This window comes from Cricetulus griseus, chromosome 3 (genome assembly GCF_003668045.3).
Source record: "Cricetulus griseus strain 17A/GY chromosome 3, alternate assembly CriGri-PICRH-1.0, whole genome shotgun sequence".
Classification (NCBI taxonomy): domain Eukaryota; kingdom Metazoa; phylum Chordata; class Mammalia; order Rodentia; family Cricetidae; genus Cricetulus; species Cricetulus griseus.
Genome location: NC_048596.1, coordinates 265,961,121 through 266,033,209, shown reverse-complemented (window position 1 = coordinate 266,033,209; position 72,089 = coordinate 265,961,121). Strand labels below are relative to the sequence as shown.

Below are 72,089 nucleotides of genomic sequence, written 5' to 3'. Positions count from 1 at the left end.
ATTGCTGGACAGGTATCTTGTTTTCTTTCCATATGGATCTCTTCATGACTGTGTAGGCTTCAGAGCATGACAGCGAGTTCCCAAGAGGAAGTGTGTCAAGAGGCAGAGACTGGAAGCTGGTAGCTGCTGAAGGCCTTGGGCCAAGAAACCAGCGTAGCATTTCTTTCCTTTATCCATTGTCAATCAAATAGATTAAAACATAAAATACTAAGATTCAAAGGTGTAGGACATGGCCTATTAGAGGACATATCAGATCTGTGGCCATCCTTAGCCTACCACAGTCAAATACTGTGTACTCTCCACCCATCTTCACTTACATCTTCTTCTGAAAAGTGGCCTTTCCCCATTCCCGAGGACGAAAGGTCGACCCTGCATCTGATTCCATCTTCTAGGTTTCCCTCAGTCCTTCACCCAGTTCAGTATGTGCAGCTCTGTCAGCTCCATCTGTATTGCATGAGCTGCCTGATCCTCACCTGCCATGTGGCCTTCCGAGGTTCAAGGCTCCTGAGATCCCCGATCCCCACTGCATGCCGCCTTAGCAGTCAGACATCCATCTCTGCTGGCTCCTGTAACTTCTTACTCTCCAGAGCTGGGTTTAGTCTCCCAATACCCTTTCTTAGCTCCCAAATAGATGATGCCCACCTCCACCTTAGGTTCCAATTCCTCCTGCAAGCCTGGTGTCCCATGGACTAGATGGAACACCAGGTCACTCCCAACTTCCCAAACACCCCCTGCCCCATTACCTTCATTCATTGAAATTACAGGGTTTTAGAATTTTAGAATTTTGGAGCAGTGATGCGGGTGGTGGTACACGCCTAGAATTCTAACGCTTAGAACACAGAGGTAAGAGGATGACAAGTGTGAAGGCAGCCGGAGCTATATATAGCCGGAGCTACATAGTAAGTTCCAAGCTAGCTTATGCTACACAATGAGACTCTTGTCTCAAAACACAAACAAACAAACACGCAACCCATTCCCCAACAACAAATGCAATTCACAAATGAACAAACAAAAGCAACCCAAGTCTAGAGCTGGAAGAGGCTATCTAGAATACTGCCTCAGGCTTTATAGAAACCACATGGGTATGCCTTCCCCGAGTTTCCTCCTTGATGTCTCTGAATTCTGGGAACAGATTTCACTTCATATTGGGAAAATGACTTTCCTATTTTCCCACTCAGAACCCACTTCTTCTGAAAGAGAAGTAATAAGAGGAAGTAAAACTAACTTTGTGTCCTAGAAAATGGCTTGCAGGTAAAATTGGGTGTGGTGTAATAGAAAGAAACAAATCCCCATGTTCTTCCAAGATGAGAAGAAAAACAAACTTATTTCCAAATTATCTGCGCACATTCACAGTTCCTGTGCTCTTTGTGTTCACTGCCGAGAGCAGTGCTGACAGCTTAATAACTGCAAAACAACTTCGCTGCTTTCCCTCCACCTGGAAGAAGCCAGCATGCTTCAGAGACGAGGATAATGAATGTGTAGGATGGTGTCTTCCAGGGCCAAATCCAGCAATCTGAGCAAGCAGCACAATGCTTGCTTGAGAAGTGCATCATGGGTAAGATGTTAGCAAGCCAAGCAAACAAGACGATCGGTCTTTGGGCAGATGGAGCCCTTTTGAACTTGGCCTTCAGCTATGTAGTCCTGAGCAGAGTTCAGAGGTCAGAGGAGGTCCTTTGTTTATGGAAAAGAGAATCTGATTTCCTGGTGTGTGTGTGTGTTGTGTGTGTGTGTGTGTGTGTGTGTGTGTGTGTGTGTGTGTGTGTGTGTGTGTCGCGCACTGCATATGAGTACATGTATGCATGCACACTTGTGGGTGCAAAGGTTAACGACAAGTGTATTACACGCAAGCGCATGAGCACGTGCACACACGCGCGCGCACACACACAGGCACACACACACACACACACACACACACACACACACACACCTCTTCCTTATTCTGTAAAACTGTCTCTCACTGAAGCTGAACTTACTGGTTTGGCAAGAATCGACAACTAGCAAGCCCCAGCAATCCCCCTGCCTCTGCTTCCTCAGTCCTAGGATTACAGACTTCGGCCACCATGCCTGGTTTTTTATGTGGTTGCCAGGATCTACATTCAGGTTCTCACGATGGTGAGGCAAGCACTTACCAACTGAGCCTTCCCTCCAGTGCCTTAATGTGATTGTTAAGATTACCGCTTAGAATACTTTTACAATGTAGATTTTAGTGCCTTACTACCAAGCACAGCCTACTGTAGACCTGTATGTCTCCCGTATAATCCAAATCCCTGTAATTGATTGTGTAAAAGGTGGCTACACCACTCATGTGCACAATTCCTTGTAAAACCGATGATACATTGAACAAACATGACCACTGTTGAGATTGTTAGTGAACAACAACATATGGACTGGCTGACTGTCGCATGTGAGGCACTGTGTTAGATAGGTCCTGGAGATACCAAGGTCAAACAGACATGCTTCTGAATTTTAAGGGCATTGATAAATAAGTGCATAATTAATTTAAATGCATTAAGTAGAATGACCTGTGTTTTTTAAATGTGCTGTGTCATATTTTAAAATAACATAATTATGTCATTAACATGTTATCCAGTATTATTATTAGTAGTAGTATATATAGGTGTGTGCACATGTATGTATATGTCGTGTTCATGTGTGCAAGGACTTGTAAGTGTGTGAGTATATATTCAGGCCAGAGGGAACCTCCTTGGCTGTTGTTCTTTGGGAGCAACTAACCTTGTTTTTTAACTTTTTAAGACATAATCCTTCATTGGTGCCAAGTCGGCTCACTTGATTGGTCAGTAAACCCCAGGCATCCACCCGCCCTCACTTCCCCAGTGCCGCCATACTTGATATTTTGTTGGTTGGTTTTGGTTTTGGTTTTGATGAGGTTTCTGAGGATTGAATTTAGGTCCTCATCTATGCCAGGAAGCACTTTACTGAGTCGGCTGTTTGCTCAGACCTAGTTTTACTAATTTTTTCTTAAACATTTCCTTCTGTCCATGGCCATATGATCCTGAGTGTACCCTCTCTTGTGTTACAGCAGAAGCCAAGAAGGCTTGGGTCCAGTTAATACTTAGATGGGAAACATTTCATTCTATTTCAAACTTTGGCCTTAGGGATCAAAGTTCTCTAGAAGAGCCTCCTCGGCACGTCCCATGCTGTTTTCTTTGTTATTTTTATGCTATAGACTCAGAAGCTAAGCCCTGCCATGCTGGGGAGGAACTCTGGACACATACTCCTTTCTTGATTTGTCTTTGAAGCCTGTGTCATGTTACCGTCCATTTGGTTATATATATTGTGCAGCTGTTCAGGTTGAGAAAGTGGGGAAGGTCACTCATATAAATAGGATCCCTCACCAAAGAGGAGTGTGCTGCTGGCGTTCTTGGAAGCAACAGCCCTCTTCCCCCAGAGGCAGTCACCATCACAGGCATGGAATTTCAGTATTCCTTTCTTGTTGGGCATTGCGAGTAGGAAGCTCCAGAGGGATTATGGAAACAGACAGCGGTAGAGAACCCTCTGGAAAGGCAATTCCTTTGGTCAGTCATGTCCTGAGGTGGGTTTGGTGTTTCCATGCCCAAGTCCTTAGACATGATTCAGAAAAAAAATAGTTTTTAATGAGTACATGTGGTGCCCTGGCAGGTGTTCTGATGTGATGGACTTGCTTTAGTCAGCAAACAAACACAACTCATGATATTAATCACTTTAAACTGGTCTTAAGGCATGGAGTGTCTTGAGGGGCCTGAATTAATTTTATTTATTTTTTGTATGTGAGACAGAGTTTCTCTATGGAGTCTTGGCTGTCCTGGAACTCACTCTGTAGACCAGGCTGGACTTGAACTCACTTGTAATCACCTGGAGACACATCTCTGAGTGTGTCCCTGAGAGTGTTTCCACAATGGCTTACATGAACTCTGAGCGTGGACAGTGCTATTCTATAGGCTAGAGTTTGGGACTGAATTAAAAAGGAGAAAGCTGTCTGAGCACAAACACCCACCTTTCCCTGCTTCTTGACTGCAACGAGCCCAGCTACAGCATGCTGCTGCAGAAGCGTCATCCCACCACAATGGAGCCGAGTCTCCAGGTGATTACAATTCCAGCAAGTAGACCATGAAGACCAACCATCACACCCTAGTGCTTCAGAGCATGACTATCTGGGATGACATCTCTAAAGAGGCCATCGAGTTAAATGAAGTAGTGATGGCATATTCTAGTTCAAAATGACAGATGTCCTTATAGGAAGACACACAAAGTGACTCCAGGGACACATGTGCCCAGAGTATGCTCTTGAGAAAAGGTGTCAGGGGGACAGCCATCTGCAGGCCAGCAGAGATGTCAGAAGGTCCACCCTGCCAGCCTCCAGAACAAGAAGAAATAGGCTCCTGGTCCTAAATTTTTTAAACCATTTAGTCTATGGTGTTTTGTTATGGCAGCTGTAGCAGACTAGTACACCCTTCATAGAGGTGTAGGGCTAGTGAGAGCAGGAAGAAACAAATCCCAGGTTCTGAACTATGATACTGTGGCTGGCCCTTCTGAGTATTTGCAATCAATTCAATGTGACTGGAATGAGTGAAAAAAACTAAAACAGTTAACTTTAAGGGGACCCTCACAGCCAATGCTTCTAGGTATCCAGAAAAACATAGATCCCGTCAGGAGGAGCACCAGAAAGTCCCCATGATGTATGTCATGGCTTGAAGAGGTCTTGAAATGAACAGATGCACCAAGCCAAACACTGTATGATTCCACTTGGACTTAGAGTAGGAAAAGGTCGTGAGCAGACAGCAGAGTGAATTACCAGGAGCTAGGGGAGATCCAAGAAGAGAAATGATTAACTTTATGGGTCTGATGGTTAGTTTTGACTGCCAACTATATTGGATTAAGACAAGCCTGTTATATATACTGAGAAGTGATCAGAGAAAGGTTCTGATGTCAAACAGTGGCCTCCACATGTGCCGGGATGGGTGAGTGAGTGCATCCAGACACACTTGCACACACATGCATATAGCACACACTAGAAAGAAAGATAAGAAAAAGAAAAGGAAAGAAAAGAGAAATATGAAGGAAGAAAAGGATGGGGGAAAAAGAAAATAAAACACTAAGAAGACAGGCTTCAAGTTCAAATTGGTCATGGTGGCCTAAGTTGGTCATCTCAGTGCTGAAGAGGCAGAGGCAGGAGGTTCGTCATGAGTTTGAGCTAGATGATGAGATTCTGTATCAAATTAAAAAAATGAAAACAACCGGCTGGGCTGGGCTTTGAACTGCACTGTAGACAAGAGCTGAAGCCATGAGGAGACAGACAGAGGGGAGAATCCCGTCTGCCCTGGCTAGCCAGATTGCAAAGAGCAGAGAGAATGAAGATGGCATCCCCAGAAGTGGTCAGAAGCACAAAATGCACAACATAACAAAGAGGAAATCACGAACCCATTATGGTAAAAGCACACAGCACGAAAAGCCAGACTTTAGCCAGAGAAAAACAAAAGGTTTCTTTGTTTCACTTATCCATTGTTACATAACAACTCTAAAAATACTTACTTAAAATAATATTGGTCTATTTAAAAAAAAAAAAAAAACAACCACAGTTCTATCATCTGGTTGAGCAGGCTTCAGATGGCATAAGAGGCCCAGGAGCAGTCCTTCTATACCAGACACACGAAGCTAACTATAAGCGTCTCCAAAGCTGATATTTCTGGCTCCTGTTGCCCATTAAGGATTGTTTTTAGTCTTCTGGCATCTCAGTAAGAAACTTCCGGCCACACCCTGATTTAATCTTTATCTTTGGGCTGTTACTTGAGGAACATTTTTTTCCTGGCTGGGAAACTCAGCCTGTAATAATAAAATATACGAGCTAATTAAGTCAGGCAGGAAAGGGTTATTTTGGCTCACGGGCTTTGAGGTGTGAGGTTGTAAAGACCCATTGCTTTTAGGTGACTGGTAAGCAGTGGCAAAGTAAAACTGCTTACCCCATGACCAAGAAGTAAAAGGTGTGGGGGTGGGGGGGGGTGGGGGGAGTGGGGGACATCTGATTCTCACAGTTCCCTTGAGAGCTGACTCTCAAATGTCTTAGGAGTCTCCCAATTGCCTCACCCTGGGACCACAACTTTCAGTACATGGGCCTTGGTAGACACTTACCTAGACCATAGCTCTGAGAGCAAGAAATAATTTCATTTTATGACTAAGTAGATCCTAACCATGTTAAACTGCTGTTAGAGCTTACCTTCAAGCCAAACAGTTTCTTCTAGCTCATCTCTGTGGTTATCAACTGTGTATCTCATCTTGTTCTGCTAATGAAGGCCCCCTGATACTTTCACTATTATGGATGGACATCTTTCTAGTCACAACTACAAGTGTCCCTAAACTGGGTACCTTTTTCTTTTCATCCTTGAAGTTCCTACAAACAACCATTATTGTCAACTTACTATTATCTGATTAATTTTGTCGCCAACCTCCATGTTTGTGTATTGAAATCCCAATCCACAGTGGGATGGTTTCAGGAGGTTGTATCCTTTGGGAAATGATCAGGTCATAAGACTGAAGCCCTTATGAATGAGATCAGTGACTTTCTGGAAGAGGAGACATCCTGTTACGATAAATCTTTCCGCCAAGAGCCACCGAGCCCCATTGCCACATGTGCACTCTACGCCAGCCGCCCACCCGAGTTAGGGCCCCAATTAATGCACAGAGAGACTTGTATTAGGTACAATGCTGCTTGGCCAATGACTAGGATTCTCATCTGTTAGCTCAGTCTCAATTATCATAAATCTACATATTTTATAAGACTTAGCTTATAGAGGGTGCCTTTCGCTGGCACCCTCTCTTGCCGATGGCTCACATGGCACTGCTAGAGGAAGAGCCGAGGGAAAAAGGGACACTTCCTGTTTCTCCTTGCTCAAATATCAGTCTCCTTGCTATGTCACTTCTGGCCTGGATCACTTCTCTACTACATTTCCCAGAATCCTCTTTGACTCCTAATCCTGTCTAACTTGGTGTTTCATTGGCCAAACAGAACTTTATTAAACAATCAGTAAGATAAACATATACAGAAGTACTTCCCCATCAACACCCAGTCCACTCACCACATTGGTTGTGTGAGTCTCTGTGAGAAGATCTCTGAAGAGAAAGCAGCTCTCATCCAATACAGATGCTGCCAGCACCAAGACCTTCGTCTTCCCAGCTTCCCAAACATGAAGAATACTTTCCTTTCATTTGCACACTATCTAGTTAGTGATATTTTGCTATAGTGACCCTCAAAGACTAAGACACACAATTAATTCAATATGTAAAAACATGACTACACTTTTAATCATTTCCAATAAAGACTCTCTCCTTCAACTTATTGCTCTTGCAGGGGACCTGAGGTTTAGTTCCCAGCAGTCATATGGTGGTTCACAACCACCTGTGACTCCAGTACCAGGGGCTTCACACCCTCTCCTAACTCCCTTGGAAACTCAGCATTCACTTGGTGCATATAAACACATGCAGGCAAAACACTCAGACACATAAAATAAGACAAATCTTTAAAAAACAAAAAGCTATAAATAACCAACGGCACAAATGAAAAGTAGTTCCTAGTATGGATACTGCTGTTATTTTTCCAATCAAAAGAGGGTCATGTAAGTTTGTTCTGAAATGTTTGAGACTCCAGACTCTAATGACTGATGGAAAGAGACATCATTCATGTCAGCAATGTTTCCTCCCCATCTGCCACAAGCCAGCATGTAGCCTTGAGCATGTGAGCCTACCTTGGCAGGAAGAGCTTTAAGCTAAGGGGTCTGGGAGGACCTGGGGATTGACATGTTGCCCCTCAGATCCTGTATTAGACACTTGGTTCATCGGAATGAAATACTAGACTGGATTTACTTCCTTGCTGCTATAGATGCTGGGAAATCCAGTCTCGAGGCTCTCACAAATTACATTTCTGTTTGGAACTCTCTGCCTGACTTTAGAGAGCTACCGTCTTACATATGTGGTATTCCAGTTATAATGCACTGCCCTACAGGGTAAGCGCTTTACCTGTATGCCCTCATTTAACCTTTGTTATGTACTGAAGCCCCATCTCCAAATGCAATCCTCTTGAAGCTTGAGCCTTCAACATATGGATGGGGGTGGCCGTGTGCTACTTTGTCTGTGGCATCCTCGCCAACAGGACTCTCATCCCCAGTGCTGGGTCCCGGCCAGATCTCTGTTGATAGCTGGTACCTGAGAGGACCCAGCTACATGAATATTCACTGGGTTTCATGACAGCCCATATGGCTTCCACTGTCTTGCCAGAGCTGGGCTGAATTCATTAGACAGAATCAAAGGAGGGCAAGCATAGCACGTTGCTTCCTGCTAGCCTCTTCCCTTTGTAAAACCAAATACTGACTATCACAACGCGGCACCTGACAGCATTGGGAAGGCTGTTTTCCCTAAAATCTTTTAGTTTGTGAAAGCTTTTTCTCCAAGGGCAGGAACATTTAATAAATCTGCTTTTAAAACTAAAATAAAGAGCGTGTGTGTGTGGCAGCTCTAGCCTTTTATCCCAGCACTCAGGAGTTAGAGGCAGACAGACTGATAATGGACAGCCCTGTAACGTTCTAACAGATACTGTGATTTTTAATGAAGGATGTGTATATCTCAAAGCGAATTAAACCCTCTCCAACGTGCCAAGCACCACGCGTGGCACAGGAGAAACATTCAGAAATGCCAGTTATTGTATCTATGGTGGGAAGTCCTTGTTTGTCCTGGTCCAGAGAGCTATGTGACATCAGAACAGCAATGCAGTCTTGTTTTTTCTTTCCTTATATATAAAGTGAGGGCTTTGTGTGAGCAACTCTCCATAGTCTTTTTGACTCTCATACCCTAGGGGAGATAAAGTGAAGGGATAGATGAGTGAAAAAAAAATAAAAAGAGGAGGACATGACTGCTAGGTAGGATGGAGGAGAAGGTTTAGTGTAGATAAAAGGAAGAGCATAGCCAGAGGCAGAGACAGCTGCGAGAGTCTAGAGTGAACATGACCCTGAGCTGGGCCATGTGAGGAGAGGAGGGAAGGGGAGGAGATGGCCAGGAAAGTAAATGGTTGGCAAAATGGGCCAGGTAACCAAAATGGTTGGATTATATAGAGATGGGCGGCTGGGGAAAGGGCAACTCTGAGCTGGAGAAGTTTACGGTAGGGGGCAGGGTATGCCAGCCATACCCTGGAACAAGTGGGAACTGAGGGATGCTGGGAGAACCTGGAGGCCTGGTCCACTTTGATAGGTTAAGTAGGCAACTCCGTTAGCCATTTGTTCAGGCTTTGAGACCTCACACTAGGAAGGCTGGGGAAGCATCTTCAACATGATCTTGACCAATGGGAGTCAGCCAGATGGGTTCTTTCTTTGAAAGTCCATCTCAAGTCTTGAACCTTGAAACTTCCGAGCTGAACAGGCCATGTCTATCATTAAATATTTCCTTCATGTATGAAATTCTAATGATTTGTTGTTGTGGAATATTACTTTAACTATGTAAAGATGTGTTAACATTTGTTTTACCTTGCCTGACTGAGGTGCCTGCTTGATCTAATAAAAATCTAAATGGCCAATAGCTAGGGAGTAGAGGGACAGGTTGGGATGTCTGGCAGAGAGAATAAGTAGTGTAGTAGGGGGAGGAATCTAGGAGAGAGAGAGAGAGAGAGAGAGAGAGAGAGAGAGAGAGAGAGAGAGAGAGATCTGGGGCCAGCCAGTGAGGAAGCCACCAGCCAACCAGCCATGGATAAAGTTGGACATACAGAATGAAAGGAAGGTAAAAAGCCCCAGGCAAAATGTAGATGAAGAGAAACAGACTGATATAAGTTATAAGAGCTAGTGGGACAGCATAAGTTAAGGCTGAGCATGCATAACTAATTATAAATCTTCATGACTTGATTTGGGAGCTGGTTGTCAGTCCAAGAAAGCCCACTACAATTTGTTTAAAGGATTTATGGTTTTAGTGGTGTGTGTGTGTGTCTGCTGGGAGATGGCCATGTCAGTGCAGGTAACTGAAGAAACAGAAAGAGGTGTTAGATTTCCTGATGCTGGGAACTGAACTTGTGTCCTTTGCAAGAGGTAAATTCTATTAGCCACTGAGCAATCTCTCCAGTCCCTGTTTTTTAAAACGATCTTTAAAATTGTCAAAATGGGCCTGGTGCAATCCCAACACTCAGGAAGCTAAGACAGAAGGATTACTGTGAGCTCAGGTCCAGAATGGGGTATATAAACAACCCAAAACTTGGTAATATTTTGGCAAAGGGTAATGCCATCCTTCTGGTTTGATGAAGTTACTATTCTTTAAAGTTTTAGTGGTATGGACCACGTTTAGGAAAGCAGGCTTTGGTTTGGATGTGATAAAGTTCAGAGCAGAGATGAAAAGTAAGGGGTGGAGAAAGAAGGTTGGTGGGAAAAAGTAACTCTATGGGATGGGATGTCTAGAGAGCGAGTACTGTGTTAGTGTCTTGCATGTACTGAAACACATTCCACAACTTCTATAACTTAACAAAGTGGTCACTACTTCTCTCAGAGTTGTGGAAGCCATTGGGCTATAGCAGACCTAAAGAGTGAAAGAGCTAAACTCTGCAAGTCTGCATCTGCCAACTGTGGTTGCTTTATGGGCATTGCAGAAAGCCCAGAAGAGCGTGGGACTCTTAGCATTTTCCACCAGCCAGGTTGGGTGCCCCTGTGCACTGTGCCAAATGCTTTCCTTCGATGTAAATGTCTCGTCAGAGGACAGGGCTGTCCTCTGAGGACTTTCATCTCACTCAGATCTTACGGGGGCCTTTTAAGGTACTGATCACTTGGCAGCTCCATCAAAGATGTTGGCCTCTTGCTATCAAAAGCATGAATTCTGACACAGCCCTGAAATTCCTTGAGACAAATTGTTCATATTTTTCGGTTGGATGGTACATTAATCATGGTTGGATTTTTTCCCTCTTTGAACATGATAAAAGATTAACTCAAATTAGTTTATAGACATAATGGGATTTAATAGGACCTCAATTTCTTATATAAGGAAAGTTTGAATGGACAGACAAAGAGCAAACAGGGCCAGGAGATAGGTCTCTCCCAGGAAAAGCTGCTAGGAGAGGCTGCACTGTCTGAGAAAAGGCTTTGTCTCCATTTCCTTCTCTTGTTCCTGTTACCGCTACAGACAGCCCCAATTGTTCCCTCCTCATTTGGTGCAGCCAGAACAGACTGAGTATGCTCTCTTTTCCATTGCAAATTCTTATGGCTTGAATGGAAACATTTTCCACAGGCTCATGTGTTAGAGCTCTTAGTCTCCAGAAGGTGGCGCTGTTTAGGGGAGATTATGGAATCCTTAGTGGGTGGGAGAGGAAGTAGTTGCAGGGGGCGTATTTTTGCTTTGAGGTGTTATAGCCTGGTCCCGTTTGCTGTGCTCTGAGTGTGGATGTTGTGTGATCATCCAGCTTCCTGCTCGACCACCGTGCTCTCCTCAGCGCGATGCACTCTACCCATCTGGAATTCTAAACCAAAATAAGCTGTTTCTCCTTTAAATCGTTTTTTGTCAGCTTATTTTTTTTTAAATCCTAGAAACAGAATGGAAAATAACACTTGGAAATGGTCATACTGGGTTCATCTTGGGTGAGGGGGTCCTCTTAGATTTGAGAACCACCTTGCGCTGCTATCTAGAGTCATCTCCTTGAATACTAATTCAAAGTTAAAATCTTTGATCCTAAAACTAAGTCATCCCTTCATTAATGCCATGCAAATCCTAGTGATTTTTGCTATGCACATGTCTCCTTTTAAAGAAATCCATGCTTTGAATATGTTGTTTACTTCCTTTGGCAGAACTAGTGGAAATGTACACTTCACGAAGGCTTCTAGTCTATGTTTACCAAGGGGGGGGTCAGATATACTGTTTAATATCCCATGTTGCTAGTATGTAAACTTCAATTGGCATTAGAGAGAATCTATTGATTTAATAAATACTATTTAAATATATTGTTTGCACCACGAGAATCAGTCTGTTTTGAAGTGTGCCTGTTAGTGAGTTTTCTTGTTGCTGTCATCAGATGCCTGAAAGAAGCAACTTAAATAAAGAAGGGCCTATTTTGGCTCACACTGGAGGTTACATAGTGGAGCAGACATGGTGGCAAGAACAACCTGAGGCTGTGGGAGCATCTGGCTGGTACTCCTCTCTTCCTCCTCTTCCTGGAATAGGAAGCAGGCACTTGACAGGAAGTACAACCAGGCTACAGACCTCAAGGGAATATTTCTTACATTGATTCTAAACCCTATCACCTGATGATGAGGACCAAACACCCTGGTATATAGTGCTGAGAGCAAGACCTGGAGGCAGGCAGGCCTGGATCCCAAGGTGTGTTGCTGAGTATAAGAGTGGACGATTCTTGGAGTTTTGATTTACTCACTTGGAACATTGGGATGGTTGCATTACACAGATTGAGGTCTGTAAAGTGTTTGGCACCCCTCCTATCCCCCTGTGTGAGGAAGAACTTACTCACACACCCCACCCTGCCCCCTTGGCTACTGGAATTCAGGCTAGTGTGACAGACTCCAGCTTCTACCGCACCCTGTTGTTGGACGGTGACTGTGAGGTCCCTTTAGTTGGCTGGGATGTGCTCTTATGTCCTGGAGGACTAACTGTATCATATGTTCAAAGGTGAGGCGTTTGCCTCCAGAAGAATGCTGTTTTCCTTTAGAAGCCATGGCTAGTTCTCTTTGATTTTCTCCTTTTGTATTTAATCATGCAGTCAATCCAAGACTACATTTTCCTTGAGGAATGGTTCTTAGAAAAGGAACTCAAGTATGGACCCCACCCACATAAATGAAGGGGCACAAGGTTTTTGGAGTGAGAAGGCTGGCTTGTCCTCTCTATGGTTAGATTGGCCCCTAGAGGTCCCTAGAGGAAAGAGTGTCACAGAAACACTCGACACTGATATTCACAGAAGAATCTGCTATGAATGCCAAGTGCCATATATTTGCTGAGACAAGATTAGAAACCAATGAGACTCAGGCCACACTAATGGGAGGCTCAGCCATTACTGTCATTTCTCCTCATTCATTGCTACCTAGTTTCTTCAGACAGTATTTCTTCTCTGCAGGAGTAGAGGGAAGCCAAACCAAACCAAACCAGCCAACAAACAATGAAACAACAAAAAAACCAAACACAACTCTTCGGCCTTCTCTAGCCCTTGATACCAAGCTTGCTATCAAAGTCATTTTAGTTGTCAATCTATCACTCTTCATGCTGGAAAGAAAATCACACGAGGCAGATAGGGACTGTAACTAGCAGGTAATGAGCCCTGTGTACCCTGAGTATGTGAGACTCTGATGGCCAAGCTTTCCAGGGGAACTGAAGGATGGCCATTCCCAGGTGCCTCCGGAAATTTTCATCTGATTTCTGGGGAATTTTCACAAGCACCCTGAATACCAATTCCTCCCTGAGGGACTCTTCTGAGATCCTCATATCCCTTCTGAAAATTGCATATCGAGCCAACTGGGAATCTACCATCATGCCCAGGTCCAGGAGTGACCATATTTTTGTTGTAAGAGTCAGGATGCTTAACATTTAATATTGTTTCACATAATATTCAAATCCAATTACTTGAGGTCTACAATGTCTCTGGGTATTTATATGTAGATAGTGTGAACTTTATTTAATTGTTTTTCTTTAATTGGACAAACAGAAACTAAATGTCTATAAGGTGAAGCTTGTGAAGTACTTTGAAAACCTACCATTGCTCTGATAATTGGGAGGAAACACAAGAATTCAACAAAACAATACAGTAGATTTTTTTGTTTTAATGAGGTATAAACAATAATAGTTATAAATAGTGTTCAAGTGCCCCTAACTTTACTTGTCCACTAGAAACAAGATGTGTCTTATCTTGTTTTATATTCTTCCCCCTCTTTTCTTTTGAAAAATAATTTTCTAAAGGAAAAGAAGAACGATAAGAAAAGAATTCCAAGTTGATTCTTATCCAGATTGTGAAAGAATTGTCATTTTGCCACAAATGGTCTTGAGTCTAAAGAGGCGCTGCAGGGCCATGTACATGGCAAAGCTAATAGTGTATGAAGCTGTGGGGTATGAACAGGTAAACATGGCTGCAGATGCCTTGGGACCTGAGAGTAGGGCAAAGAATTGCATTTCCTATCATGCGAAATGTATTAGTTACTTTTCTGTTGATGTGATAAAACACCATAACCAAAATCGACTCAAGGAAGAGAGAATTTATCTTGACTTACATCCCACAGGGAACATCTACAGCAATGAAGAGGCATGGCCTTGACTATGAAGAAGAGATAGTGAACTGGTAGAGGGGCAAGTCTATAAAGTTTAACCCAGCAATGTCCTTCTGCCTCCTAAAGGTTCCCTAACTTTCCCATGCTGCACCAGTAACTTGGGATGAAGTATTCAAACACCTGAGCCTAGGGAGGCATTTATTTTGAAATCATCACAACAAGTTAAGAGATGCCCTTCAATCTCTAGTTTTCTAATCTGTGAATAGAATAGAGAAAATATAACTAACCATTCCCTCAGACAGTCAAACTCTGACTATGAAGGCCTACCGTGGAGTAATCCCTTTGTACACTGTGAAGATTTGTCACTGTGATTGGTTTAATAAAGAGGTTGACTGGCTAATAGCTGAACAGGATAAGGTTAGGTGGGAGAAGCATACTAAGGATGGTGGGAAGAAGAAGGGCAGAGTAAGAGGACTCACCAGCCAGATGCAGAGGGAGCAGGAGATGAATATGCTGCGCTAATAAAGGTACCACCATATGGCAGAGGGTAGATAAGAAATATGGGTTAATTTAAGTTGTAAGAGCTAGTTAGTAATAAGCCTGAGCTACTGCTGGAGCTTTTATGATTAATTTTAAGTATCTGTGTGGTTATTTGGGAACTGACTGCTGGGACAGGAAAACTCCAACTACAAACTCATTGTCACCTTTCTTGATTCTGTGACTAAGAAACAACTTATGGGAAGAGGGGTTTATTATGACCTGAAGTTAGAGAGAAACAGTCTGACATGATGGCTCATATCTCTGTGGGGGCAGAAGCATACAGCTGCTTACATCTCAGTGATCAGGGAAGAGGGTTTGGGGCTATAAGCAGACAGGGCTATAACCCTCCATGCCAAGCTCCTAGAGGCCCACTTCTACCAGCAAGGCCTTACCTCCTTCAGGTCACACAACTTTCCCAAAGAGCACTACAACCAGGCAACCAGGTGTTCAAACACAGGAGCCTGTTGGAGGTGTTTCATAACCAGAGCATAATGGCTTCTTTTGAAAATCAGTTCCCCATGTAGAGAACTCACCTGCAGCCTTGTAGGTTAATAGTGGCTAAAGGCTTAGAGCTCTTCATGAATTCAACCTGTGTGTGTGTGTGTGTGTGTGTGTGTGTGTGTGTGTGTGTGTGTGTGTGTGTGTGCTTGCAGGCATATATGTGTGTATATATGTGGGTATGTATGTATATTTGAGATAAGAGTCTTGCAAAGCTGGCTCAGTACTTACCATGTAGGCCAGAGTGGCCTTGAACTCATGGTAATCCTTCTGCCTCAAGCTCCTGAATACTGGGGTTACAGATGTATGCTTCTGTGTTTTTTAACAAGACTCTTTTTTTCCTTTTTCTTTCCTTTAATATCTTCTATAAACCAATCTGGCCTCAAAGTTACTATGTAGACAAAGGTGACCCTGAATTTCTGATCCTCCTGTCTCCACCTCTCAAGTCCTAGGATCACAGGCATGCATGATGACACAAGTCTTATGTCATCCTGGACAAGGAACCCAGAGCTTCACTCAAGCTAGGTAAGCACTCTACCAGCTGAGCTACAGCCCAGCCTCAAGGTTCAGTTTGTATACAATTTACGCCATAATGGCAAAAACTAGGTGCAGAAAGGTTCCTTAGTTTGACCCCACTGGTAGACAAAGTTATAGCTAAAGATTAATGTGGGGGGGGGGCGGCTGGAGAGATGACTCAGTGGTTAAGAGCATGCACTGCACTTGTAGAGGAGCTGAGTTGAGTTCCCAGCATCCATAGGAGGTGTCTCATAACCTCCAGCTCCCAGGGATCCAGCTTCTAGGCTCCAAGGTCATGAGCACTCAAGTGCACATACCCACATACAAACACAAACATATATATAGTTGAAAATAAAAGAAGATAGAATATCATAAAAGATTTGCATGCAGAGGTGTATCTTTATATGTGTGCATGCTTGCACACTCTTTTAAGCCATTCAGAGTGTGTTTTGCTGGGCACACCTCCTCATTGCCTCACCATCTGCTATGAGTTGCCTGTGGTCAGAGGCCATGTGTGTGGGACATGGAATCCTGGCTGTTTAGTATTTGGCTCCTCAGACTAGGGCCTTCGAGAACTGGCTTATCCTTTGGAATTCTCAGGTGAGTCTTCAAAGACAGTGCTGCCCCACTGGACCTCTGGAGACTCTGATTTAATTGGTATCTAGAACATTCTGGGTTTGGGGAATAGTAAAGTTTCCCAGATTACTCTAATTTGCAGTTAAGATTAGAAACCACTGATTTTGGTTATCAATTCTACAAATGCACAGAATATTGTGACATTTTTCTGAAACATTGTGAGGGCAGTGTAAGAAGGAGGAATTTGACAAACACAGAGATTCTGGGGGACTTGCCTGTGGCCATGTGACAACACCAATATAATGCTGTGGTAACAAAATGCTAGCCACAGGTAGTTGATAGAAATCAAAGAATGCATATGAGGACATTAGAGAGTTCTAGAACTTATCTCTATTTGATGTAGACAGTTAGATAGACAGACAGACAGACAGACAGACAGACAGATAGATAGATGTGTGTTCATAGGCGTGCATGCGTGAATGCATGGGAGAGAGAGGGGGAGGGAGGGAGGCATGAAGGGAGAGAGAGACAGAGACAGAGACAGAGTTATATATGAGAGAGCAAAGCTCCGGCTTTGTCTATAAAGAGGCCACTGTCCATTCTTCTGCTAGGGAACATGGCCAATATTTTTAGCTGACATAGCAAACCACGCCACAGCCAACTAAATAGCCAGTCAACACTTACTGAGATAAATGAAAATTACACTGTAGCAGAACACTTGTAGCTTCCTATTAGCTTATTATTTACTATGATTAGAAAATGGGGGTAGAGAAATGACTCAGCAGTTAAGAGCACTTGATGCTCTTGCAGAGACCTGGGTTCAGTCCCCAGCACTCACATGGCTGTTCACAATTTCTTAACTTTAGTTGCAGGGGATTGACATCCTTTCTGGTCTCTGTAGGCACTGCATGCACATATGCTACAAATAGATACACATAAATTAAAGCAATAAATATCTTTTTAAGTTATTAAGTGATAACTTAGAAAGCTTGAAGGTGGGTTAAAGGAAGTCCACAAATACCCAGATAAAGGATTAACAGGTATTTATTTGGGGAGCACTCACACAATGATGGTAAATAACTGCCGCCTGCTCCTGGAGATGCAGCTTCTGCCCTTCAAGATGCTCTGACCACAACCCAAGAGAGAGCAAGCCAGCCCCTAAGGTGTAGCCACCACCCCAAGTCCACTGGTAGAACAAGATGCCACTACAAAAGTTAGTTAGTCCAAGTCCTCTTCTACATAGTGAAGTTATAATGAAAGCAGGGCTGACTCCTTTAGGATTTTTTCCATCAGAAAGAATGAAAATTGTTTTACACATATGAATGCCACCCCTCAGAATAAGGAGATCAAACAGCATTTTCATAGTCATGTATGTATGTGCATATATTATGTCTGTGATTATAACTGTGAAACATATTTTATAATTATAAAATGTACCAGCCTCATCATTCCACCGGTGTGTGGTACTGTTAAGTATAGACGTGCTATGTAGCATTATAGCAGTATACTACGTTGCATGACTCCAGAATGAGCCTGTGCTTCCGGGGACACATCAAGTACTTCCTTTTTTCCTTATTTAATTGTAATGGATAAAATAAGTGCTTATTATTTCTTTTAGCACTTTCACTTTTCCCAATATTCCGTTCATTCCATCTGCTGCTGGGTGGAGACATGGGAGTTGCCTTTGTCTTGCATCTGTGTCAGAGGGTCAACAGCATCACTGTTTCCGCCTATTCAGCATTTTAATACACAGTCACTCCACCCTTACAGGACACACCTTATATAACAAACTTTTCTTCCAAGGCCCCAGAGCCTCTTCTTCTGACCTTATTAAAATAGAGTTTACAGCTCTCAGTGCTACTTGCATGTTAGAATCACTGAGAGAACTAGAAATAATCCACTCCCAGGAATTCTAATTCACTTACCCCCGAGGGTGAGCCTGAACATCTACATTTTATTTTCTTCCAAAATGAAGAGCTGTCCACCTCTGGACAGTCATAGTCTATCCTTGCTCACAAGCTGTAGGAGGAAGACATCCTTTATGAAGAAGAAAGAAATTACCAAGAACTCCCAAAGAGCGAAGAGTTGAACAACTTTGCAAGAACGAACTTTCCATGAATAGAAAACTCAAACTTTGAGGAAGATGTAAGAACTACAGAGAAGAAGAAAGCCATAACACAGATGATCCCATGTGGAGGGACAGGGCATGGGGGAAGAAGATGGGTTTTACTCTCTTGGACACTCTGGTAATTGCCAAGACTTTAGAAATAGTCATTGTGGTGGTTGGAATAAAATGGCCTCCATAGATTCATAGGGAGTGGCATTATTAGAGGCGTGGCCTTGTTGGAGGAAATGTGTTACTGGGTGTGAGCCTTAGGTCTCAGTTGCTCATGCCAGGCCAGTGTCTCTTCCTCTGCCTGTGGATCAAGATGTAGAACTCCCAGCTACCACTCCAGCACCATGTCATTTCTGAACTGTAAGCATCCCCAACTAAATGCTTTTCTGTGTAAGAGCTGCTGTGGTCATGGTGCCTCTTCACAGCAATAAAAACCTGACTAAGACAGTCATGTAAATACCTCTTAGGTGTCTTCTGCATTTCCACAATCCATCCTAGCTTGCTTGAGCTAAGATCCAGCTTTCTATCCCCGTGTCTGAGATATTTGGAGATGTCTGTAGAGCTTCTGTTGGCCTTTAACCCGCACCATCTGGTACCAGCACAGCAATTCCCAGTCACGGGTGAGCACCGGTGTCCCTCGAATGCTTCTTTCCAATTGATCCCCATACCTTGGGATCTTCTGACCCCAAAGACTGGTGGGTCTGAATTCCCACCAGATTCACAGATGCCCTGCAACCGGTCCAGGGCCTCACTCAGAGGAGCCCTGTGACTGTTCTCAAATACGAGCACCTTTGTATACTGCTTACAGGATAAAGCCCCACCACTGAGCACAGTTCGCAGGCTCCTCAGTATGTCTGCCATACATCCCTCTGTCTGGCATCCCTCGTCTAGTTCCCCTCTCCTCCCACCTTTCCATTTTCCTTCACATCTCCAGCCTTTGTTCATGCAATCCTCTCCTGGAGGTCCTGTTTGGCTCCAGTATCTATCTTGGGTGGACTCCTCCCCACTTAAATGCCACCTTCTCCATGGACCCCTCACAGAGCCCCCTCAGGAGGGCAGCTTCCCCCCCTTCTCCCTGGGCTCCATTTCTCTGTGCTTTTTTTTTTTCACTCCCAGTTTGCCTTGCTCTCCCATCTTTGAATAGAGCCCAGGCACCTACAAGTTAACTCAAGTTTTATTGTTCTGATCTCTGTATTCTCCTCATCCCTAAGACCTCCCACAGTGGCCAGCACATAATACATGCTAAATAAACATTTATTGCACAAACGACTGGACAGCCAAGGGTCAGCTACATAAACAAAGAGTTGGCTGGCGTTTTCCTTAAAAAGCCAGGTCCACTCCTTAATCAGTTTAGCTTAATCTGGAGGTCACTTTTAAGGCTGGATACTATAAAAAGAATGACCATGTCTCAGAACAATTTCCTTAGGCCACCATATCTTATGTAGGAGTGAATATGGTCCCCCCATCTTCTAGACCATCTTCCCTGCATGCTTAGTATTTCAATGTATTTGCCACAAGGGAGATGTGGGTTGTGATCTCACCCTTATAAAGCAAATAAACTGATACGTTATTTCACCTGACAAACAGTGAAGCAATGACTTAATAAAGCTCTTCACCCCTGAAACATAGGGTACACTTCAATTTGGAGAATGGAGAACACAAGCCGTCTCCTTTTATTAAGATGGATGCAAGTATCTTAGGGTTTAAAGACACAGGCACAGCCACAGAAGAAATCCAGCATGATTAAAAATATAAATTACAGCCATCCATTTTCAGGTGTCTAAAATCAGGACTAGGCTGAGGAGAACTTATATTCATAGACAATTTTGAACATGAGAAGTTTTGTTCTGTCTTCAGATGGCATTTTATAAAACACATCTTTCATTTTCAGTGTTGAAGAATTTAAGCCATTCGGAGTTGTACATTCAGATAGAAATTGGCTGGAGGGAAAGAATCATTGGCAGCCGGTATGTTGGTAAATGATTTACAGAAACATATGAATTGGTTTATTCTGAGTTTTAATCTTCTCTTTCAATAAAACATTGACCAAGGACTTGGAGATCTGCCTGTGTTGTTCTTCAGAAAGGCAAGGCTCTGCATGTCATGACAGGCGTGATGGGCAATGCTTGTGTGTGCTGAGAAGACTCTTGTGATCCAACTGCTAATTCCATGTGGAGTAATCATTCATTAATTCATTCACTTAACAGGCCTGCACGAGGGTCAGTACTGTGTGGGTGCTCTTGTTGGCCTGGGCATGCAGCCAGGAACAAAACAGACACCAGTCACTGTCTGCGTGGATCCTGTTCTCTAGTTGGAGAGAGAGAGTGGCAAGAAGGCAGCAGCAATCACTGGAGAGATGTGAAGCCAGAAGGATCACGGGAGAGGTAAGCAGACAGCAATGGTGGTAGCGGCTTTGAGGCTGGCGCAGTGGTGAGACCATGGCTGTATACTAGATGGTCTCAGAAGAACACCTCGCTCCAAAGGAGAAAGGAGAATAGTCCATGAAGCCATCTAGGCAGAGAGAGCCCTGAAGTGAGACTCAGGCCTGATACGAGGAAGGACTAGTAAGGGACATGATGCCTAGAGTAAGTGGGTGAGCACCGAAGTTATCCAAGCCAGGCCTGAAAAACAGGGGGCTGGTCATTCATGGCTACATATGACACTGGAACCATTCTGGAAAACTGGTTTTCAGGAGATTTATATTTTAATAAGATCACTCTGGCTGCCATATTCAGAAAAGACAGAAGGAAACTAGGTAGGGCTGGCAGATGAACTGTGAGGCTCTTGTGATTGTCCAGGACAGAAAAGGTGATGACCTGGACAAGGATTAGAGGGTGGAGGTGGTTAAATACTCATTATGTGTGAATACACTTTGGGAAAAAAAGACCTGTCAAGATTTACTAAAGCTAGATAGACAATGTGAGACATAAAAGGGCTGAGTTAATAGTGCCATTGGTAAAGGGCTTGTCCTGAGTTTCATCCCACATAATCTACATTCTGAAATTAAAAAAAAAAAATCAAGACATCTGAAGTGGTGACAAATGCTTCTAATTGCAGTAGGAGAGAAGCAGAGACAGGCAGGTTCCTGGACATACAGGTCAGGCAGCCTAGCCCATTCTGTCAGTTACAGGCCAATAAGAAACTATGTCTCAAAAAGAAATAAGGAGGATGGTACTGGAGGAAAGATATTCGAGATTTTCCTCTGGCCACCACAACATACATATCCTCCCACACAGAGGCGGGAAAATGAGAGAGAACTCAAAGATAGCTTTAAGGTTTCCATCCTGAATCCCTGAATTGCATTTTGTGTTGTGAGGGAAAAGGCTTTAGGAGAAGCAGTGAGCTGTCCTACAGAATATTCTTTTGAGATGCTTATGAAGAAGCCAAGAGGAGCCTGGGTAGGATGTATGCAGCAGGGAGCCATGGTGTGTAGGTGGTCTCTCCCATCACACTGCATGGACTCCACAAGAATAAACTAGAGACAGAAGTGAGAAGACACTCAGCTGGGTATGTCCTGGGCTACTCAGTGTGGGGCCTTCCAACACAGAAGAGCCAGTGAGCTTCCAGAAAGTCAAGAGGAACAGGGCAAGGAGGTGCTTTGAGAAAGAGGGCATGCTAAGAGATCAAGCACAATGCAGATTTAGAACTGTCCCATTGGTTCAGCAAGCCGTGACTATAGCAAGAACAGACTGGATGGAATCATGGAGGAAAAGCCAACACAGAAGACATCTACAGGAGAACAGCTAACAGGAACGAACTTGGTGCCGTGTGCTGGGAGCGCTCTTTCAGTACATTCAGCTGTAAAGCCAAGACCTGGGGTGGGGCCCAGAGGGGCAATGTGGATGAGAAGAAAATAGAAGTTTAAGGTAGTGAGTGCAGGGTCTAGAAAAAGACAGCATGTTTACGTGGGGCCGAGGGACACGTTTAGAAGAAAATGGAAACCGTTAGGGAAGGCGGGGAGACTTGTGGCACTGATGACCTGGGGCCAGTGAGAAGGGGTAGGCTTTCACCAGGCACATAGACAAAGATAATGGAGCAGAATGCAGCTACAAATACAGGCAGGTGGGTGGATGTGGGGTGTACCATGTGTGTGGCCGAGTGGTGTGCGAAGGCCATCTTTCTATTGCTTCTGTTTTCTCCATGAAGTCTGGAGCAAGCTCAAAACCTTGAGGTCTGGTTGATTTCAGCAGAGTGAGGAACAGCAGCAGCCTTACAGTCTGTGTCATCTTGCAAGTGACCTGGGAGGAGCTGAGTAAGTGGACCAGGGAAACAGGCAGGTCCTGTTAGGACCCCACTGGCCATTGGCAATGATCAAGTTAACGTGGTATCAGTCTGTCCAGGGAAGCCTTGAAGAGGTGGCTGGAGGAGAGAATGTCAAGGAACTCAAAGAGGACTGGGGAGAGGTCATTCAAGTACTGGGATGAGAGAAATGTTGGTGACTGTTAGCAGTGGTCCAGGAGCTACAGTGACCCAAGGATGGACAGAGCTTTGATTAGTACTCAGTTCAATAGAAAGATGAAAAATGCTCGGCTTGGGGAATGGCTCAGTGGGTAAAGAACTTGACATACATGGGAGCAGACCTGAATTCAGATCCCCAGAAACCACATAAAGTGTAGAAGTGGGGCTGTGCTTCCTGGTGAGACTGGTGTCAGAAACAGGAAATCCCCAGAGCTCTTGGGCCTGCTAGACTGAGCTAGTAATGAGGAAGACATCCTGTCCTGTGAAGGGCATCCAAGATCGTCCTCAGGCCACTCACACATGCTACCGTGCATACATATAAGCAAGCAAATTAAAGGAAGATGCAAAATGCTGTAAAGCCCCCACTAATTTTTAAAATGTATTCATCATCAAAAATGCATGCTGACATCTATGAACTATACTTTGGCACCATCTGCTGGAGACATTGCAGCAACCAACTACAAAGAGCATCTCTAATCTCAGTACCATCAATAATAACTTTCTGTTATTACCATCAATAATAGCAACTGGGGAGACCCAGCAAAACTCTCAGTGGATTGGAATTCCCCAGAAGAGTCAATTGAGAATTTCACTGTAGACAATCTTTCCCACAAGGCTTAGGTTCTCAGTGATATATGGAAAAGAGAAGAAAATAGAAATTCATAGAAAGAGAAAAATGGAGTTATATGTTCCTTTCAGGAATGATGATGGAGTTCTGTACCTCCAAAGATCATTTATCCAGTCAGTAGACCCGAGAGCAGAGACAGGACGAGCTGGCATGGCAGCACACACCTGTAATCCCTGTGCTCAGGAGGGTGACAAAGAAGAATCTGGGAGTTTATGACCAGGCTGAGGTCTCTACAGAGATCTTGTCTCAAATGTAAAAAAGAAAAGAGAAGGAGGGAGAGAAGGAAGAACGGGAGGAAGAAAGAAAGAAAGAAACACAATATACTCACTTTGATAATCATTGAAGATCATTGAGTTTGGGAAAACTCAAATACATTCTGTTACTAAACAGCAAATAGAAAAATATTTCTAAGCCTTCTTAGAACTACAGGGACATTTCTAGCATCTGTCCATCTGAATATAGCTGTTGCTTTCTCTCGATCCCCAAATACATTTAAATACATTTTCTGAACAAAAACAATGTTTGGGGTCCACAGGAATGTGGTTGAAAGCAAAGTCTTAGGATTAGCTGAACCTTGGAAGAGAGACCAGGGCAACCTGCTCTTGTAGAAGCTGGGTAATGACAGCTTAGAGACTAACACAGGACTAAAAGGTGAACAGTGATGGACATTCACAGAAAAAGGACCCCTCCCCCTGACAAGTGTACCTGGTTACCAGGCAGGAAGGAGCTGAAGAGACCAGCTATGTGTCCCTACTGCGTGTACTGCTGAGCTACAGAGAGAGCGATGTCAGGGCACCTTCTTCCACACACACCAGAGAGAGACAGGCCGACAGGCTTCTCCATGTTAACTGCTTCAAAGGGAGACTTATTTGTCTCCTCCTTCTTCTGGCCATTGCATTTTAGTGCATTTAGATGACCATCCCTGGTGTTCTAATCAAACATCCAACAGCAAAAGTGCATTATGGAAGATTGGGCGTCAAAGAGGATACATTGTGGCAAACAGAATTACCTGTCCAGAAGAAAAGAAGCTGCTGGAGGACCTAAATGTTCATTGATCAGAAAGATAAAATATAGGGAGTCTTTACTATATGGAGAAGAAATTTAAAATGTAATGCAGCTCCATGTATAGCTATGGGTCATGCCTGGAACGCTGAAGCAAGAGGATTAGAAGTTCATACTGAGTTTAAGACAAACTGAAAAAGAGCAGAAAAAACAGAGACTCAAGACTCGAAGAGGAGGTTAAAAACTACAACCTCAGGACCTGGAAAGGCAGCACAGCAATGAAAAGCATTTGATGTTCTTGCAGAGGACTGGGGTTCAGTTCCCAACTCCCATATGCAGCCATAACTCCAGTTCCAGAGGATCTGATGCCTTCTTCAGTCTTTGTGGGCACCAAACAAACACTCCTGTGATGCACATACATAAATGCACACAAAGCACTCGTACACACAAAAGTGAAACAAATAAAGTAAGAATCTCAGCAATTAGAGGAAAAGATCCACATCAACATATGAAGACAAGTGACTGTTACTTGGAGAACAGACTGAAAATAAAATCCTAGGATCAAGCTTCAGGAGGTCAGAGACAATAGTTAAAAATGGCACAATTTAAGTTTAAAAATGGTAGTCTGTAGGATGAAAGGGTTACTGATTTTCCAGATGGTCTGCTGCAGAGCCAGGGCTGAGAGCTAGGGGCTGAGGGAGAGGAGAAGAGCTGAACTTAGCCTACCTGCTTCTCTGGCTGCAGTTGCTGTAGGTTCCCAGGGAATACCCCAAGAGCCATCTATTTAAATATAAGCTTTAACAAGCAGAGGAGAATGAGGAAAAGAGAGAAAAAATTTTTTTCTAATAATGGTCCACTGTAGGGTGTTAAGAATGGTTCATTTATATCCTAAATAGTGTACTTACCTGAGCCATTTACAAATAGTTTCATTAAAAATACTTTAGCTGTGGGATGTTCCAATCACATTTCTTCCACCCTGCCGATGTGAATGGTGTCATTAAGAACAAAAGCAGTTACTACTCAGGATCCTGCACTGAGATGCAGACTCCACAAGCCTTTCCAAGTTCCCACTAAGAAGTACACTGACCATAAAGGTTTTGCTTCTGCTACATTTTTGCATGTTAAACTCTACATAAGTAGAGAGTGTGTCAAGCCAGAGTGCCAATGATAATGTCCACATCTACTACATTGTCAGCCCTCTGTATCCATGGGAAGACTGGTTCCAGAGCCACCCAAGGGTCTTGAAATCTAAGGATGATTTCCCTCATTTAAACTGCTGCAGGCTTGGTGAACCACCTCCTTCGTGCATTAAATCATCTCAAGATTACTTATTGCAACCAGTTGCATGTTGATGCCATAGAAACATCTATCATGCTGGGTAGTTTAGGAACGATGGCAAGAAAACTGGCTGACTATGCTCAGCACAGATGCTGTTGGCTTTCTGAATATTTTCTCCCACAGTTAGTTGAATCCTTGGATGAAATATCCATAGAGACAGAGGAATCACTGTTATCTTTTAATTCAATAAGCATGTCCTTCAAGCCACTTTAAGAATAGTAAACCAGAGCACAGGATGTCAGGAAAAATCATTATTTCAGTATAATTTAATTTTGCAGGTACTATATGCTTGACTGAGTATATTTCTGTGATGATTTACACGTTACTCAGAGACAAGAGATTGATACTCAGTTTGTCCTATCTCCTCCTCGTGTAATTGTTCTAGTTACTCTACCATTTTGTGAGACTGGCACTTGTCACCGTGGGAACACCCTCTCAGAAGAATCCTAGGATGGATAATAAAACATTGTGTTGCTCACAGGTGGCAACATTTAATAATAATGTTCTATGAATATTGGGGCATATTCTAGTTTACAGTGCATTTTTAAATATGTGATTTCATTTGATACGTCTCTCTAATGGAGATTATTGCAATGAGCAGACAAAACAAAGACAGGGTCTGTATGCTTTTCCAAAGCCACACTAGGGGTAGACCCTGACTTGAATGGGTATTGACTCTACAATGAGTTCCTTGCCCAGTGGTCTGAGGCTATCTACAGTCTTGAACAAAGAGACACCCAGAGTGCCCTTCTGCAAAATCCCAAAGGGAAGTCAAACTGGAGATGCTTAAATAGCTTCAGTTGTCCCTAGGTCAAATAAGGACTGTTCTCAGCTACTGTAGCCCAGTGGGAGAGGTCACTCCTGATTCTAGAAGATGTATTGGCACTAAACAATGTTTACACCTCACTCACTTTGTACAACCAGCTCTCCAAGATACAAAAGACAGAACCATTGTCACGGAACAACCACTGTTCTGCCCTGCAGGAATAAAAATAATCTACTGTCAAGGACATGTGTCAGGTATTCCTACACAGAGTGGTGTGTGTGAAGGTGAGAGACAGGAGAGAAGGCCGTGCACTAAGCAGGGTTGACGAAGTGACCTCTGAGGTGACACAAGAGAAAGCATTCACCAGTAGCCATAAAGGGAAAGAGGAAATAGGGCACTTTATATGCAAATGCCAAAGGCTCTCTCTCTCTCTCTCTCTCTCTCTCTCTCTCTCTCTCTCTCTCTCTCTGTGTGTGTGTGTATGTGTGTGTGTGTGTGTGTGTGTGTGTGTATGTGTGCACATTGATTCCAAGGAACTAGGAGAAGTTCAGTTTTGGTGAACTGTAAAATTTAAGTTCCTTACCAGAAACTCAGACGGTTTGTTTGACAGTGTCTCATGTAGCCCAGGCTGGCCTTGAATTTATTATGTAGCTGAGGTCCATCACAAACTTCTGATCCTCCTGTCTCCACTGCCAAAGTGCTCAGATTATGGGCATGTATTACCCAGTTTATGTGGTGCTGGGGATGGACCCTGGGTTTATGCATACAGGGCAAGCACTCTACAAACTAAGCTACAATCACAGGCCAAGCCATTGATCTTCCAGTTAGCAGTATACCTCAACATCCAACTGAGCCACAGACACCGGCAATATGTATTTTTTATTTTGACAATTAAGATGTAAGGGCCAGGCAGGGTAGAGCAAAGGTCTTAAATAGCCCTCAGCTGTATAGGGGTTGAGAAAACAGTTGAATGAGGATAGACAAGGTGTCTAAAGCAAGCAGGGGTTACGATAAATCTTTCTGCCAAAGCCTCGGAGCCCCACCACCACGTGTGCACTCTACGCCAGCTGCCCGCCCAAGTTAGGACCCAAATAATGCACAGAGAGACTTGTATTAGGTTCAAATGCTGCTTGGCCAATGACTAGGATCCACATCTGTTAGTTCAGTCTCAATGATCATAAATCTATATATTTTATAAGACTTATCTTATCGGACACCTTATTGGTGTCCCTCCTTGCCGGTGGATCACATTGCGCTGCTGGAGAAAGAGTGGAGGGGAAAAGGGGACTCCTTCCTCTTTCCTTCACTTAAATATGAGTCTCCTTGCTATGTCACTTCCTGCCTGGATCTCCACTTCTCTACTACATTTCCCAGAATCCTCTTTGACTCCTAGTCCTGTCTAACTTGCTGTCTCATTGGCCAAACAGCATTTTATTTAACAATCAATAAGATAAACATACACAGAAGTACTTCCCCTATCAAGTAGGGACAGGAGAAAAGTGTGAAAACAAATGGATGAGATCTTCAGGATGTAAATGTGGAAGACCTGATTCTTGACTGGATGTGGGTGGAAATGGGATTGGAGAAGAAAGAAATCATTCTAGTAAGATGAGCGTAGCAAGCTCTGGAGCTCAGAGAGCCTATGGGGAAGAATGGACCCACAAGGCAGATCCTCAGTTCCCTTAGCCCTCCTTTTCTTCCCCTAATCAGAGTTTTTCTTCTTCAACATGAAGAATGCATGCTGCCTTACACAATTCTCCCTTGTTTTGTTTTTGGTCGTTTGTGGTGGTAAGGGTAGAAACCAGGGCAGCTCACAGAATGGGCACTATACCCATTCTTCACCTGACATTACTTTGACCACTGGATATAGATTACTTAAATTATGTAGATAAAACTATAATTAAGCCAACTTTCAAGATGTTGCTTTATTTTGAAAACACAAGAAGCACACAGATTAGTAACATACCTAACAAACATGGATGTAAATTGTCACGAAGAACTCATCAGTGGGTGGGACCAAGGTCAGAATTGACAAGGGAGAATTTCTTTTGGCACAAGCAATGGAAGCTGGCAGGGACTTCCGAACCTAAGACCTCTAACTACTGCTGGAAAGCACTCTGAAGGAGAACACCAACCTTAGACTCCCCCCATCCCACCCCTCCTTTAATTCACTCAGCTAAAATTCATCCCCTGCTGCTCACACAACCATCCCTACAGCCAGGGCAGAAGTGTTAGCGAGTGGAGCCACAGTCACTTTTTAAAGACCAGGAGACACACTACGACTGTCACAACTGGAGAGAATGGACCACTTTGTGAGATTCATTTTGAAAATGGAATATCAGAATATGTCATCTTCTCGGTTGTAATACATGTCTGACTCTACAACCCCCAAACCTGTACAGGGGTTATTCTTGTTCATCCGGGCTACATTGCTTTCACTCTTCTTCCTTTTGAGTGGCTCTCCTTCCTGCATGTAGGACCTCAACAAAGCAGGGGAGCTCACATCTGGGAGGCCTTTTGCAAATGGAGCCTCCACCCTTCCTGGTTCAGCTGCATCCGAAGGCTTAGTGGTGAGAAGTCGGTCACTCCGTAGCCGTTTTCTTATTTCTTCTTTTTTTGTCTGAAACGTATTATTAAAGAACGAAAAAGAAGCCTGGTGATTTTATTTTTCTCACATTCTCTTTCATGCTGTGTGTCACAATCACTTTCACTTTTTGATTCAACTACTAAGTCTTGGAACAGATGTTGGAGAACCCATATTGAAAGAGAAAAACTACAGGGTCTGCTCTCACAGAGATACAGTCTAGTCTTTGATCCCAAGGCTACCAAATATGGAGGCAAAATGAAGGAGACTAGACTAACGCTGTATCCTGGAGGGATGACAGGCTTTGGGTTGTGGGCTCTGCTCCTTAAAACTGCAGGAGCTGATCTGACGGTCGGTCGTCAGAACCCACGCTCTCTCAGCTCAGTACCCACCCCTACCTAGGTTGTCCTCCTCCCTCTGACCCCGATGGAAATTTCCACCAAACTTGACTTAATTCAGAGAACTGAACAGTATTCATTTAGGTTGCAGAGATGAAACCACACATTTCAATTGAGTTCATGGGGCTGCTTCATTCCTGCCCAACACAAAAAGAATGTTCAAGAACAAACCCAGTGCAGAGCACAGGAAGCGCACAGGCCATTGGGATGCAGCGCGTCAATGCGCACACTTTGTCTTAAGGCTGCCGATAGGCAAGGTCTGGCAGCACTGGTTCGGGCAGGCAGTCAGCTCCTCAGACTTGCATCCACAGCCAGCCCTTACCTTTCGGCGCTCCTCCGCCGCCTGCATCTTTTCCTCTATGTCTTGGATTGTGAAATCCTTTACCTCTGTCTTCACCTTAAGCTTTTTCAATCTGGCTGGTGGCTTTCTCAGTGGCTTTTCAGTAGCGTCCACCTGGAGGAAGACATTTTGCTTTTAACGGCGATTATTAACTTGGCCTAGGAGATGAACGGGTGAGAAAAACAGTTTAAAAATGTAAATTTCAAAGTCTAAATTTTTTAGTGGCACATGAATGCAACAGAAATGTGGAATCTGTTAATAGAATTATTGTGTGTGTGTGTTGTGTGTTGTGTGTTGTGTGTGTGTGTGCACCCAAGTCTAGCTTAAGGTAAGAAACTCAGTTTAACTTTAGTTAATTGACCTATAATCGTCAATGACAGCAATTGATTTCATAATATTCTGTGTGTTATCAATTATTTTCACTTGGATAGAAATTAGCTTTTATTACTTTTTGATCTTATGATGGAGAGAGATTATTAATTGTTATCGAGCAATGACTCTATGCTAGGCTTTGCTATTGGTATTTGACAAATGTTTTCATGACAACAGTAAGAGTTTCCCATTTTTATGAATGACTACTCTTTCAGGGGTTCAGAAAAGTGATAATGACTTTCTAGTTCCTCATGTAGTTACAAAAAGTAAAATTATAATAAAGGACTATGAAGTTTTATCTTTCATTCTCTTCCAAAAATACAGTTTTATAGCATGCATTTTAAAATGGCAAATTAAAACAATACACAAATATCCTCCTAACCCTCTACTTAATCACTCTAACAATAGCCCTCAATAGGAACCTATTTTAAAAATATCTTCCTGCCCCCCCACTCCCGTGTGTGTGTGTGTGTGTGTGTGTGTGTGTGTGTTCATGCATGTGTTGGTATAAGTATGCACATACTATGGTACACAAATGAAGGACTGAGGAGGACAACCTCAGATGGCCAGCCTTGCTTGCCTTCCACCTTGCTTGAGACAGGATCCCTTGCTCCTTACTGCATATGCAGGATAGCTGGGCCAGGAGATTCAGGGAACCTGCCTGTCTCCACCTTCCACCTAGGAAGAGCTTCCATTTAGGAAAGCTGGGGTTTTATGGACGTGTGTGACCACATGCTCCTTTATGTGGGCTCTGGAGGGCCAAACTCAGGTCCTCAGGGATTGTTTTTCCAACTAAGCATCTCCCCACCCCCTCAACAGTAGCCTTGTAAAGAGCTCATTGTGCCTTTACAGATATTCTTTGTAATGCACGTCCATATGCATGTATGTATTTGTATGTAGGTACACATACATACATGCAAGGCATCTGAAATTCTAAATAATATCTAAATATGATTGTACCATACACACTGACCATGTTTACATCTTTCATTTAATATGGGCATCTGTCTAGGTCAGCATACATAGATATATTATGACTGGGGGAAGTTTTTAATGAACTCCAAGTCTTCATATAAAATGAACCAACATATTGTTCTGGGTAATCTCTCTAGAGATTGCTCTTTAAAGACAATGAAGCTATCAATATTTATAATTTCCTAAATACTGACTCTTCAGAATAAGAAAAATAAATCAGGCAGACAAAGAGAGGCCATTTAACACAGTAGAGGAAGGCCAATGATGGGCCCCAGGCCTGCCTTCCGATCTTGAAAGTGACTTTCCACTAGCTGTTCGTACCGTCTGTGAGCTTGATGTCCTCATCAGCGACACGGAATTAATGATCCTTACTTCACAGGATCTGGTTTCCTTCTTGTTTGTTTTAAAGGGAGGAGGAAACCCACAATGCTCACTTAGGAAAGCCAGCTACTTTTCAGTGAGACCAGGGCCTGCCTTCAGGGGTAACACATATTGTCACAGTTACCCGCAGAATTATCACAATAGTGTGTGCAGACAGCAAGGGTGCCCAGAGCAGATGACAAACTGGAGAGGAAGTGATGAAGTGGTGGGCTCCGTTATTAATAGCTACTGTGTGTCTGAGGTGAACAGTTCTTTTGGAACATAGTTCTCTTAACTATATAGTGATGGTGGGACAGAGGACTGCTGTTTCTATCTTCAAGATCTAGGATCCTCAGAAAGTCTTAAAGGCTTTTTCATTTCATCAGGGGTGCTTTGCTGACATGTATATTTGTGTACTGTGTGCATGCATGCTGTACCCAAAAAGACTAGAAGCAGGCATTGGGTCTCCTGGAATTAGAGTTACAAATGACTATTACACTGGTGCTGGGAATCGAACCTAGGACCTCTGGAAGAGCAGCCAGTTCTCTCAATCAATGAGCCATCTTTCTAGTCCCATCTCAAAGTCTTTGGAAAGGAGTACCCTCATGGAAATCATGGTTCTTTACAACCACTGGATGATTTTGTGTAGTATGAGGTTTTTCCACTAGATGGGAACTACGTCATTCATTAAAGCAAGTTCCCCCAGCCCTCATTTATATTAGTTTTGTGACCTTTGATTCTTAAGCCTCCCTCCTCTCAGATGACTTTAGCTCCTGTCAAGTTGACATAAAACTAGAAGGCACACAAGGTCTCTCACTGTACCTAGAGCTCACCAATTCTTCAAGACCAGCTGATCAATCAGCTGCAGGGATCTGCCTGTTTCTCGCAAGAACTGGATTTCAGTCTTGAGCCACCATACCTGGCTTTTTACATGGGGTGCTGGGGATTTGAACTCAGGTCTTCATGCTTACACAGCAAGCACTTGCCTGCTGAGGCATCTCCTCGACTCCTTAATATTTATTTCCTATTTTAACTCTCGTGCAAGCAGAGAATCCACTACTACTACTACTGTAGATTCATATGAAACAGCATTTGCTCCAATGGGAATTAGGGCTAGTTTATTCTGAGCAAAATATGAATGGCGGTGACCTGCACACATGGATTCAGGGTGCATTGAATGATGCATTCTCTCAGGAAAGTGATTACATCATCTCTTGTGGTAGCAGAACAAAGACAGTCATGAATCAATGCATTTACCAAATGCACGGCTCAACAAAGCAGGGAAATTGGTTCTGTCGGTTTAGACACTATCTGATGACACACTCAGCTTCTGGATTGGCGAAGGCTAGATCTATCAAATGTAGTGATGCCTTCCAAGGGTTTATCTAAAAATGACAGGAATCCCAGGTCAGAGTCAGAGGGGGAGCAATCAGTAGTTATCAGGAGGACTAAAGACAGGCTCTCAATCTGCAACTCTCCACAGTCACCATGTTCTAATCAGTCAGAATTAAGAATCTTCAAGATAAGTGGGTGGGGCATTTCAGCTGACTTCAGTTCAAAGTACAAACATGCTTGAAAACTATTTATTCAGAGAGGACTACAGAAGCCATACAAATATTGGGGAAAGGTGAAACGGGTGTTATGGTGGACACAGGTTCTCCATGGACAAGTCGGGAGAGACTGGTTTCCTGAGATGCCCCAGTTTAGAAGAGTGATGGTGCCTCACCTTTGGCACCCTTTACTCTTATTATACTTCAAAGGAAAACACTGAAGGAAGAGGAAAAACCTATGTTCAGAGTTTGTGTTTGTGAGTGGCGCTGCCCCACACCCTAAGTCTCATTTTTAAAGCACTCTTACACTTATTCTAGCTTCCTAAAATATTTATTCACATTTTTTCCAGCTAGGCATGGTGGCACACACCTGTTATCCTAACACTTGGTCAGCAGCCCCAATAGGATGGTGGGCTAGGCTGCGCAGCAAGACACAAAAGCAAACAGCTGGAATTCCCTAGAGCAGGGAAGGAACACTATTTGAATGTTTGACTGGATTCATTGCATCGTGATACCTGCTGGCAATTTTAAAATAATCTCCTCTGTACTTCCCCTGATTCCTTGGCGTGATTTCTAGTCAATTATGAAGCTTTCTAAAATACCAACTACTTCAAAGTATTAACAGTGTAAGTTCTGAGACCTTATATGATCCCAGCATCCTTCAGTCTTAACTGTGATCTTATGTTCATCTCCAACTTTCCCCCAATTGCCTAAGGGATGTGCTGTGTTTCACACTCAGACTCCTGTGAGCTGAGGAGGCTTGGTCTGTGGCCCCAGCACCCATACCGCCTCCTCATTTAGGAGGTTTTATGGAAACAATCTTGCTCTCTTTTCATGAAAATGTACTTTCAGGAACATTTTAGAATTCTCTTTTGTAATGAAGGAGTGTGAACTACAACCACAAATGCTTCAGCCCTTCCCATCTGATAATGCACCCAGCTTTGAGTGCATGTTCATGTCAGAGGGGTGGGTTTCAGCTGGGCTGCCCCCAGTCATCTAGAAGATTCTGAAAGCATGAGAGCCAAGCCCGATGCTCAGACACTGGTCCAAGTTGGGTCTGGGTCCTGGGAGTTTTGTAATCTTCCTAAGTGACTTACTCCAATGTCAGGTTAAAACCTAGGACATTGAGCTACAAAACACACAGGGCTGTGTGCTGGTACTCTGGCCTGTTGCAAGCCTGGCTTACACTGGGGCATGTGAGTCTAATACCTTAGAGAGAAAAAGAATTGTGGTATTCTTGTGGCCTGTAACATAAAATCCTTTTGAGGAGGTCCTACTCATGCTCTCTATTCTATTCTATTCTATTCTATTCTATTCTATTCTATTCTATTCTATTCTATTCTATTCTATTCTATTCTATTCTTTCTATTCTATCATATTCTATATTAGAACAGACTTAATCTTTAATTCACTTAATATCAAAATTCAAGCCCATCATTGCCATGAATAGATTTCTTCCACAATATCTTATGCTAATCATCCTGTGTATTCTCTTATTAGATAAAAGTTGGAATTTATTCACCTCTTGTGACAAGCTCACTAAGGTAAGTTGTAATTTTATTCCCACCAGTGTTAGCATAAAGGAGTTACTGTACCTTCCTTAAGGAGGCATCGCCTAGCAACAGTGTTTCCATATGTCTTCCTCCATTTGAATTGATCTCCCATCTTTTGACATCTTTTTCTTTTTTCTGTCCCCCAAATACTCACTTATAGCTCAAAAAAGCCTCTCTCCTTCCTTAATACGGAGCTGTTTTTCTCATATTTTCAAATACAACCAGATATTTATCATTGTCCAAAATATGGGCCATGGTGATATTGTGGGAATGTCAAATGATATTTTACTTTCCCATAACTGTGATAGAGTGCCCTACTGAAAGGAACTTCAGGAAGGAAGGGTTTGTTGGCTTCCAGTTCCAGGTACAGACCATCATGCCAGAAAGTCTTAGCTGCAGCAACATGAAGCAGCTGATGTCATTCCATCCACAGCCCAAAAGAAAAGAGTGACAAATGCTCATTTCTTTTTCATGCAGTCTAGGATTCCAGCTTAGGGAATGGTGCCACCCAAAGAGGGCATCTCTTCCCATCTCCAGTGGCATAGCAAGATGCACCCTCCCAGGCATGCCCAAAGGTTAGTTTCTTAGTTGATTCTAGATCTTATCAAGTTGACAATCTGGATTAATCACCAAACGGTGCTATATTATTCCTGTTGTACCCTCTCCTTTTTCTATTTCCTCTTGTTGTTGGCTGTCTGGTGATGGCTTGAATGTTGGGCAGTCTCTTTCCCTTTCTGCACATACCTTCTACAGGCCCTGCTTTGTTTTGTATAATAAGAATGTCACTTTGGTTTTAATCCTTGAATTTTCCATCTACAGATAGGATATTAGCTTAAGCATTTAGTGAACTGACCTACAGACAGTGTTGAGGCAATCACTACCAACTGTTTTCTATACAAATTTGATTAAACATCTGCTCTCTACTCTCTCCTTTCTGTTTATTTTCTTTTCCAGTCATTTTCCCTCAGGCTCCTCTACGTTGCCCTCTCCCCCCACTTTGCCCCAGCCTAACCTCCTTTTGTCTATGTGTCAGTGATAACTGGGAGCCTTGGTTTAAAAACAAAGGAACAAACAAAATATTTAGTTTTCTTCAGAGTTTTATAGAGAACTTATTAAAAATTTTAGGGCTGCAGACATGGCTCAGCCTGAGCGAATATTATTTTTTAATCCTTAAAATTCCTATATAAAGCTAGACACAGTGGGACACACCTGTAATTCCATTGATGAGGTGGGTGTAGGAAACAGGGAGATCCCTGGAAACTGGTGGGCCTGCCTCTGTGGCAAAGTTCCAGGCCAATGAGATACCCTATCTCAATAGCGATGGAAAGCATTGGAGGACTGGCATCTGAGGTTGTTCTCAGACCTCCACATGTATGCCATGCACACACACATGTGCGAGCTGGACACATCCATTGAACCAGTTAAAATCAGAGGAAAAGTATTTTTCACATTAATGTCAAACAGCAACAAATAAAACAAGATGAATCAACAAAGAATAGAAACAGCATGACAATTTCTGGAACCTTCTTAGTTCCTCATGGTTCCAAGAGTTTCCATGTAGGCATAATGGCTGGAGCTTTGGCAGTTTTTCCTTGTGGATAAACCATCCTTTAGTTTTATATTCTTCAAGGCACTGCTTAATAAAAATGGCTAAGAGCATGAAAGCTAGTTATTTCCTCGGACTTATTATGTCCAAATTTAGTAAAGCTCAAGGAATGCTTTATTGTCTTCATTAATCATTAGTGATTGGGGTGATTCTGAATCCACTGAGAATCACAGTGTGCAGAGAAATAAATGAATTTACAGAGGAAAAATCTGGCTTAGACAAATGCTACCATTTATACTGTAGGTCCTATATACTGGAAATAATGAGTTGTGATCAATCATACTTTATTGCTAATTTTAAGTATAAGCAAATGTTAATTACAAAATCACTTGCCATGACATCATACGACTCTCCATTTCTAAATACTTTGCTTCGGCTCTGTATGATTCCTTGGACAATTAACTCTTCCAGGATGTCTGATGACTTTGGTCGCTCCCAACTTTCCAGGAGTTGGGGTTTATTGATTATTCCATTGGCCACTGGGTCTTCCAAAAGGAAAAGCATAAAGAAAGAGAGATTTAAGAATAAAGAGTTTATCACTCAAATGCTAAAATAAATTGGGCCTGGAGAGGTAGCTCTGTGGGTAAGAGAGCTTGTTGCAAAATCACAAGGACCCAAGTTCAAATCCTCAACACCCATGTAAAATGTCTGGCATAGTTATCATGCCTACAACCCCAACACTGTAGGGGGACAGGGGAGAGAAACAAGAGGACCATGAAGTTGCTGGGTCCAGCAAGAGACCCGAGATGGGGAGTGACAGAGAGGGACACGGGAACATCTTTGTCTAGCTTCATGTGCACTTGAACACATTCTAGGATACACAGTACACACATGCACTATCCTCATACAAACACATGCACACAGTAACTAATTTAAAAATGGGTACCTAATACAAGTCACTGAATCAAATCTTGTCTCAACACTTTTGTCTAAACATCTAGTTTCCTTTAAAATACCTCTATCATTTGTTTATTATATTATATATTATATATAAATATGTATTATTTATATATTTACTTTATGTGGGCGAGTGTATGCATGTGTGTCTGTGTGTCACTTTGTGAATGTAGAGGTCAGAGGAGAATCTGAGGGAGCTGGTTCTGTCCTTCCACCATGCGTGTTCCAAGGACTGAACTCAGGGTGGTCATGCCTGTCTCCACAGCCCCAGTATCTAGTTTCCATATCAAGCTCTGAAATTCTTTGAAGGTCAAGTTTTTGCTGCCTTTACAGAGCAAACACATCAGCATAATCTATTCTCTATGTAGTAGCCTCATCTGAGCAGTATCAAGTCCTGTCCCCATGCTGCTATGTACAGTCTCTTTGTTGTAACAACACTCACACACTTGGGTCAGATGACACTGCTTGCTCCACTAATTACAATGCTCTACTACAGCTGAGGCTGGAGACTCTTCTGAGCTGCAGCTTGGTTTCTATGCTTTGTATACAAACGGTAAACAGCACGAAGTTGCCAAGGGCTGTCTGGCTCTGCAACCCTGGTGTACAGTTTCACCATCTGCTAAATCTACCTAGGGAAAGCATGCCTTTTAGGAAGGAGCCCTTGAACAGGACCAGAACTGGAGCTACAGCACTATCAGCTAAGATCTCATTAATGATTTTAAAGATGAACCCTGGAGCCAGTTACAGGAGTGGATTTATGAACTGCACTCTTGAGGCAGGCCTCCACATTGCAAATCATCAATGCACAAAACAGCCACCTCCACACCATCAGATCATAAAATAAAGGGTGCAGGCTTGTTGGCCTAAAGATAGCTCTGCTTCCCAAGTCAGAAATGACACTGTGCAGAGCCCTCTGAAGTGAGCTCTCTTCAAAAAGTCTGCTGTGTTCAGTAGATGGAGCTGTGTTTCACAGCTGTTTCTAAACTCTGCAGTTACAAAGACAGCTTTCATGGGGTTTTGTGGTTTGAAAACATATGCAGAGATGGCACACATGCTGCCCAGCTGTTTCTCGTTTCAGACCATTAGTCCACCTGTCATGAAAGAGTGCTTGACTGAACATCACCTGGCATCAGTCAAGGGCCAACCAGTTCAGGACTTTTCAGGGCTGGCTCTTCAGCCTTGTAGGTGTGTGAAATGGAGCTCTGGGCTGGGTCTTATAGAATGTCCTCAAGCTGATCAGCAGTGGCACACACTTTTAATCCCAGCACTCATGAGGCAGAGGCAGGTGGATTTCTGTGAGTTTTAGGCCAACCTGGTCTACAAAGAAAGTTCCAGGACAGTCAGGACTGTTAAACAGAGAAACTCTATCTCAAAAAAACCAACCAACCAACCAACCAACCAACAAACAACAACAACAACAACAAAAGAAAGTGCTCAAACATACAACAAGGACATCTGTTCAACCATGTTCATAGCAGCATTATTTGTAATAGCCAGAAACTGGAAGCAGCCTAGATGCCCCTCAACTGAAGAATAGATAGAGAAATTGTGGTACATTTACACAATGGAGTACTACTCAGCAGAAAGAACAATGGAATCTTGAAATTTGCAGGAAAATGGATGGAACTTGAAGAAACCATTCTGAGGGAGGTAACCCAATCACAAAAAAAAACAAACATGATATGTACTCACTCATATGTGGACCTGCTTTATGATACATAGTAGTGACCGTGCTTTATCAGAGCTGTTTTTAATGATGTTGCTCAGAATGGTTTCCTTCCAGATGATGATTGAGAAGCTAATTAAAAAAATGGTGCTAGGTACCACAAGAGTAACAGAACTGTGCTGTTTTCTAGGATTTTGTTTTTTTTTTTTTAAATAGAGTGTGCTGGATGTCTCTACAATTTTGTTCAAATGACTGCAGAACCTGGAAAAGCTGTTGCTGCTATTGATGCATAACATATTGTTATTATTGGTCTTTTTATATAAATATAAACATATATAAATACATATATATATATATATATATAATTTGAATTTTTGGAAACTTTAGCTGTGCTGTCAACTTTGGAAAAAAGTATCCCAGTTTACCATGTTGAGTTGGCATTGTACAGAAATTAACAGCCATATTGATCTAGAAATGTTGAACTTAATTTTTCCATTTGTACAGGGGTAACACACTATATTAAATATGTAAGGTCTTATCTACGTGGGTTTGATTACAAAAACTAATAAAGTATTCTCTAAATAAAAAAAAAGAAAGTGCTCAAACATGAAAGCAGACCGGAACCTTTGTAACATGAATGACAATTCAATGTACAGGTCACATGTAAACCCTTCAATGGAATCAGAATGATTTTATTGTCACTATTATTAAAAGGTGGGCTTTCCCAGAGTGGGGACACATGCCTGTAAACCTAGAACTTAGGAGGTGAAGGCAGGAGAATCAGGAAACTCATGCCAACCTTGGTTGTTTGAGACCCCATCTCAAAGCCCAAATGAAAACAAATGACTTTATACTCTGTATCATATTCACTTCAGACATAGATCTGTGAGAGCGGTGCTATTGTCTCTATTTTACCCATTGGCACACTGATAAGATAGGGGCTATTTGCTCCAGGAGATGAGACTAGTTAGAGTGGTAACCAGGACTGAATCAATTTCAACACCAAGTTCTCATCACTATTCTCTCTCCTAACTATGATATATAAGTAGCTGAACCACCAGTATTCCATCTCTCTCCCAGATGTTTCCAAAAGGATGCCACTAACATCAAGAAATGAATGTAACCATTCCAAGTCATCTTGTGAGTCTACTAAAGTATTTGGCTTAACCTATATAGTAACTACTGTAGACAGAGATTCTAAGGAAACTCATTCTCCTGTTTTCTTGAAACATTGGAGCATATTGGGGCCTGAGTTAAAAATAACCCGGTGTTTCGATTTTGTTATGTAGTACGTTCATGACTTCTGCCATTTCTGTGACCAAATAGCTGACAAAAAGCAACTTAAGGGAAGAAGGGCAGTTTACTTTGGCTCATAGTTGGGAGAAGTACAGTCATCTCAAAGATGAAGGCATAATATTGGGAGTAGCTTGGTCTGTGACACTGGCTGAGATGTGCAGACTGTGCTCTGGTGGCTATCCTTCCCCCTTTCCTCCATGACCTTAGCTCATGGATTGGTACCATCGACATCCACTGGGGGTCTCGTCTCCTCAGCTCATTCACTCTGAAACCTCATAGACTCAGCTGAGATGTGTCTGTCTCAGGCATGTCTTAGGTTTTTCTTAACCCAATCGAGTTGACAATTGAGACTAGCCATCATATGAAGGGGGTGCTCGGTTACCATAGTCAATTTAGAGAACATCAAAACACCCAAACTGGAGGAACAGTGTAGGAAACAAATGCTCAGAATATATCAAAGTCTAAAATATTGAGAAGGGGGCTGGGCAGCAGCTGAAGCACTTGCTGTGCAAGCATAGGGACTAGAGTTTGTACCCCAAGAACCCCAAAAGCTGGGTGACTGGTGACTACGATACTACACCTGGAATCCCAGCATTCAGGAAGCAAAGAAGGGACTCCATAGAGCCATATGGCTAGTTAAAGTAGTAAGCTCTGGCTTTCCCTATAAGGGAGGTATCAATTGAAGAAGATACCTGATGTCATCCCTAAGTCTCTATATACACACATGCACCTGTATATATTCACTCACACACACACACACACACACACACACACACACACTATTTTATCAGCTAGATCTTCTAGAACTGGAGGCACAAGCATTTGTGAGTTACCTGAAATGGGTGCTGTGAATAAACCTAGGTCCTCTGTACCAGCAATAAGCCCTTATAACCACTAAGTCAACACTCTGGCCCCTATCCCAGCTATTTTCCAATCTTAACTTGTAGTGAGAGAAGGAACAACAGGGATGTGGAATAAAAGTTTCCCCTAAGCTAAAACAATGTTCTTTCCCTCCAGATCTGCGCTGTTCACTTTGTTCCAAAGGCAGAGCAACTATAAATAAGATGTCATCACTCAACAGCAAGGAAGAGCTCAAAGGAAGGGAAACCACAGCATTGCATCAGAAGGGCCACAAATAGTTTTTCAAATAGCACACCAGACCATAATTACTTCTTTTATGTTTTTACTGTGTATTCGCTCATGTTGTCGATGGGGAGAGGGAGGAGGACAGTTTAATGAAGGTTTTATTTATTCTTACAAATGTAAACCTTTCCCTTAAGAAGATGACAACACAGTGGGGGCATACATTCCCTTAAGCCATGTCACTTCTACTCCTGAAATGTGTTTCCAATTCTCAACAAGGGCTCTTGCTGTTGCTGTTGTTTTAAGATGGCTTTAATTACTTCATCCACAAGATTAATGGCTAACATTATTTACTCATATGATAAAGGCCTAAGACTAAATGCTAATGTCTTAGAGATAAGAATCTCACCACTTGTAGGTACACTAAGACCCTACAAGAAGTGATCAGTGGGCCATCAGATAACTATACCATGTATTTAGAGGTCTACCAGATATCTAGTGGAGAGCAACAAGAACAGAGGCAAAGGTTACCTGAATTTACTCGACCATTTGTTTTACTTGGAGGTGGATAACTTTCTGGAATAGTCCCAGGCAAGTTTCCCATCTGGGCTTGTTGGTACAGACTTTCAGCATCATCTACAATGTCCTTGACCCATGCAGCTTCAGTTTGGGGGCTGCAATTCTCTTTGGAAGAAGTCACTCTGACATCAGCCTGTGAAAAGAGAACAGTTTGGTAAGATTTCTTAGGAAAATAGGAACAATATAACAGGGTTTGCTTTGAGAGCACTTACCAATTAGTGTCTGCAGTAGTCTGATTAGTAATGATAGCCTATGGATGCTATGTTACATAGCAAAGTGACCTAGCAGATGTGATTAAGCAATGCTTTCAAGATGGTTGGGCTATTGTAATTATTCACTCGAACCCCAGATGCAATCACAATTGCAGGGAAAGGGTTATGTTTTGAATATAAAATGTCTCTAAAGGTTCATGTATTAAGGCTTGGTCCCCAGCTGGTACCCCTGTTGAGAGGTGATTGGATCATGAGGATGATAATCTCACCAATGCAATGACTCCTTGATGAGCCATAGCTGAATGGGATTAGGGTGTGATGCATGGTTAGAGGTCATTGAGGGGTATCTTGTCTCTAGATCCCCCCACTCTCTAGCTCTCTCTATTTCCTATTTGCAATAAGATAAGAAATATTGCTCTCTCAATCTCTCTGTCATTGTGCTTTGCCTCACGGCAAGGGACCAAGGACCCACGGATTGAAACCTCTGAAACTTCTAGTAAAAATAAACCCTTCCCACTTTAAGTCATTTATCTCACGCATTTTTGTCATAGCAACAGAAAACTTACTAACATGGAAAGTTATTGATACTGAGAAGTCGGCTCATTACTGTGACTTCTGATTGTGTTGTTGAGAACCTTATGGAACTGGATTATGGGAGAAACTTGGAAAAGTTTGGAGATAGAGGCTAGAGAAGTCCTAGAATGCTGTAAGCAAAGTTCAGTGGGAAATCATGAAGGGTGCTCAGAAGTCCAGAATACCAATAGAAATGCTGATAGTAAAAACGGTTGCCATGAGGCTTCAAATGGAAATGACGACTCTATTGGGGATTGGACAAGGGGCCAAGAGTTTAAATTCTGGCAAAGGACTCTACATTCCATTCTGAGAGTTTGTGTAAGGCCAAATTTCAAGTTGACAAACTAATCTGCTAGAAAACATGCAAGGGAATAAAATATTGACATTGTGGCATGGATATTTGTAGCATGGGTTCTAATAGGTCTTAGTAATAAAAGGCCTGGAGTCAGACATTAGGGGGTGAAATCTGAATGATCAGAGAAGCAGAGCAGCCAGACACTAGAGTGTCTCGCCTTCTCAAAATCCTCAGATTGAAAAGAGACCAAGTTCCTGTCTCCTCCCACCTATGTTCCTCTCTCTGCCTAGCCATCTCACTTCCTGTCTATCTGTACAGATCTCCAGACCTCTATGGTTAGCTAGTGGCTAGCTCTGACCTCTGATATTCAGGCAAGCTTCATTTGCTAGAGTATAAACAAAATACTACCACAGATAATGCTAACGTCTTTTAGCCCAATTTACAGTGAAACCTGGTAGCAAAAATCAGAGCAAAGAGCATATAAAAAAACTTGTGATATGGACAGAAAAGGACTAAGTTTGTGTTTGGTAAGGACCACTACTTGACATTGAGATAATAGGAAGAGTACCTGGAAACCATCAGGAACTGGCCTGGTGGCATCCATCCATATAATGGTTCATTATAACTATTGGAAAGACTGTTTTCAAACGAGAGCTCTAGAGACCCTGCCTATACACAGCTACCTGAAAAGCATTTTTTTTCCTGTGTGTAGTTATCCATGGATACAGGCATCAAAGGGTATTTCCAAGGAGACCTGGGTACTTCGCCCTGGGAACAGTCCTTAACATCACTCACATGATGCTAGTTCTCCAGGCATCTAGAATTTAAGACAATGGGATGGTGGAGGCTTCCACCAAGATTACTAAGGAAAGCTTAGGGAGCCGGGCAGTTGTGCGCCAGAGTTAACATGCTTGCAGGTGTGCCTCTGAAAGGGCACAGTGAGAAGCTGTGAGGGTGAAGCCTATACTGTAGTGGAGACCACTGGATGTCAGGAAAACACTAACAAGGAACGTGTGCTGAGGAAATTCCTGCTAGCATCATAGGCAGCTGGGGAAAGCACTTTGGGCTTTGGCCAACAAAGCTGTGGGGGTTGGGCTGCCCAAGTCCTTGAGGTCCACATCTTGCCACCACATGTGTCTGATGTCCAACCTGAAGAAGAGGAGTTCAAGTCTGGTTTGGCCCCTTCCTTCCCATTCTTCTCTTTGGAACAAAAATGTTCAATCAGTGGGATTGCACATTAGAAGTATATAATTTTATCATTTTCTTTTATTTTTATCATTACTAGAGAACAAATTTGGAGTCTTGTATGTGAGTTGTAGGCAAATGTAATACCACTGAGCTACATCCCAAGGTTATGTAATTTTTATGTGGACTCAGATTTAAGGGCTTGAGGGAAGTCTTAGTCTAACCCAAAGGGAGGGACTGCTAAATACAAGTCACCATTCTGAGCCTTACTGGGGGTACCAAGATGAACAAATTCACAATCATCCATCAGGGGTGAAACAAGAGATACCACTGTTTTAAAAAAGAGTATTTTTTAAATACTGGTTTTGTAGTTCAACATGAAAAAAAAAACATTGAAATAACCAAATAATAAAGAAGACAACTGATAGTCAAATCTGTATCAACCGGTCTAGGTTGGAATAGCCAGTTTTTCAGTCAAACTGCAATCTAAGTATCACAGCAAAGGTATTTTGCAGATATAATTGCATTTACAGCCAATTGACCTAAAGCAGAAGAGACTCCTTAAACCATCTGGGTAGGTCTCTGCTAACAGTTTAAAGCCTTCTGGAGTACACCTGATGTCTATCTGAAGGAGAAGAAATTGTGCCTATGGACTGCAGTTTCATCTCTAGCCTGCCCTTTCTTGTCCCAGCCTATAGAGTTTGGACATGGCTGTCCAGTCCCATGTAGGTATTCCTTTGTCATACATTTATCTTTCCACCTACCAACCCACCCAACCACTTATTCCACCATTCATCCGATTGGGTCTGTTCCTCTGGTAGCATCCTGACTGATATAGAGACTCGGTAGAAGATGATAAGTGCCACCCCCTGGACAGAAGCATTATTAACATGTTGGCATTATGACCTTCTTAGTGGATTTGCTCATATAATATTTTAAAAAGGTAAATTAGAATTTGCCAAAAAGTCAATGAAAAGAAATTCGGAATCGTGCGGTTATTGGGGAGCTACAAAATAATAATAATAAAAAAATTATGAAATGCTTCACACCCACAAGGCAACTACAGTGAAAAAGGTGGTGGTGAGTGTGTAGGGAAGCTGGAGCGTACTTAACTGCGCTTCTACTCTGGAGAAGAATTGAAGAGTTCCTGCAGAAAGTTAATCACGGAGTATCTGCAAGATCTGGAAACTCCACTCCTGGGCTTATACACTAGCAAAGTGAAAATAATGTTCAGCTCAAAACCTGCACATGGTACCTATAATTACTATTCATAATGTTCAGAAAGTGGAAACAAATCAACTCAAATATCTATCAACTGATGATTAGGGAAACGAAATGTAGTGTAATCATGCAAAATATTATTTAACAATAAAAGGAAATTAAATACTGACACATGTCATAACATAGACATTTTAAAACTTCCTTAAATGAGAGAAGCCAGTCACAAAGACTATTCATGCTCAGACCAGGTGAACTCAGAGTCAGAGTTCACTGTGGCAGGCAAGAAGATAGGGTGAGTGGGAGGATTGGCCACTCATAGGTCATTGTTTCTTTGGGGAGGGATGTACTAAAAGTAAGTGACATAAATGGCTGTCACTTGCATATTATAAGGGTGAACTGTATAGTGCATGATCATACTACAATTAAAATGCTATTAAAATAAACTAGATCAGATTCTCTGTGATTTGTATAATACATTTTCCCCATTGATGATACAGTAGAGATTCGACCTCATTCTATTTAATGGTGAAGAGTGGTTGCGGATGAACAATGGTGTGAGTTCATTACATAGTTCACCATGTAGCCATATCATACTTTATTTAGTCCATTCCTGGGCACTTCTAATTTTTCAGTATTGTAAGCCAGGCTAGAATTATTCTTGTTCATATACATATTTATTAACTGATTCAATCATTTTGTGACAGTTCCTAGATGCACGCATTCTAACTGAAAGGCTATGCATGTTCAATACTGTAGATACTTCCAGAAGATTCTTCATAAGCGCTGTGCCAACTCGTAAACCCTGCTGCATTGCTTATATAGTCTGAAAGCTACTGACACAAGACACTGGTCCCTGATCTCACAGAAAGGAAGGAAACTGTAAGGGGTTTTCCTTCCACCTGCCCATCGTTATGGCATCATCATCAACATTGAGAAAGAAGATTCCGGAGAAGAGCTGTCTTAGTTGGGACAACTTTTGTTGTGACAAAACACTATGACCAAAGCAAGTTGGGGAGTAAAGGGTTTATTTGGCTCACACTTCCATATCACTGTTCATCATTAAACAAAATCAGGGCTCAGAGTCATCAGACGCAAGCAACCTGCATGCCATATGGAGTTAGGAGCGGAATCTGACACCCCGAGGCCCGGTGACAGCTCTGCCTCCAACTACCGCCCGGTGAGACCCAGCACGCCCAAACACTGCTGACACCTGGGTAACAGTGACACCTCCATCCACGAGAAGAGGACAGACATTAGAGTATTGGATCTGTTTGCATCTACCAGAAGGGAAACGTGGTCCCACACCCACCACTAGAACAAGAAACACTTGCTACACCCACCAGAAGAAAGGATGAGAAGAGGACAAGGTAAAAGCACATCCAACAACAGAAACCCCAATATGACACCACCAGAGACTAGGAACAATACACCAGCAAGACCTCAACATCACGATGCAGATGAACCAGAAGAGAATGACCTTAAAAACATCTTCAGGAAAATCAGAGAGGACCTCAAAGAGGACATGAGAAAATCCCTTAAAGAAATTGAAGACAAAACAAACCAAAAAATACAAGATATCAACAAATCTCTCAAGGAAACAGTTCAAGACCTAAAAACTGAAATAGAGACAATAAATAAAGCACAATCTCAGGGAATGCTAGAAATAGAAAAGCTGGGTAAACAATCAGGAACTACAGATGTAAGCATAACCAACAGAATACAAGAGATGGAAGAGAGAATCTCAGGTGTTGAAGACACACTAGCGGAAATAGATTCATCAACCAAAGAAAATCTTAAATCCAACAAATCCCTAACACAAAATATCCAGGAAATATGGGATACCGTGAAAAGACCAAACCTAAGAATAATGGGTATAGAAGAAGGTGAAGAAATCCAACTCAAAGGCACAGAAAACATATTAAACAAAATCATAGAAGAAAACGTTCCCAACCTAAAGAAAGACATGCCAATGAAAACACAAGAAGCCTACAGAATACCAAATAGACTGAACCAAAAAAAAAGTCACCTCGCCACATAATAATCAAAACACCAAGCATGCACAACAAAGAGAAAATATTAAGAGCAGCAAAGGAAAAAGGTCAAGTAACCTATAAAGGCAAACCTAACAGAATCACACCTGACTTTTCCTTGGAAACTCTGAAAGCCAGAAGAGACCATGGATGCCAGCCCAGACTACTATACCCAGCAAAGCTTTCAATCATTATAGATGGAGAAAACAAGATATTCCATGACAAAACCAGAGTCAAACAATACATATCCACCAATCCAGCCATACAGAAAGTACTGGAAGGTAAACTGCAACCCAGGGAAGTTAATTACAACCAGAAAAACATAGGCAATAAATAATCCCAACTTACCAACAGTCAAAAGAAAAAAGAGATAGAATCCCACACATAATCTCGCCACCATCACCAAATCAAAAACAAACAAGAATGAACAATAATCAATGGACATTAATATCCATCAACATTAATGGTTTTAACTCCCCTATAAAAAGATACAGATTAGCAGAATGGCTAAGAAGACAGATTCCTTCCTTCTGCTGCATACAAGAAACTCACCTCAACTTCAAAGACAGATGGTACCTAAGAATTAAAGGTTGGGGAAAGATCTTCCAATCAAATGGACCCAAGAAACAAACGGGGGTAGCAATCCTAATATCCAATAAATTGGACTTTAAACTAAAATCAGTCAAAAGAGATGAAGAAGGTCATTTCCTACTCATCACAGGAGAAATCCATCAGCATGAAATCTCAATTCTGAACATTTATGCCCCCAATACAAAGGCATTCACGTTTGTAAAAGAAACTTTAATAAAACTCAAATCACACATAAAACCGCACACACTTATAGTGGGAGATTTCAACACCCCACTCTCACCACTGGACAGGAACACCAGACAGAAACTTAACAAAGAAACAAAAGAACTAATAGAAGTTATGGCACAATTGGACTTAACAGATATCTATAGAACATTCCACCCAAATACAAACAATTTACCTTCTTATCAGCGCTAGCTACATGGAACCTTCTCTAAAATTGACCACATACTTGGCAAGGTAGCAAACCTCAACAAGTACAAAAAAATTGAAATAACCCCCTGTGTCTAATCAGACCACCATGCTTTAAAATTAGAATTCAACAACAACAAGAACTACAGAAAACCTTCAAACTCATGGAAATTAAGTAACACCCAATTGCACAATTCATGGGTCCAGGAAGAAATAAAAAAAGAAATTAAAGATTTCCTAGAATTCAATGAGAATGAGGACACAACATATCCAAACCTATGGGATACTCTGAAAGCAGTGCTAAGAGTAAAGTTCATAGCGCTAAATGCCCACATGAAGAAATAGGAGAATAATCACACTAGAGAATTAACAGCACAACTGAAAGCTTTAGAAAATAAAGAAGGCAATACACCTCAGAGGAGCAGACGCCAGGAAATAATCAAATTGAGGGCTGAAATCAATAAAATGGAAAGTAGGAGAACAATACAAAGAATCAATATAACAAAAACTTGGTTCTTCTAGAAAATCAACAAGATAGACAAACCTTTATCCAAACTTACTAAACAACAAAGAGTGAACATGCAAATTAATAAAATCAGGAATGAAAAGGGGGTCATAACAACAGACACAGAGGAAATCCAGAGAATCATCAGGTCATACTTTGAAAACCTATATTCCTCAAAATTTGAAAATCTAAAGGAAATGGACAATTTTCTGGACAGATTTCACTTTCCAAAATTAAATCAAGAACAGATAAGCAACTTAAATAGACCTATAACCTCTAATGAAATTGAAGCAGTCAATAGAAGTCTCCCAACTAAAAAAAGCCCAGGGCCAGATGGCTTTAGTGCAGAATTCTACCAGAAATTCAAAGTACAGCTAATACCAATTCTCCTCAAAGTATTCCACACAATAGAAGCAGAAGGGTCATTACCAAACTCTTTTTATGAGGCCACAATAACCTTGATACCCAAGCCACACAAAGACACAACTAAAAAAGAGAACTACAGAACAATATCCCTCATGAACATTGATTCAAAAATTCTCAATAAAATATTGGCAAATCGAATCCATCAGAGAAATCATCCATCCCAATCAAGTAGGCTTCATCTCAGGGATGCAAGGATGGTTCAACATATGAAAATCCATCAATGTAATCCACCATATAAACAGACTGAGGAAAAAAAATCACATGATCATCTCACTAGATGCCGAAAAAGCCTTTGAGAAAATCCAACATCCCTTCATGATAAAAGTCCTGGAGAAATCAGGGATAACAGGGACATACCTCAACATAATAAAAGCAATATCCAGCAAGCCAACAGCCAACATCAAATTAAATGGAGAGAAACTCAATGCAATTCCTCTAAAATCAGGAACAAGACAAGGCTGTTCACTCTCTCCATACCTCTTCAATATTGTCCTTGAAATTCTAGCTAGAGCAATAAGACAACAAAAGGAGATCAAGGGAATACAAATCGGAAAGGAAGAAGTCAAACTCTCACTATTTGCAGATGATATGATAGTCTACATAAGTGACCCGAAAAACTCAACCAGGGAACTCCTACAGCTGATAAACACCTTCAGCAAAGTGGCAGGATACAAGATTAACTCAAAAAATCTGTAGCCCTACTATATATGGATGACACATTGGTGGAGAAAGAAATCAGAGAAGCATCACCCTTTACAATTGCCACAAACAACATAAAATACATTGGAGTAACACTAACCAAAAAAGTGAAAGACATGTACCATAAGAATTTTGAGTCTCTAAAGAAAGAAATTAAAGAAGATACAAGAAAATGGAAAGATCGCCCATGCTCTTGGATAGGCAGGATCAACATAGTAAAAATTGCAATCTTGCCAAAAGCAATCTACAGATTCAATGCAATCCCCATCAAAATCCCAACACATTTCTTCACTTACCTTGAAAGAACAATTCTCAACTTTATATGGAGAAACAAAAGACCCAGGATAGCCCAAACAACCCAGTACAATAGAGGAACTTCTGGAGGCATCACCATCCCTAACTTTAAGCTCTATTACAGAGCTATAGTCCTGAAAACAGCTTGGTATTGGCACAAAAATAGACAGGTAGACCAATGGAATAGAGTTGAAAACCCTGAAATTAACCCACACACCTATGAACACATGATTTTTGACAAACAATCCAAATATATACGCTGGAACAAAGAGAACATCTTCAACAAATGGTGCTGGCATAACTGGAAGCAAACATGTAGAAAATTACAGATAGATCCAAACCTTTCGCCCTGCACAAAACTTAAGTCAAAATGGATCAAAGACCTCAACATAAACCCAGCCACACTGAACCTACTAGAAGATAAAGTGGGAAATACCCTTGAATTACTCGGTACAGGAGACCGCTTCCTGAACATAACACCAGTAGCACAGACTCTGAGATCAACAATTAATAAATGTGACCTCCTGAAACTGAGAAGCTTCTGTAAGGCAAAGGACACAGTCAGCAAGACAAAACGACAGCCCAATATTCACCAACCCCACATCTGACAGAGGGCTGATCTCCAAAATATACAAAGAACTCAAGAAGCTATTCTCGAAAACACCAAACAATCCAATTAAAAAATGGGGTACAGAACTAAATAGACAATTCTCAATAGAGGAATCTAAAATGGCTGAAAGACACATAAGAAAGTGTTCAACATCCTTAGCCATCAGGGAAATGCAAATCAAAACAACTCTGAGATACCATCTTACTCCTGTCAGAATGGCTAAAATCAAAAATACCAATGACAGTTTATGCTGGAGAGGATGCGGAGAAAGAGGAACACTCCTCCACTGCTGGTGGGAGTGCCAACTTGTACAGCCACTTTGGAAATCAGTATGGCGACTCCTCAAGAAAATGAGAATGAGTCTACCACAAGATCCAGCAATTCCACTCCTAGGCATATACCCAAAAGAAGCACATTCATATAACAAGGACACCTATTCAACCATGTTCATAGCAGCATTATTTGTAATAACCAGAAACTGGAAGCAGTCTAGATGCCCCTCAACTAAAGAATGGATACAGAAAATGTGGTACATTTACACAATGAAGTACTACTCAGCAGAAAAAAACAATGGAATCTTGAAATTTGCAGGAAAATGGATGGAACTGGAAAAAACCATTCTGAGCGAGGTAACCCATTCACAAAAAGACAAACATGATATGTACTCACTCATATGTGGACCTGCTTTATGATACATAGTAGTGACCGTGCTTTATCAGAGCTGTTTTTAATGATGTTGCTCAGAATGGTTTCCTTCCAGATGATGATTAAGAAGCTAATTTAAAAAAAAATGGTGCCAGGTACCACAAGAGTAACAGAACTGTGCTGTTTTCTAGGGTTTTGTTTTTTACTTTTTTTTTGTTTTTTGTTTTTTTAAATGGAGTGTGCTGGATGTCTCTACAATTTTGTTCAAATGACTGCAGAACCTGGAAAAGCTGTTGCTGCTATTGATGCATAACATACTTCCATTATTGATATATATATATATATATATATGTATATATTTTGAATTTTTGGAAACTTTAGCTGTGCTGTCAACTTTGGAAAAAAGTATCCCAGTTTACCGTGTTGAGTTGGCATTGTACAAAAATTAACAGCCATATTGGTCTAGAAATATTGAGCTTAATTTTTCCCATTTGTACAGGGGTAACACACTGTATTAAATATGTAAGGTCTTAAAAAACCTTAAAAAAGAAGGGATTTTGAGAGCCCATCCCATGTGAAGGGATGCTCTCTTGACCTGGACACATGGGGAAGGGCCTAGGCCTGGCCCAGGATGATGTGGTAGACTTTGGGGAGCCCCCTTTGAGGGCCTTACCCTGCCTGGGGAGTGGAGGGGGGATGGCTAGGGGCAGGTGGAATGTTGGGGGGGAGGGGAGGGAGAGGGAGAAGGGATTGACATCTGAAGCAAGCTTGTTCCTGATTTGAACTAATAAAATAAAATAAAAAATGTTTTAACCATAAAAAATTCAGGACAGGGACTCAAACCAGGACAGGAACCTGGAGTCAGGAGCTGGAGCGGAGGGCATTGAGGATGCTGCTTACTGGCTTGCTCAGCCTGTTTTCTTATAGAACCCAGGACCACCAGCCCAGGGATGGCCCCACCCACCCTCCACCATGATCACTAATTAAGAAAATGCTATACAGGCATGCTTACAGCCCAGACTTTTGAAGCCATCCTCTCAACCAGGGGTTTCTTCTTCCCAGATGACTGTAGCTTGTGTCAATTTGACATAAATCTAGCCAGAGCAAGAGCCTTACATACACCACTCCAACACACAGTATATAACATGAACATGCCTTTGTATTTGATATGTATAGCAAAGGAAAGCAAGATTGCTCTAGTTTATTGTCTGTAGCTATAACAAAAACCCCCTGAACAAAAGTAACTTAGGGGAGGAAAGGATTTATTTGGCTTATGCATCCAGGCCACCCCATCACTGAGGGAAGTCAGGGCAGGAACTCAAGACAGGAACTTGAAGCAGAAACCATGTAGTAATTCTGTCCATGGCTCATTCTCTGGCTTTTCATGAAGGCCCTTGTTTAGCTAGCTTTCATATACAGTCCAGGACCACCTGCCCAGGAATGGTGCCTCCCAAGTGGTATGCAAGCTCCTCCATCTACATCAACTAGCAACCAAGACAACCTCCCCCACAGACATGTCCTCAAGACAATCTGATCAGAATAATCCCTCAGTTGAGGCTTCTCCTCTTGGGTGACTCTAGGAAGGGTCAGCTGACAAAGCTATCCAAGACAGACACTGTGTGGTGCTCTCCTCTCAGGGGCTCAGAGCTCTGGTTGAACTTGAAGATGTATAAGCCCAATTGTGAGTTCTTTTCCTAGTTTTCAGATATTTAAAGCCAGTGATAGTGAGAGGAGTATTTTCACAAGTTCATTGCATTTTGTAGTCTCTCTCTCTCTCTCTCTCTCTCTCTCTCTCTCTCTCTCTCTCTCTGTGTGTGTGTGTGTGTGTGTGTCTGTCTCTCTCTCTCTGTGTCTCTCTGTGTCTCTCTGTGTCTCTGTCTCTGTCTCTGTCTCTCTCTCTCTCTCTCTCTCTCTCTCTCTCTCTCTCTCTCTCAAACCAGCAATGCACCATGTGACATGTAAGGACTGATTTTGTCATATAACATTTCTAAGTAGAGCTACTGAAAATGTAAGAGGTTTAACAGAAGCCAGAAAAATGCTGATAAAACACTTAGGAACTGAGTGAAATTGTGAGTGTTAATAGACCAGAAGAGTTGGCTTTCTCCCCCACATTCTGAAACCTACAGCTTGGAATAGATTCAAACACTACAACTTCAAATGACCTTATAATGGTTTCCTCATCACCATTCTGCTTGATTTGGGATGGGAACCCCATCAAGGAACTCTATCCATTTGCATTTACAGACAGGTCCTATTGAGTCCTGGTAGTGAAAGAAAACATGTAATAGACAGAACAATCTTTTAGCATCTCCTAACATATACCAGCCTTCAGTTTCTAGAAAGGGATACTCTTTGAAAAACTAAGAACATCTTTTAAATTCATGCCAATTTGTAACACGTTGTAGGAATGTTGGCCCCATTTCATAATCTGGATTGAGATGACCATAAGTCAAAGACACCAGCAATATCGATAAATAATTGAATCTATACACACTGGGGATATAGACAACAGTGCTCAGGTCTGCCTATGCATGCAAGGCTTATATTTTTACACCAGTATGCACTACATATTGTATCAACCTACCTGTTTTGTATAAGAAGAGTACTGGGTAGGATGACTGAAGGAGGGTGGAAGGTTCTATCCTGTCCCCAAGATGAAGTTGTCAAAGGATAGGTTCAATGTGTTCAACCTTTTATATTGACCTTTTTGTATACTTTAATTCCTTAGAGCTAACATTTTTTATCAGGTTTAATATTAAAAACTTGTAAGTCCCAAGCTGACGACTGTGAGAAAGAGTTACCAGCATTCTAAATAAAAGACACTGGGTTCAACTATAGACAGGTGTGTGTTGTTTGCTTTTTGTGGTGTGTGTGTGTGTGTGTGTGTGTGTGTGTGTGTGTAGTGTAGTGTAGTGTAAGTACTTTGTAATGTCTTTTGGGAAACATGTTTTCCAAACAGTTTGGCAGGAATCACTTGTTGATACTCCCTGAGCTGAAATCTTCAATCACTTCATAAGCAGAAGCTTGTATAAATACATTTGCCTGTGGACCTATGGGAAGATTTTGTTCTTCAGAACTAGAATTTTTGCTAATTTACTCTTAGTAGTATAATTACAAATAGAAAGCTCTCAAAAACACTCAGGAATGACTCTTTAGCAAGATTTAAGAGGACCGAGAAATGGCTGAGCAGGTGAAGCACTTGCTATGCAAACAGGAGCATACGAGTTTGGATCCCCAGCACCCACATAAAAAGTCCAAGTGTGTAGAGATAGGTCTGTATGCCTAGTGCTGGGAGACAGAGACAGGAACATCCGGGGCTCATGGATTAGCCAGTCTAGCCAATGAATGAGCACCAGGGTCAGTGAGAGACACTCTGAAAAAATAAGGCACAAGTCAGTGAGGGCTCAGTGGGAAAAGCACTGCTGCCAAGCCCAATGACCCAAGTTCGATCTCTGGGACCCACAAGGAAGAAGGAGAGAACTGACTTCCACAGGCTGTTTACTGACCTCCACTGGTGTGTGCACACAATATAAAAATGCAATATAAATACTGTAATGACCAATAGGAGAAAATACTCAAGATCAACCTCCAGCTTCAACAAAACATGGGTGCATGCCCCCTCCTCACATGCATGTGCATGTACACAGACACGTTTGCACATACACAATGTTTAAACAAGTCACTTAGTCCTTTTGCAGTAAAAACAAAAAGCAAGACTTGTATCGGATATTAGAGAAAACCCATGAAGGGTCCTTCTTGTCTACTCACTGTTATAATTAGGGTTTCTATTGCTGGGAAGAGACTCTATGACCCCTGCAACTCTTATAAAGGAAAACATTTAACTGGGGTGGTGGCTTACAGTTTAGAGGTTTAGTCCATTATCGTCAGGGCAGGTGGCATGCAGGCAGACATGGTGCTAGAGAAGGAGCTGAGAGTTCTTACATCTTAACTCAAAAGGCATCAGGAAGTGGTCTCAGACTTTGGGTGTGGTTTGAGCATATGCTAGACCTCAAAGCCTGCCTCCACAGTGACACACTTCCCCCAACTAGGCCACACCCTTTCCAACAAAGCCACACCTCCTAATAGTGCCACTCCCTTTGGGGGCCATTTTCTTTCGATCCACCACACTCACTAAATTCCAAGCTCTCTCCTTTAATCCTAGACCAGGATCTTTGAGTTACTCATACAGAAAAAGAGCATTTCTCCAACTGAGAAATGTTGCCCATGCTTTTCCTATTATGATACGTTATTTTTCTGCAATGCCTTCGTATCTCTTTAGACTAAGGTAAAAGTGAGCAGGAAGTCTAGAGACAACTCCCAAGAATTTTAATTTAGAATATATTTTAAACTTAAAATGCTAAGAAACTTAAATGCTTCATACAAGCAAACATCTCATTTTAAAGACATCTCTGAACTCCTAAACTCTAGATCAGTTGTTCCTAATCTGTGGGTTGTGACCCCTTTGGGAGGGTCCAATGATGCTTTCACAGGGGTTGTCCAAGACCATTGGGAGTATTAGATATTTACATTATGAATCATTATCATAGCGATGAAGAAGCAATGAAAATAAATTAATATTGGGGATCACCACAACATGAAGAACTGTATTAAAGGGTCTTCGCATCAAGAAGGTTGAGAACCACTGCTCACCCAGAGCATTTGGGGAGTAGTAGAGTCGTTATTCTGATGGCCACCGAGTATTTAAATAATAGTAATCATACTCTTCCCAGTTCAGATTTCCAAAGTCAAGTGCATGGGAAGAGAAGACACATGCAGGAGTCAAGAGAGTCTATTACCCAGTAATTGTACTGTTGCACTTGCTCCTTACCTCATTAGTTTCACTGTACTACTGGAAGACAAGAACACTGTAAGGAATCTGGGGGATGGGGAGAGGAAAGCATGGAACAAAGCATTCATTAGTGTCTGGTTTATCTGAATCAGTGTGCCTTAAATAAAATGACAGACTGTAGGGGCAGCTCATGACCCGAGGCAGAATGGATACAATAAGTGAACAATGTAAGCTCTTCCTTCAATCCAACAGAAGGATAGACCTTGCTGTCATGGTGGCCAGGAGCAGCATCTGTCCAGAAGAAGCTAAGTGGGGAGTGATTTAGGAGTTCTCTAAAAGATGGGGATGTGTGACTTGTACATCAAGAAGGGAAAACCTGATGAAAAAAAACAAACAGGTGGTGCAGTGACTCCCCCAGGAGGAAAAGAAAGTACCTGCTGAGCTTCAGGAAGGTTTTCAGTAGAAAGGATGAGGGAAGAAGACAGCTAGAGAAGGTGTTGGAGTCAGTTCAAGGATGAACGTGGATGGCTATGCTGATGATGCTAAGGATTTTATGTCAGGATAATAATGATGTTGTCATAACTTGTTTTCTGCCCTTATTCTGTGTGAAGCATGGGTATGGGTACTTGATGTGAATTAAATTCACTTAATCCTCATAAGAATTCAACAAAGTTAAGTATCAATATTTCTGTTGTTTTATAGATAAGGAAACTGGGGCGATGCAGAGTTAAAGGATTGGCCTGTAGGCATGTCCATGGCACATTGTCTTGACTGTCAATGGATGTAGGAGGACCCAGCCTATTGTGGGCAGCACCATCCCTTGGGCAGATAATCATGGGTTGTATAAGAAGACTAGATAAGCATGAGCCTATTAATGAGCCAGAAAGCAACACTTCTCCATGGTTTCTGCTTTAAGTTCCCCCCTTAAGTCTCTGTGTGTCCTGGAAGTGTGCTGGCAGTAAGGCTGGGTCACTTCAGCTGGGGTGGAGCCCTGCACTGGGGGGTGAATTTGAAGCTCATCAGGCCCACTGAAGAGCAGGTATAGGAAAGGCATTCCACGGGGAAAAGCATGGGAAAGGCAGGGAGGTGTGAGCCGGCCCAGAAGCAAGCACTGGAGGTCATTTGGTCTGGTGGACCAACAGTCTGTTAGAGAGGAAGGGTAGTGTCGAAAAGACATTAGCAAGAAAAGATAGGGGGTTGGTATGTGATAGGGAGACACTTCTTGAGAAGTCAGGTGGCAGTGTGCTGGTAGAGCAGCTAGGTGGTGGCGACAGAAAAGGCAAAAGACCCTGAGCCCAAAGTCATCCTTGGCTATATAGAATTCTGGAGAGAGAGAGAGAGAGAGAGAGAGAGAGAGAGAGAGAGAGAGAGAGAGAGAGAGAGAGAGAGAGAGAAGAAAAAGCATCAATGCCTTGAACTCAGTCACTGTTTGAGAACGGAAAGCAGAGTACAGAATTTGCAAGGGTGGCATCTGGACACAAGCTTGTCTAAGGAGCACCAGGGACTGAGTCTGGACTAACAGCCCCACACCATATCCCAGTTGTCTGGCTATTTATCTGTCTAAAGATAGGGTCTCAGGTGTGTCCCAGGCTGGCCTTGAACTCACTATGTAGCTAAGGAGGACTTTGAAATCATGATCCTCCTGCCTCCATGTCTTGAATACTGTGATTACAGGCGTACACTACCACACCTGATTTATGCCTTGTTGGCAATGAAATCCAGGGCTTTGCGCATGTTAGGGCAACACTGTACCAACTGAGACACACACCGTGCCCTTCAGATTTGCTTCTTACATCCACTTCTGGAGCTCAGCTGTGCCACTCATACGCTGGGTGCTGTCACTGGCCCCTGACCAGGTTCGCACTGTGTCTGCTTAGAAGAGAGTGAATGCTTTCATACAGCAGCTCTGAGCATGCCTTGTGGGAAAGGTGGCCCTGAGTGCCAGTGTGCTCCCTTTCATCCTTCAAAAGTGTCATTTTGAGGGCAAAGTATATGGCAGACCTCTCCTGGATCACCCCGATGAGATGGGGTCTTGAGGTTAATGAGATGCTCCTTCTGTTGGTGAATTTATAACTTTCCTGACAGAAGAGAAGGCATTCTACAGAAACCCCTGTGACCGTCCCTCTGGCCATCAGACTATTGAGACAAAGGACCCTAATAAGTTAGAATCTCAGACTAGGAGAGAGGACAGGTGAATTGGTGTCAGTCAGAGGCAGGCTTTGTCTCTTTCACAGAGGTAACAACCCATCAGATCACTTTTGCTGGAAAGTCTGGGGCTGAGACCATGACAAGGTCAGTGCTGGGCAGGAATGTACCTAGCTCAGGACTGATATCAGCCCTTCTTGCCCTGAAATTTTAAATTCTGTTTCTATACATGTGTGTGCCCACATGTATGGAGCTCAGAAAATAGTTCTCAGATCTTTCCTTCCACCATATGGGACCAGAACATTGAACTCGGGTCTTTAGACTCGGCATAAACACCTTTATCCACTGAGCCACCTCATCCTCTGTTTGGACCTCACCCGTCTCAGGACCCCAAAGATGGAACTGGGGAATCACTGAACCTCTTTTTTGTTGCTGTTCCATTTCCCAATGTGGCCACGTTGAAAATATTAGAAACTTCCTCTGCTGTTCTGCTGGTCTTTTGCTGATGGAATACAGGTGGCCAAGCCTGGCTTGCTATGGCTAGCAGGGCCTAACAGTTCTTGTAGTGGTGGGCAAGGATGGCAAACATCCCAGCTGTTCTGCCCCCATTGCACTGTGGGAACTTCCCCCTAATATCTCCAGGAAATGACACTGACACAAGGTTGAGGCTGGGTGGAAGGATTGGAAGGAGACTTAGAAATCAGGTTTCCTCTAGCTCTGTCCCAGATAAGCTGCACAGCCCAGAGGATGTAGCTGGATGGTAGACAGAGCTCTCTGTGCTGTGAATAAATACACAGAACGGGAGTTGCAGAACCACCAACTGCTGGCAGCTCCCAGGAACTTCCACTCCCCCCAGCCCGCCCCCCCCGTGTTCCTCCCCCGCCCCCCCCCCCCGCCGCCCCCAGTGTCCCCCCGCCCCCCGGCCCCCCCCCCGAGAAATCAGGGTGACGGGCAGAAATCACAACCCTCCTGTTATTCTACATCTGCCCCGGGTATGACCTCATACAGGTGTCTGCATGGACATAGATACACAGAGACATGTACACTTTCTTCATTTGGAGACACCAGGCAACACTGGCAGAAGAAACATGCTGTCCCTTGGTTCTCATTCTGTCACTTACCTACCTAGAGCAGGGAACTGCAGACTGAGTCCAGACCATTCTAGAGCTTCCTAAGTGCGGAAGTGTGGGAAATCCTGTCACTAGCATTCTCTCTCTCTCTCTCTCTCTCTCTCTCTCTCTCTCTCTCTCTCTCTCTCTCTCTCTCTCTCTCTCTCCCTCTCCCTCTCTCTCTCTTCCCTCCTTCCTTCCCTCCTGCTTTCTTTCTTTTGCTATGTAGCCCCAGTATGTATTATGTAATTCAAGTATGCTTCAAATTCAAACTGGAAGCAATTCTGCCTCAGCCTCCTGCATGCTGGGGTTTCAGGTGTGTGCTTCCACACGATCTGTGTTTGTCTTTTACCTTGGATCCCTCTTCCCAGCCCTTCCGGGGCGAGGGCACGTGGTGGCTCTGGCTCTGGTCCCCTGCTTGCTGGGAGGGTCCACAGCCCATCGCTTCTCCTCTTTAGGCTGTGCCCCAGGTGCTCCTATCTGGTACTTGAGTCCTGGTTTTCCAGTCCGGTCCCAGCACTCCCTCCTCCCGCACCTCCAGGCTGGGCAGGAAGTGCTCGGCATCTGGGCAGTTGCTGGGAACTGTTGCCACAATAAACCGCGTCACCGAAGACCTGGGACCTGAGCAGCGATGGGACTTTTGCAAGGGAAAACTAGAAGATCTGAGAAGCTATGGAAACCCCTACCAGGACGCTAATTGGCGTCTCTCCAGGAGCGAAGGGAGGGAAGAGCTGAGTCTAAGCATCCTCCTGGACCGCGGACACGCCCCCACTCCCTTTACCTGGTCCAGGCATCACAGCCTGGCAGCTTGTGGGTGGCAATGCGACCAGCCAGCAGAAGGCAATGCCACAGGACGCCACTTCATAAAGGATAGTCACACAAGAAACAAACCACACAGGACCACAAATAGCTCTGTGGCTACCAGTGGGTCTTGAAATCATTTTTAACTTGGAAACTCCACTTTAGGAGTGGTTGTTCTGGAGGTGGTATATGTACATAGAGTAGAGAATGAAACAAACATGATGTCACTCGTCAAGAAAGGCAGAGCAGGGTACCACGGGCTGCTCACATGAGCAGCCTAAGTTTCCTTCCTGAACTTCCGAACCCTTTCATCCTATTTTCAACTTTGTTTTCCTTTTTGAGCGCCGAGGAGGTGGAGTCAGAAAGATACTTGAGATGTCTCAACCCTTCGTTTTCAAGGCTGTAAATTTAGGCTCAGAGAAGCTGAGTGACTTTCCCAAGATGTCTGGGGAGCTAGTTATTGAGGGAGCTGTGACCGCACCCCAGGGGGCCTGCTTAGTACCTCTCAAAACAACTGGAAAATGCAGTCCAGGCTTCCTGGAAATGCAAAGCTCCCAGCATCTTCCCAAGGAATTCAGAGTTCAGCACTGTTATAAGTAGTTGGATTATAGCTGTTTTAAAACATCCATTCATTTGTTTTATTGCAGTCCAGGCCGGGTCTCAGCTTACTATGTAACTCAGGATGGCTCTTCATGCCTCTGTTTCAACTGTGTTGGGATTAAAGGGTGTGTAATTATTTTACAATTTTTATTTATTATTATTTTTGGTCTTTTTTGAGAGGGGTCTTCCTATGAAGACTGGTCCTGCCTCCAACTCACAGCTATCCTCCTGTCTCAGCCTCTCAAGTACTGGGATTGCAGGTGTGAGCTGCCACCCAGGGCTTTGTTCGACACTTGAATTTCATTTCATTCTATTGTCCTCTTGCTGCTCAAATGATGCTGCTTGTTGAGTTTTACTAACTTTGAGGAAGATGAATGAAACCCATGTCCAAGTCTTATAATTATGAAACGACGAACTCTGAAGATCAGTGAATGAGGACTTGAAATAAAGCTATTGGCTGTTTGAGGAAGTGCAGCTCATGGAGTAACTAAGTTACTTTGGGAAAGTCTCACCTAGGATAATCCAGTGTTCTTGGGAAAGTTCAATGGGTGTTGATAAAACTGGAGGATAAATGTTGCAGACACCTGTGTGTGTGAGTGTGTGTGTGTGTGTGTGTGTGTGTGTGTGTGTGTGTGTGTGTGTGAGTGTGTGTGTGTGTGTGTGTGTGTGTGTGAGTGTGTGTGTGTGAGTGTGAGTGTGTGTGTGTGTGTGTGTGTGTGTGTGTGTGAGTGTGTGTGTGTGAGTGTGTGTGTGTGTGAGTGTGTGTGTGAGTGTGTGTGTGTGTGTGTGTGTGTGTGTGTGTGTGTGTATGTGTGTGAGTGTGTGTGTGTGTGTGTATGTATGTGTGTTTGAGTGACCTGTAGACAGAAGTTTTCAGGGAATAAAGGGGTGGCACCAAAATGTGGTATGCAGGCATTTTCTGCAGCTTCCTAGGACTGGGCCCCAAAATTGTGAAACTACCTTTTCCTAGGAGTGTGTTGGTGCCGGTTCTCACTGGCTCCTGAGAGCCCATCACTAGCACTGTTGGGGCCCAGTTGCTAAACACAGGCAGTATCAAAATTAAATCTCATAACCTTACTCTGAATGATGTTGAAAACAACAATAAACAATAGAGATACACTATGAGTGGCAACGGTGTAGATCATCTCTTGTTACAGAAAGCGATGGGAAGGAAACAACGGGAGGAAGGGAGGAAGGAGTGAAGAGGGAGATGCTGGGGATAACGGACACAAAGTCTTTTAGCGGAAGAGAAACGCTGGTCTCCTTTTAGCGGGTATTTTCTGCCGGGGAAGACCTGTAGACCACAATTACAAGGAGAGTCCCTGACGGTATACCATCTTCTTGTCCTTCTTCCTGGCAGAGAGAAGGGGATTCTGTCAGACAGCATGCAAAAAACCCCAATACTCTGCTTCATCCTTCCTTCCTGCCTTCCCTCCCCCCTCTATCTCCCTCTCTAGCTCTCACTCCTTCCCTTTCTTTTCTGTTTTCCTTTGCTTGTTTCAAGGCAAGGCCTCACTGGCTCAGGCTGGCCTTTCCCTTGTTTACTATGTGGCCGATGCTCTCCTCTGTCTCAGGGCAATCCTTCAGCTCAGGCTCCTAGGACTTCGAGGATCACAGGTGTGCACCTTTGAACTTCATTTACTGGGAAGTTCACCTGCCTGGAAAGGACAGGTAGCCTGCAGCAGGATGTTCTAGTCCTCAGGAGACCTCTAGATCAGACAGAGTGTGGCACATGGGATGAGGCAAGTCCCGCTCCATGTTGGAAGCCTTCCAATTTAAGTCCCAACTCTAGGCATTTGCAACAAGTGGGAAATCAAGCAGAGAAATCAATTCTGATGCTAACTTCAGCCCACTTTTTTTTTCCCGTTCTTTCAATGCATAGCAAGACCCTATGCTGACTTCCAACCCCAATCACTCTAGACATTGGAACAGTAATAGCTGATACTTTGAGTTCTGCTAAGGATGAGGTCAATACATGAAGCCGATGACTGTTATTTCTACTATATCAATCTATTACTGGCTCAGTAAGGGTTAGGAAACCAGGACCCAAAACCAATTTTGGCTCCCAGCCTGTCTTTATGGGACCCATGAGTTAAGGATAGATTCTATGTTTTGAAATGGTTGGAAGAGACCAAGAGATGACCATCATTTAGTGATTTTAAAAAATATGTGAAATTCAAAATCCAGTGTCTACAATAAAATTTACCAGAATCTGGCCCATCTGGCTTGTTTATATACATGTAGGGGGAGTTTGTATTACCATGAGCAGGACTAAGTAGCTGCGGCAGAGAACATATGGCCTGCGAAGCTTAAGAGAGCTGGCATTTAGATTTTAAAGAAACTATCCAAAGCTCTTGATTTTGTTGGTTTGTTTATATTTTGGTTCTCTGAAACAGGGTCTTGCTGTGTAACTCACCATTCTCCTGCCTCCCCTCTGCCTGGCTAGATCTTGACTTTATTTTACTTTTTAAGTTAAAAGCTGTGTGTGTGTGTGTGTGTGTGTGTGTGTGTGTGTGTGTGTGTGTGTGTGTGTGTGTGCCAGGCACATCTGTGTGAGTGGGTATGCAGAAGCATGCCACCTACTTCCTTTTTGAGACAGTGTCTCTCTTTGGCTGAGAGCTTACCCATTAGGCTGGGCTGGTGGGTCAGCAAGCCTGAGGGACCCTCCTTCCTTTGTCTCCCAGCGTATTGCCTCCCCTGGCTTCTTCCAGGGGTCCTGAGATTCACACTCAGGTCCCATTTCTTCAAGACAAATGCTATATGAACTAAGGTAGCCCCTGACCTCGACCTTAAATGGTGATGCCCATAAGCCAATACCAACTTCTTACCAGGGACCTGAGGGCCTGAAATAGTTTGGTGTTTCCAAAAGTGGGGCAAACTCTCCCTGTTGTCTCTCTCTCTCTCTCTCTCTCTCTCTCTCTCTCTCTCTCTCTCTCTCTCTCTCTCTCTGTGTGTGTGTGTGTGTGTGTGTGTGTGTGTCTGTGTCTGTGTCTGTGTCTCTGTTTGTTTGTTGGGGGTAGGTGAGTGGGACTCATTAAACTGCAGAACTCACAGCCATTAGACACTGAATGCTGTTCCATTCAGCTGAGCAGACACCCCCCTCCCCACCACTACCACCGCCCACACTTTGCTGGAGTACCCTTCTCCACGGGGGGGGGGGTAGGGGGTGTTTTAATATTGAATAGAACCTTGCCAGGTTGATTTGCTGGTTTTCAGCAGAGCAGGGGTGTGGGGGGTAGGGAGGGGATGCATTGAAGTTTCTGGAAACAAGAAAAGAAAGTACCAGAATGTCAGACATGGGCAGCAATTCGAGTGTCACCTGAACTTCAAAGATCTCATTTTAAAGTTGCATTTTCCAGGTATTCACAGCCCTCTTATAACCATTTCAAAGCAACCTCTGCGGTCCTGGAAAGCAAGCCTCACAGCATCCATTCAGAGCTGAGTTCTCAGTCTCCTCAACCTACCCCATCAAATTCCACTCCGGAGTCAGTCCACAAGTGTTTTGGGACAGAGGAAACTATTATCACTAAGGAAAAATTTCATCAGAACACCTCACACAAAATGGCAACCAAAAGCTCAGTCCAGTCCTGGGGGTAACAGCAGCCAAGCGGTTACAGAAGGCAGGCATGTTTGCATTGTCCCTTTAAGGGACTTAGTGTGACAAACACAGGGTGAGCAGAAACAAACAAGCCCATAAACAGGGGAACAATTGTTTGCTGAGCTCAGCATTAAGCCAACAATCTTGATGTTTGCTCATTCAACACAAACTGGGGAAACACAGACAGAAAGCACCACTTGAGACACCAATCAGAGAAGGCAGCTTAGAGGAAATGTTGAAAAAGCGTCTCAAGGAATTACGAGACTTCCATTGATAGCTACCCTTGTGACTCTGGTGTGAACCCTGCTTAGACATTACGGTGTGCAGAGAGCGTGGTGGATGAGGAGGCACAGCCAGCCTTTGCTAAATGGCAGCTAGAAAGGCAAGCTCGCCTTTCAGAAACCTGTAACAACTCCTTCAGGTTCCGTGTGGCAATTTCACACACTGATACCCTCACAATGAAAGAAAAGTAATATTTAAGTGTTTTTTTTTTTCTTCCAAGTTTTGGCAGTACGTAGGCAGGGAATGCTGAGACTTTTTGAATTAGTGGTGTGATTTCTCCATGATGGCCTTCAACTTATTGTTTGACGCTCCAAGGGAGTTTGGCTGCTTAAGGAACTGGGAAATAAAAATGAAAAAAGAAAAGTTCTCTAAGATACTTGATTCTTTTTTTTTTTTTTCTTTGAGTGCTGGAATATGGCTGAAAGAATGCTGGGCCGGCTGGTGGGCTGGTGAGGTTCTGGTACCGGCCCTGCTCTGGGCTGCAGACTAGCCTCTACAGTCATCTAACCTTGAGTACTAGCGCCCCCCTCTTCAGATAAGGGGTGAGAGGCCTCCCTGAGGGTCTGGGGAGTCAGAGCTATGTTTCTCAAAGCTGGACCAATGATACCTGTTCCAGAATCATCTCTGCTGCTTGTCCTAGGTGCAGATTCTCAGCAACATGAATGGACAGGTTTTGTAAATCAGTGTTTGTAATTCCTTTGTGCTGGCCATTGAAGCCAGGGCCTCATCAACTCTTCAGATGCCGCCAACACTAGAATTGGTTTTTCTAACATGTACTCTGATACAAATGGATGCCTGGCACATGCCAGAGAGCAAAGAACTCAGCCTGCAGAAAGAGGGATCTGCTTTAACCTCTGACCTTGGGAAGTTATTTTATTTTCCTGTCTCAGTTAGTTTTCTTCAAGATATGTAGGGGAAGCTGTAGCCACGCCTGCTTAGGGGCTGGCTACAGGTGTGCCTGACCACGTAGGCGTGGCTACAAAGATAGGAGATAGCTGGCTGGTAAACTGATGATTGTGCAAGCATGAGGACTTGAGTTCTGATCCCCAGAAGCCATGTAAGAGCTGGGTGTGGCAGCATCCATCTATAACCCCAGTACTTAGGGGTGGCCAGACAGGCAGTTACTTGGAGCTCACTTGCCAGCCAACTCTAGCCAATCAAGGTAGAGAGTCACTGAGAAAGGCATCCATCCTCCCTCACACAAATGTGCAACACCACACACACACAATTAAACATACCACCCCTCCCCCACACTCAGGGAAAATAGAAGCCACTGTAGCTGCTTCCTAGCATTGTTCATTCACCAAGTTTAAGGGGGAGGGATGCTTGCCAAGTGCCTTCCCTCGCTGTAATTATGCAAAGTGGGGCACTGAGATGGCTTAGACTTTACTGTGAGATGGCTTAGACTTTTCTTGGCTACTTAAGGGTTTTTGTTTTTAAATTGGAAAACTAGTGAAATTGTAAATTCTGGCTGAATGCCCATAAGTGATCAAGTTCACTTCCTTGCAAGTGGGTTTTCAGTTAGAGCTAGTTGTTTCTTTTAGACCCATGAGCTTGATTCCATCTCATTGTAAAATAATCTTTGGCAATTTCACAGATGAACACATTGTATTAAGATCGTATCCAAACCCTTGCTCCCCAACTCCTCCCAGACCACACCTTATCTTATTTTATACCAGCACAGCCCAGCCATCCTCTGGCCTAATGTGTCAGTTAAAGGCTTTAAGATCAAACCATGGAGCCAGCATTGTACCCTCTCACCTTCTGGGACTCCATCCCTTTCCTTCTTCCCCCTGAGGAGCCCCACCCTGAGTAGGGATGCCTTCACATAGCTTCCGGATCCACACTGCTCTTCACACACCCCTTCCCATCCTTCTCATTCATCTGGCTCCATAGTTAGAGCAGCAACAGAAAACTGCCTGTTCCCTGTTCTCTTACAAAATAGTTACAGCAAGGGCCTGGGAGCCAAAATGACCTGAAGGGAAATCAGGGGTTTTAGTAAGACTTTCTTTGGACCATCAGCTCCTAAGTAATGACATGGAGACTTAATATTAATCGTGAAGCTTGGCCTTAGCTTAGGCTTGTTCCCAACTAGCTCTTAAAACTCAAATTAACCTGTTTGTATTAATCTATGTCCTGCCACGTGCCTCCTTACCTCTCTTAGCACAGTATATACGCCTTCCTCTACATTTAGCTGGAAAATCACCCCATGCCTTAAATTCTTCCCAGCGTTCTTATCTCTGCCTGGAAGTCCCACCTATCCTCTCCTGCCTAGCTATTGGCAGTTCAACTCTTCATTAAACTGATCAGAAGGTGCCTTAGGCAGGTGAAGTAAAATATAGATACATCTTCACAGTGTGATCAGATATCCCACAACAAGGGGGTCTTCAAGAAAGCCAGCTGAGCCTCACCCAGGGGCTGATTTCTTTCACTGAGGATTGGGAAATTCAGGGACAAATGTAGTTTTCTATGGAGGAGAGAGGAGGGGAGTGAGACACAGAGTATGAGAAAGTCATGCATTAAGAGATATACACAAGAGAGAGAGAGAGAGAGAGAGAGAGAGAGAGAGAGAGAGAAAGAGAGAGAGAGAACATAAATGGAGACAAAAATCAAACATGACTGTAGGAGGTAGAAAAGTATATAAATGAGTAGTTGTATGGATAGACAGACCAACAGTCAGACAAACAGATAATAACTAGTGTTGTGCCCAAATTCTGAACCCCCAAATCACCAAGAGACCTGATCCGACACGAAAGCAAAGAGTCTTCAATTTTTTGAGTTAACTCGGTTCTCCTGTTCATCCGACCACAGCAGGTAAAGCAGGTGGGACTAGGAGGGACCTCAAGCAGCAGTGGGGCAGGAAATATATTGGGGTAGAGCAAGGGGAGTGTCTGGGGTCCACAACAGACTCAGGATTTGTGCACTTCTGGGCTTGGGCAACCGGTCCTGAGTTGATTGGTCAGCTGCAGCTGCAGCAAGGTTGCTATGGCCTAGAGGCCCTCCCAGGGTGGTTGCTATACTCTGCATTCCAGAGCCGGACAGCTAACTTCTGATTGCTTCCTTGCCACATGGAGGGTATCTGGCGGTTTATTCCCAGTAAGGGAGCTTATCACATGTTGCTGAGTCAGAGGCCTACATCTTACTGGGTCTTCTCTGCAGCCTGTCATGGCTGCCAAAGCAGGGGGCTGGGTGAGGGTCTGGTCCCTTCACTGGATGGCAAAGGGGTGGTTGGATAAATATGATAGAATAGATAGCTAATAGGTAAGTGGATAGTAGATCTATAAGGAGAGAGAGAGAGAGAGAGAGAGAGAGAGAGAGAGAGAGAGAGAGAGATGTGGGTAATGGTAAGGCACCTTTCCTAAACAGGCAAGGGTACATGGGTATGATAGGTATGCCCTGGACCAGTTTCCTCTGGGAAAGAGTAATTTAGAATTCAGTTCTTCAGCCTCTTTGTGGCTAGCCGACCAGGCTGTACCCACACACCAGGTGGTGAAACCATCTTTGCTCACAGAAATGGCTCTCCCACTCCTAGATTTATTCCTCAAATACTTATTGAGCATTACTTAGTATTCTTCTGGGCCACCTTTGTGTCCATGGCCACTTAGGACCAACTTTTCAGCTGTGTATCAGCTGCGGAGGAAGTGCCTTCCCACTGAGCTTCAGCTTTGGAATCCATATGGCGACAACCATTAACAGAGTAGTGGGGACTTGCAGACACTGGGGGACCAAGAATGAGAAAGTATCAATCATTTCTTGTTTCAAAACCAGAACCAAAAGCCAGTGCTTGTTTGGAAGGGGATATGCTAACCTAAGACTCCGGGTTGGTTTTGTACACAGCCCAAGTGGCTGCAGGTGTTAGGTTTGAAGTGCCGTTAGTTACCTGTTACCACACATTAAAGTGTTAGCACTAAGTAGATAAAAGGTCCAAGGTGGGCTGCGCTGCAGGCCTGAACTGTGATACTTCCCAGTGGCCTTAATTCTGTTTGTGTGAATCCTGAATCCAGTTCCCCTAAAACTCAACAGAGGAAGATGCTGAATACGCTTAAGCAGGTGCTGGTGCTGGCGGAGGGACTATGTTCAGATGCTCACGCTTCCCAGAAAGCATTGCGGTGGGGAACATCCCTCTCCCTGGAAGCTTTTGTAGCAAGCAGCCGCCCTGGTTCTCTGCAGCACAGAGGCACCCAAGACTTGAAAGGAGTAAAGGAAGAAATATCTGGAGTAGGCAGGCCTAAAACTTCCTGCTGAGTTTATTCTTGTCCCCTCTAGAGTTAATCCTGGTGGACTCGCAATTAGACGGAACACTTACCAGATAAGTGCTGAAAGAGCAAGAGGGACAGTTATTTGCTGAGATATTAGCAAAGATCTTCTCCTAGCAGGGAGAATCTTAATTGCAAAGGGTTCAGAACAATGTGGTAAAATTGTGCTTTCTATTGTTCGGAGCCAATAGATGGATAGATATCATCTCCAGCTGCAATGGGGAGGTGTTCAGTTTGCTAGTCTCTTATGCGTTTAGCTCTGGTTGAAAGAAATTCAGCAATGATTTTTAAGATAATTTTATTTCCCACTCCATTGTGAAAAAATGTAAAAAACGCTTCTCATAAGATGTGGGGTGGGGGAGGCCGCTGATTCTTTCTTTCCCTTAATCTGTTTTATAAAACACAGAATGAAAGCTGGCCTTGTATCATAGACCTGTACTCCCAGCACTTGGAAGGCCGAGTCAGGAGGATTGCCATGGCCTTTGAGGTCAGCCTGGGCTACAGAGCTTAAGGAGACTGTCTTTAAAAGCCAACCAATCAACCAACCAACCAAATTCTAGGAGTGTGTGAGCATAAAATTACCTCAATTGTATAGTTTCCATATATCAAGACATCTTGATAACACCCTGTAGTGTCTTTTCTCCTGATGCTTCATGGTCCAGAGAGACTTCAACCTCCCAGACACCATGACATCAGACATCAACACCAGACATCATGGATCAGGGATCCCTGTGAAATGGATGCAGATGGGGTGAGCCCTGTACCCAACTGTCTGCCTAGAGAACGTCTCCAGGACATAAATAGTGCAGGGAGAGGAATCCTGAGCAGAGCCCAGGAACTGACAAGGGACTCAGCTGAGAAAGGAGACTGGGGATGAGAAGAGGGGCTATGATTCCCAGTGCATAGTAACTCAGGTTAGATGGAGGGAGGATTGTGGAGAGTTGCAGGGGCTGGAGTAGTTACCTGAGGACACAGGATGAAGGTACCCAAAGCAGAGAGGGAATTAATTACTAAGAAGCAAAGAAAAGGAGCCTCAGAGTCGTCGGTGTCTATTCACACCAGCCAGACTGAAAAACCTCATGGAGGTCAGACTTAGTAGTAGGGAAAAGTTAGCCTTTCACTCAGTGTTGTGCAATTTTTACCTAACATACTGTAGAAGAAAGGCCTAGCATTGCCATGTTGTTTAGTGGCAGAATGCTTGCATGCATGCATGCATGCATGCAAATTGCTCTGAATTCTGAACCTACTGCCAAATAAGAAAGAAAGAAACAAGACCTGAAACTGAGCCCAAGCAATGAAATTGCACACCAAAACCCAATTCAGAAATACTGAACACAAAACAACCCTGGTAACCCCACAATAAAAAAAAACTGATAATATTTGACATCTACTCAATGTCCTGCTATGATGAAGCAGGAAAGGAAGCATGGAAATACAATTAGGAGAAAAGATCAGTCAGATTTTATCCACGAGTAACATGGATGTTTGCATTAGCAGACACTGACATGTTGTTCTGGTTTCCTTTCTGTTGCTGTGGCACCACGACCAAAGCAACTTTGAGAGGATTTGTTTGGCTTGCACTTGCAGGTTGTCACGGTCTATCATTGAGAGAAGTCTGGGCAGGAACTCAAGCAGGATCTTAAAGCAGATGCCATGGAGGAACACTGATTGCTGGCTTGCCCTACAATCCAGGCTTACCCACCCAGGGGATGTTGCTTCCCATGCAAACTGGGCCCTCCTTCATCAATTAATAATCAATTATAAATAATCAATTTTCCCCATCCCCCAGATATGTCTACAAGCTGGCTATCTTCTCAACTGAGACTTCCTTCTCAGGTGACTGTAGGCTGTATCAAATTGATAGTTAAAGCCAACTAGGACACACGTATTATTACTATTGTATCACATACACTCACAGAATTAGAAAAAGCATGCTAAGTAGGAGCATGAGAGACAGTAAAAAGATCCAAACTAACCTGAAATTTCCATGTATGCGATAATATAGTGTATGACATGAAATCGTAGCCCAAGGTCAGGAGGGGAGAAATGGAAACATGTATGAAGTAAAGAAGAAAAAAAAACCGATAATATCTTTGGGTAAGTTCCCAAAGATTTAAAAACCACCCCCCAAACAAGCGAAAACAAACAACGCCCCCCCCAACATTCTTCCAAGTAACTGACAGGTAGCTAGCACATGCCTGCAGTCTTAGTGCTTGAAGGCTGAAGCAGGAAGATTGAGGTGAGTTTGAGCTAGCCTGGGTCACATGATGAGATCTAGCCAGCCTGGGCTACTTAATGAGACTTGTCAAAGAAACATGAAACACTTGAACAGTTCTCAAGGACACTCAGCAATGATCACTCGAGACTTCATGTCTGATGACTGATAGTAGTTCTGTGATCTTGTAGACAATATTTATTCTCTGAAAGTCTAGGCATAGACATGCAGGCTCCTGTTTGTTCTTTTTAGGCTTCTCAGCTGTGCCAGTTGCCTACTGGACAGTGCCAGAGAAGGGGCAAAAATATCTTTAAGTCTCCTTTAAGGAAAAGGTGCTGCCTAGGGTGACCCAGAAGACCTTCCCACTTCTGTTTCTGGCTTTACTCTGAGAGAAGTAGAAGCCATCACCACCCTCCCAACCTTCCAGGGAAGCTGCAGGACTTACAAACAGCACCTGTGAGATGCCAGAGATTAAGTCACTAGGAGCCACTGGGGGGCGATAACACCACAGCAATGCTAGGTTAGTGAGCCTGTTGGCGTTCACTGTGTCCAAGGCTCCTGAGGATAAACTTAGGTGGATGATCTGGTACTACTGTGTACTCTACAATTAAGTACTAATCCACTAATTACGTCTCCTCTCCAAAGCAACAGCAATAATCAGTGTAAGCAGGCTGTACAGCTGGGCCCACTTCT

The 72,089-nt window shown here is 43.2% G+C and overlaps 1 protein-coding gene across 1 annotated transcript; it reads right to left on the bottom strand.

Annotated features, from left to right (window-relative positions):
• Nucleotides 1–28,983: 28,983 nt before the first annotated feature.
• Stmnd1 (stathmin domain containing 1) lies at nt 28,984–60,086 on the bottom strand. Its single transcript, XM_027410007.2, has 5 exons — nt 59,997–60,086; nt 41,857–42,037; nt 36,717–36,868; nt 29,950–30,081; nt 28,984–29,265 (listed from the first exon to the last, which is right to left on the bottom strand). Exons 1-5 carry the CDS (start codon nt 60,084–60,086, stop codon nt 28,984–28,986), a joined length of 837 nt encoding a protein of 278 aa, XP_027265808.1.
• Nucleotides 60,087–72,089: the final 12,003 nt, after the last annotated feature.

Coding starts and splice junctions, on each gene's coding strand:
- Stmnd1 (XM_027410007.2), bottom strand. CDS start 60,086: ATGGGCTGTGGACCCTCCCAGCAAGCAGGGGACCAGAGCCAGAGCCAC. Junction 30,082..36,716: donor GAGAGTCGTATGATGTCATG/GCAAGTGATTTT, acceptor GTCTTCCTCCAG/GTGGACGCTACTGAAAAGCC. Junction 29,266..29,949: donor CGGCGGAGGAGCGCCGAAAG/GTAAGGGCTGGC, acceptor AATACGTTTCAG/ACAAAAAAAGAAGAAATAAG.